The sequence below is a fragment of the Dryobates pubescens genome, chromosome 15 (assembly GCF_014839835.1).
Source record: "Dryobates pubescens isolate bDryPub1 chromosome 15, bDryPub1.pri, whole genome shotgun sequence".
Classification (NCBI taxonomy): Eukaryota; Metazoa; Chordata; class Aves; order Piciformes; family Picidae; genus Dryobates; species Dryobates pubescens.
Window position 1 is genome coordinate 8,222,414 of NC_071626.1, and position 69,791 is coordinate 8,292,204.

At 51.6% G+C, this 69,791-nt stretch overlaps 2 protein-coding genes and 1 non-coding gene across 4 annotated transcripts; 2 read left to right on the top strand and 1 right to left on the bottom strand.

The window, feature by feature from the left end:
- Positions 1–5,042: 5,042 nt before the first annotated feature.
- Positions 5,043–24,485, bottom strand: SYNGR1 (synaptogyrin 1). Of its 2 annotated transcripts, none has more exons than XM_054168138.1 (4): positions 24,296–24,485; positions 12,917–13,154; positions 11,323–11,468; positions 5,043–8,983 (listed from the first exon to the last, which is right to left on the bottom strand). In XM_054168138.1, exons 1-4 carry the CDS (start codon positions 24,392–24,394, stop codon positions 8,765–8,767), a joined length of 702 nt encoding a protein of 233 aa, XP_054024113.1. In that variant the 5' UTR covers positions 24,395–24,485; the 3' UTR covers positions 5,043–8,764. The 2 variants fall into 2 exon arrangements, with proteins under 2 accessions (XP_054024113.1, XP_054024114.1); XM_054168139.1 differs by lacking the exon at positions 5,043–8,983 and adding an exon at positions 8,990–10,242.
- Positions 24,486–28,945: 4,460 nt separating this feature from the next.
- RPL3 (ribosomal protein L3) lies at positions 28,946–36,175 on the top strand. The gene is made up of 10 exons (XM_054167918.1): positions 28,946–29,027; positions 30,287–30,479; positions 30,987–31,155; positions 32,005–32,140; positions 33,306–33,492; positions 33,870–34,030; positions 34,305–34,406; positions 34,871–34,966; positions 35,337–35,456; positions 36,068–36,175. The coding sequence occupies exons 1-10, from the start codon at positions 29,025–29,027 to the stop codon at positions 36,110–36,112; spliced, it is 1,212 nt and encodes a 403-aa protein (XP_054023893.1). The 5' UTR covers positions 28,946–29,024; the 3' UTR covers positions 36,113–36,175.
- LOC128897885 (small nucleolar RNA U83B) lies at positions 33,607–33,699 on the top strand. Its single transcript, XR_008462622.1, has one exon. It is a non-coding gene; the product is annotated as a small nucleolar RNA U83B (small nucleolar RNA).
- Positions 36,176–69,791: the final 33,616 nt, after the last annotated feature.

Here is a 69,791-nt window from a genome sequence, read left to right on the forward strand (position 1 = left end):
AGGCTTATGTACTCAGACAAAATTGCCTTTTTAAAAAGTTATACTAGCCAAAGATAGAAGAAAATGCTCTATTTAGAGCCTCAGTCTACAACTCCTAGAATGGTTTAGGTTGGAAGGGACCTTAGAGATCATCTAGTTCCAACCCTTCTCCTTTGTGCAGGGACACCTTTTGCTTGACCAGGTTGCTCAAAGCCTCATCCAACCTGGCCTTAAACACTTTCAGGGATGGAGCATCCAAAGCCTGTCAGGACAACCTCTTCCAGTGTGTCATCACCCTCATAGTAAGGAATTTTTTCCTTATATCTGGTCCCTCTTTTAACTTAAAGTCATTATCCCTTGTCCTATCACTACATGCCCTTGCAAAAAGTCCCTGTCAAGGCTTCTTGAAGGCCCTATTTAGGTATTGAATGGCTGGTATGAGGTCTTCCTTGGGCCTTCTCTGCTCTAGATGCCCCAGTGAGTGGGATGCTGGAGACTAACGTGGAGAGGTGTTTCTTTTCCTGCATGTTTAGCTCTGTGTATAAGCTTGGTCTCACTGATGTCATTTGGAGTATTCTTGTGGGTAAATCTGTGAGTGAGTACAAACAATTGTGAAAATAGCTCTTGAGTCTGCATTAAAATTAAGTGGACAGATTAAGTACTGACAAGGACTTGTTTTCTTACCAGCATGAAGAAGAATTCCTAGTGCTGCAGAAGTATGTGTAGAACAGCATTGTCCACGTCATTAAAAAGCAACAGGTGAGTTTCTCTGCTTTAAAACACCATGTCACTTTTTCAGCATTGCAGCAGAAGCTTATGCTTATTTAATGACATTCAAGGTTGCAGTCATGCACCTTGATGAGCACAGGCAGACCCTGTCCTTGCCCAGAGCGCCACTGAAATCAGCAAGGCTTTGGCTGTGCGCAGAGACTGCCGGCATGAACCACACTGCAGGACTGGGAATTTAGGAGTAATTTCTGCCTTTTCTGCACGTAAGTGAGTCCTGAGACAAGAGCAAAGACTGTGTGTGGGTATGATAGGGCTGAATGTGATCTTAATGAGAGAGCAAAACGACTTTCCTATAGATACAAGATAGAAAAGATGCCACGTTCCTTGTCTGTACAATGACTAGTCACCTCTTGCAGATAAAAATGTGCCCTGTTCCTAATTTAAATGCCTGGTGTCAGCTCACAGTCACTAATCTTTGTCATCCTGGTTTGGGTGTTTTCCTGCCTGTTTAGGCTGGAACACAGAGCTGGTGCAAAACATTTCTCGGTGAAAATAGACAAGAGATTCTGCCTGGATATTCCTGTCATTCCCTCACTGAGCTTCTGCCCTAACCCCGAGTAAGGCAACAAACTACTTGGCCTGCAAAAAGTGAAGAATGAAATTTACCAAATGAGACTGCTTGCAGTGCTAAATGTGTGTTTATTTGTCCAGCATTCCACAGTCCTCCAAAGGAAAGTGCTATTGAAGCTGGTGTGCTGCTTCATAAATATCTGCTCACAGAGACCAGTGGCTTTATGCAGCACCTGCAAGATGAAATACTGCACCAACATTTTTTGTTGGCTACATTGATCAAGCTTCTTTTATCCTTTGTTTTATTTATGCTTCTTACCTTCTGTAAATCCTCTCAGAAATTGCCATCCTGTATTGTCATGCAGCCAAAATCTCCCCAAGAATGCAGGATATCAGCCACTGAACCTCATCATCCATGCATCAGTAAATGGATTGTACGATTCAGTGGCTACCAGATCCACAGCTCCTTCTCTCATGTTAAGCTCCCACATTTCTCATTCCTCCTCCTCTGTCTCCCTCCCTCTCTTTTTATACATTTTTTTTTTCCTCATGGCTTCTCTGTCCCCAGTGCTGGGGATTATACACGTGGTATTTCTGGTGCCAAGCTGTATCACTGCCTTCCTGTTTTCACTAATGTTTTCTCTGTGGAAAAGGAAGAAGCATGGTCACTGCTGGGCTGCTGAAATGAATGTGCTGTGGGCAGCAGGGACCATAGAGCAGTGCTCTTGTAGTTGCTCAAAACCATACAAAATGGGAGGCAAATACAGGCTCACTGGCAGAAGCCATCACATCATTTTGTTTCTCTCTACCCATCACGTGAGATATGTGTGAGATATTTTTTTCTGCCTTGTTTTGATGATAATGGAGCCTGGGGCTAGAAAGGAAAGTCATGATTTTTGGCAAGGCTTGCAGGGGGGTGATATGGAAAACAAGGAGGGTCTCTGTGACAGAGCCAGCTTGCCATACTTCTCTGCTCCCACGGCAGACTGTGACAGAAAAGGATGGTGGGGGGGGGGGGCATTACAAGGCTTTGCACAGCTCCACCCCGAGGTCTTCCAAGCTACCTCTACGAACTTCAGCCTGATGCTTCCCACAGGCACAGATGCCATAATGCTCCTCACTCATCTGCAGGTGACTATTTCCAGGCAGGCTGGAACAGCACAGAAATAGAGGTGAAACAATACAGAGAACAAGCACTAAGGAAGGAGAGCTGGAAATAGCAACTTCCTTCCTCCAGCACCCTCCAGAGAGTTGGAGACCCAATGTGGAGAGCTACTGCCAGGGGAAGGGGGAACAGGGAGGGAGGGCTGATCCCTCTGAGACAGAGCCAAATATCACTGTGAAACAGAGCTTGTACAGAGCTTTAGGCCAGCTGGATTTTTGAGAGGGTTGTATCAGTTGTGCCAAAACATGATTTTATTGAATTCCTTGATACACTAAACATAGTCTCTTCTCCTAGAGTCCTGGGGTTATGTGAACTTCTTTGGGGAAAAAACAACAACTTTGTAATAGAATTATGTTATTGTAGATCATGGCTGCAGGAAGAAGCTTCAAAACATGACTCATAAGAGCTTGAAATACCAGAAAGCAAAATTAAAGGGATTTCAAATTATTACAGGACTCAACCTAGTAATGTTGGAGCCTTACTCATCTTACACGCTTGCTTTTGGCAACGTCTTGTCTCATCGTTTTGTAACTCCACCTGTCGTGAACACATTTGTCTCTCTGTGGGCATGGTATCTTCACAACACTTCCACCCCAAAAGCTGGTATTGTAGGAAGGGTCTTTGTACAAACAGATTAATCAAGGAGCAGATGAGTCTGTCAACACTTTTGTGTATCATCTGATGCGAAGCCACAGCGATAGCGTTCAGTTGTGTCTCTGAGACGGGAGACGGTTTGGCTGACTGAACAGAGCCTGTTTGCCATCATGTGCTTCTGCCTGTTGTCCTCAAACTGCACGAGTCAGGAAATGTGATACTCAGGTACTCGAGTGACAGGCTTATTAAAAAAAGGAAGCTGTTCAAAAGAAGGAAGCTTTACCCAAGTTTCAGCACTGGGTGGGGTTTTGGTTTTTGTTGCAGACCACCCCACTGAAATGAGATCCCTTGCAATGGTGGGATAGCAATGACTGACACCCACTGCTGGCAGCACCCCGAGAGCTCGTTTCCCAGGATCTGATTGTGTTTGTGTAGCACACTGGGCACCTGAGCAATGGTCACATGTAGATGAAGAGAGGTACAACACACATCAAAGGAATAAACAGATCTGACTTCTCAGGTGTGGAAATGCAGCTGTCTATCTTCCTATAGGTTTGTATCTTATTTTGGAGCCCCTACTATAAGAAAGATATGAACGTGTCCAAAGAAGGGCCATGAGGATGATCAGGGGGTTGGAGTACCTCTCCTATGGAGACAGACTGAGAGAGTTTGGGTTATTCAGTCTGGTGAGGAGAAAGCTCTGAGACCTTATGGTGGCCTTCCAGTATCTTAAAGGGGCCTACAAGAAAGCTGGGGAGGGACTTTTCAGGATGTCAGGCAGTGATAGGTCTAGGGGGAATGGAGCAAAACTAGAAGTGGGTAGATTCAGACTGGATATTAGGAAGTTCTTCACCATGAGGGTGGTGAGACACTGGAACAGGTTGCCCAGGGAGGTGGTGGAAGCCTCATCCCTGGATGTTTTTAAGGCCAGGCTGAATGGGGCTCTGGGCAACCTGATCTAGTGTGAGGTGTCCCTGGCCCTGGTAGGGGTTTTGGAACTAGATGATCGCTATGGTCCCTTCCAACCCTTGACAATTCTCTGATTCTATGACCTTAAATTCTTTTATATCCCATCTACACCTCCATAGCTATATCCCTTTCACAATCACAGTCCACTTCTAATACCTGTCAAGTTCCTTCTTTTGTTTCCCTGCTGACACTACATAAGAGACACTTGAATGTGATTTGAAACTTAGGGCCATGCAAAACAAGCCACTGTTTCACTTCCTGTGAAAGACCTCTCCATAAGGGCTGTGCTTTAGGTATCTCCTCCATGCCATCCACTGTCACTAAACTTACCACTCAGCCATTCAGGAGCACAGGAGCTGTGCTTTCACAGAATCAACCAGGTTGGAAGAGACCTCCAAGATCACCAAGTCCAGCTGATCACCCAACTCTAACTAATCAGCTAGACCATGGCACTAAGTGCCTCATCCAGTCTTTTCTTAAACACCTCCAGGGACGCTGACCCCACCACCTCCCTGGGAAGCCCATTCCAGTGAGCAATCTCTCTTCTGTGAAGAACTTCTAAGATCAAGGTAGTAGAAGCTCCATCCATGGAAGTTTTGAAGGCCAGGCCGTATGGGGCTCTGGGCGACGTGATCTAGTGTGAGGTGTCCCTGCCCATGGCAGGGGGGGTTGGAACTAGACGATCCTTGAGGTCCCTTCCAACCCTAACAATTCTATGATGCTAAGATCGAGCCTAAACTTCCCCCTGTGCGGCTCGAGACTGTTGTAACAACCCAAGCTAAAAAAACCCAAACCCGCCCCATCCCTCCCCAAAGAAGAAAATCCAGACCACTTTTGGTTTGTTTCCATATAGTTTGGTTAATTTGAACGTCATAACTTTATTGAGACACCAGTAGTTACCACCTTCACTTTGTTAACCACAAATATATAGGACATTGTAAACACAGGTGCCGAGGTGGCGGGGTTCGCTGTAGTTGGATTCCGGAACGGACAAGGGAGGGGAAGGAGTGGAAGGGAAGGAGCGGAGGGAAAGGAGTGGAAGGGGAAGAGGGGTGAAGGGACACTCGAGCTTAGACAAGACCACTCAGGGGATCCTGTATGCGGCAGGCCGTCCGTGAGTCATCGGATATAGGGATATATGTATAGCTTTATATTATACATCCTTTTAAATATATATATATAATATATATACTATACACAGGCAGTAATGCGGCACGGGGGAAGGGGCAGGGCAGCCCAGGTGGTGTTCCAGATGCCACACAGGCAGCAGGGAGTTGTCTGAATGGATGGTTTTGGACTCGCTGCGTGAGGCGGCCTCGCTGGGCTCCTCGCCTTGTACCTGCTCTGGGGCCCGAAGCTGAGACTCCTGTGAAAACCACCCCACAACGGTGCCTTCCCAGGTCCTCCCAAGTGCTTGCAAGGGTGCAGGGACAAAGATGCCTCCTCCCCTGAGGGAACTGCCAGGAATAATGTGGAGGGAAAGGGTGTGTGATGAAGTGATGAACAGTGGGATGGGGACAAGTCGGGAGACTGAAGCCACAGGTAGAACTGGGGCAAGGGTTCATCATCCCTTTGCCCTTTACAGCCCCTGCTTCACAAACAGTCCCTTACTTGGGGGCTTCATAAGATAAGAACACACCAAGGGGCCACTACTCCCAACAGGGGATGTGTAATCCTCTGTAATCCGGACAAATGGCAGAGGTGGAAGAAAGCTGCCTTATCGTTTTGCTTATACAGCCTTCCCTCTGATCTCCTAATCCCTAGAGAGGCTGATCTCACTCGTGTTTAGGATCTAAAAGGGACAGGTTCCAGCCAGCTGCTCAGGTCTGACCACCAGAAATAGGCAGCACCTTATCAGAATTGCCTAAGATAAGACAACCAACCCTTTGAATAGGTTCTTATCACTCATCAGCTGTGGCACCAGCAACATGACACCGGAAATTGCATTTTAAAGAGCTACATGCAAGCAAGTGGAGTCCCAGCCCCAGGTTTGTCACCAACAGCCCTCCACTTGAAAGCCTGAAAGCATGCCAGCCCAAGAACATATGTCTCTTGCCATGAACAAGAAGCTGCCCAAGTATCTACCCTTGTAGTATCCCCTGCCACACCTCAGTGCAGCTCTGAGAGAAAAGCTCATTCCTACATGAAGCCTGCTGGAGCCCATCCACTGGTTACATGAGAGAAGCAAGCCAAAGGGGATAAAGAAAAGCTTGCTCATTAGTCAGCCCCAAATGGTGTTTAGCTATCCATGTAAGTCAGGTGGGAGAAGAGGCACGTGAGATGCTCCTGTACTGCACTCCAAAACATAGTCCCAGGCAGACCACCCACATATGATGGTCTCTCATCCCTGCATCAAGGAGAGGGAACAGGTCATGTGCAGTTTCTCCCATAAAATACAACGTATTTTTGTGCTGAGGGCTGGTTATTTATAGCTTCCTCCTCCTCTTGGTCCCCCCCCATACACCCAAAATGAAAGCATGAAGGATGACACAGATGAGTCTGGGTGAGTACTAGTATTTCTCCTCCTCTGCCTTGTCATTCATTCTTGCCTCTTCCCCAGCAGGAGAGCTCCCCCCACAGCCACAGTCATAACCTACCTTTCTCAATAAAGTAATCCCCTCCCAAGCCTAAATATTAGGCTGAACCCACAGAAAAAGAAGCCTGAGGGGCTTCCCTCCAAAAAATACCTCTCCTATTTACAGTATTGCTTTCATTCACAGCCACAGAGCAAGGGATGTGTGCCAGAGGTTAGCCACCAGCAAGGTGGGGCAAGCCATGAGGAGGACAATCCATGGTACAGCCACTGACAGCACAAGTCTGCTGGTAGAAGCAGGCAGAAATGGTGCCTATATACAGCAGAGAACAACTGCCCCACTTCCCTTGTGGGCTGCAGCTCTATAGTTTCTACCCCTTCTCCATCACTGTGAGGCAGCTGGAGAGGGATCACGCTAGGAGGACTGTAACCTTGGTGTCCTCCCAGTCAGATGTCTAAACAACCACAGGCCAGACCCCCATCTTTCTGACTCCTAAGAGTCCTGGATGCTCAGGTGAAGCACCTATGGATTTAGGATCTGCTCCTGATTTCTGCTCCTGGGGCCAGTGTGGTGTGGAGCAGGGTGGCTGCCTGCTGGAGGGCTGAAGGTCCTCACTGCTACGAGGCATACCCCACTTCTTGTGCTCTCACAGATACCTGTGCTGGAGAGAATTGTCCAGGTGGCTATTGCTGAATTATTTCCCTTTAGGGACTGTCTTCACACATAGACATTGCTTCTATCCTGGAATCAAGAGTGTGTTTCCAGAGTTGTGGAAAGCAAACTCATGAGACATGTAAATGATGCCTGTATGAGCTCCATCTAAGAGTCACTACTGCCACCTAGGTGAAGCTTTAAAGACAGACAGGGTCTGAAGCGCTGCAGAAGATGCACTATAGTATTATCTATGGCAAGTACACTAAGACCAGTTCTCAGAGAGCTCAGTCTGGCCTCAGCCAGTTCTCTACACACAAAGGCCTCCTCCTCGTCTGAGCAGGAGGTGAAGCACAGCCACACAGGGCAGGATCCTTCCCTGCTTGGTTGCACCCCTGTGCAAGAGCCAGATGAATGCTGGCCATTCCAGCAGGATTTCTTTCCTGGAGGAGTCCTGCTCCATTCCTGTGTGCCACAAAGATGGTGTCAGCAAGAGACTGTACACTGTGGTAGCAGAGGAACAGAGGAGGGTTCGGCAGGACCTGAGGAGCAAAACTGGCTTTCTTCTCCTCCTGCCCAGGGTGAAATGGCAAAGCTCTCTTCTCCCCCTTGGCCCAGCCCAGCTGGGGATGAGGGCTGTCAGGGCCCTCCAGGAGTGCCTGGGGACAGGGACTGGCCATGGCTCTTTTCCTGCCTCACCAAACACTAGTCTGAGAAGAGTGGTGAGCAGGACGTACAAGTGAGAGGAACCACCTCCGTCTCAACCCGAGGGCACTGAGGAAGGAGTGACTCTCACCGCACTGTCCCTCTGCTCTCCTGAGTCTCCTGCTGTAATACACAGATGTGCCTGTGATTTTTGACTGTACCTGTAAATCTTCCTCCTTCCCTTCCCATTTTATCTCTTTGTGCACCTGCCCCCATACCACTTCTCCCCAGACCCTATAAAAATAAAGCACCCTTCCTTCTCTAGCATGTAGCAGGGAAAAGCCCCCATATTGTTCCATGGGGGACACCACTCTCACTCTCTTATAGCCCCTGCTCTATCCCCACACTCCTGCATGATGACTCCAACATCATCCCCCTCCCTGAGCCACCAGACTCTCCAGCTTAATTTGGATGCTCCCACATCTACTCCAGCCTTTAGCGACACCGTCTCTTCTAAGAAGGTCCCTGGTCCCTCTCACTCCTTCCCTTCTGCCTCCAACACCCTCTCTCCTGCCCTGCTGATGCCATAGTCCCTCTCCTGCCCACTGCCCAGATTCTGCCCTCCACAGCAAGGCAGAAGGGAGAAGTGGGGACCTTGCTGTCACAAAGCAGTGACAGATACTGGAAGAATTTGGTTCTGGCAGGCAGTTCTGGGGAGGAGAAGGAGGAGGTGATGGAGAAACCTTTTTTCTTTTTTTTTCTTTCCTGTTTTAAAAACAATAAATAAAAACAGATGACCCAGAAGGCTGGAGCATAGCTGAGAGCCACCTCTTGTCACTACGCACATCTCTGCTTTGTGCCTTGGCTTCCTGCCGGCAGTGGGAAAGGGGGCAGAAGGGAAGGGGGAAAGGAAAGGGCTATCAGTGGCTCAGTAGTTCTGTGTTTGGTACCCCTGTGTCTCGGTGTCAAAAGCATCTGCTGGAGGGGGCTGCTGGTATGTCCCCACCGCATCTGTAGCATCCTCCTCGTTCGTGTAGGGAGCATAAGGCATGCCGGAGTCCTGGCTTGGGTCCATGTAGTCCTGGGAGAAGAGGGCTGAATCGGCACCCAGCTTGAAACGCTGATACGCCAGGAATGCCTGGCCCACCTTGAAGGGAGGAGGTGGAGGGAAGAGATGGGAAGCAGAGAGGGTAGGGGAGAAAGAGAGGGGGAACATACCGAGAAAAGAGAAACAAACAAGAGTGGGGTTAGTAGTGGTTACGGATTAGTGCGCGAAGCCTGCCGGGCACGCCGCCCCGGGAGCACCCTGGAGGGCTCGGAGGTTCAGGCTGTCCCACGGAGAGCATGAGCCTGCCAGGAGAAAGAAGGGTTGGGAAGGGGTGGCTGTGAGACCAGCTGGCTGGCTGCAGCCTGCCTGGGCTCCCTGCTGTCTCTGGGATGTGGGCACCTCCTGCCCAGTGGAGGGGTCTCACTGATGTGGCACAAGTTGCAGAGGCTCAGTTGGCACATGGTTATTCCATTCAGCCCCTCTTGCTCCTGAGCAGGCAACATGCCTCAGCAACACTGCAGAAGGTTCGCCTGCCAGGCTGGCTGTATGCAGCCATTTTGCCTTCAGAAGCCAGGAAGGAGAGCAGGATTTGACCCAGAGTAGCGAGGTAGTGGTCACCCCCTGCAGCCCATTCACTGGTGAACATCTGCATGGTGTAGCACAGACCTTGGGAAGGAACAGCAAGAGGCAAAGCGGCTGCTTCCCAGACTAGGAGATGGTTAGCAAGCATACTGCTGCCCCCTGCCCCAAGCACTGCTGGCAGGACACCCTTTGGTAGACTGAAGGAGCCCAGGCACAGGTTTCAGCATCATGGACCCCCACAGGCGTGGTTGCTTGTCACAGAGCACCCCTGCAGTCTAGCAGGTGATGGAGAGAGTGTTTTTTGGGGAATGAGGGTGGGGAGGGAATGGAGGAGATAAAGTAGAGGGGGCAGAGGGCATCTCCTGGCTGAAGTATTAGATCTGAGCAGTCATCAAAAGACAGGCACAGTGGTGTTATGCAACATTAGTTAGGGTATGGGTGAGGGAGAGAAAGGAGCAGAGGAGGAGGAGAAGTAATTGCCAGTTCCAACTCTCTGGAGGGAGATCCCTCTTTCAGTGGACAACTCCATTCGAGTTCAGTGGCCCATGCCTTCCCACCCTGTGCCCTATAGTGACCACACATTCATGGTCAGGATGTTGGAACCATATCTGCTCAGTAACCTCCTCCAGCTGCATCCCTCCACCCCTTTCTCCAAATTCCTCCACCAGTGAGGGGCACTAAGGCAGCAAGGATGGGGAATTAGGGAAGAGGGTGTTGTATTCTTCCTGAAAAGTAATGTCTCTGAGTCTCCGGAATGCCAGAAATGTGAGGCAGCCCTGTGAGGAGAGAGAGGGGCGTGGGGAGGAGAATCAGTCAGGAGGAACAACCCAAAGCATTCAATTGAAATAAAACCCACAAGGAATCAGGGGAAGAGGATGTCTATTTAGCCACTTGCAAACCTGTGCACTGGGGAAGACCACTCCAGGTGGCAGTAGCTCAGAAAGGGTCCTGAGGCAGTCCCTGTCACGCTTTCTGCTGGAGCGTGCAAAGGGCTTTTGGCAGCACTCAAGTGCACGACACAGCTTGTGGCAGGGACACACATGCTCCCATCCCTTGTCCCTGCTTGGTATCACCTTGGTAAGGGTGCTGACTGCACAACCCTTTGCAGCTTCTCTTCCTCTCTGACAACTTTGTGGTCTTACAGCACCCTTCCCATCTGGCCTCTGCCCTGTGTGAAGGCCTGTAGCGAGAGGAGGCCACAAGGACTTAGACTGGGCTAAAATGCTTTTCTGCTTGGCACTACCCTGTCACTTCAGACAAACATCACTCAGGCTTGGTGTTTTCAAAGACAAGAGGAAATTGTGGAGGATATTTATGTTGCACACCACATGGTTTTTTCCAGGAAACTAGCAATAAGGAACTGCTGGGGAAAGGGCAGTCGTAAGAGACAGCACAATCACCTTCCTAAGAAGTGACCCAGTGAGGCAGTGCTACATTCATGGATGTAGACAGGGAGCTCAGAGGAACACCAGGCACAGCCTCTTGTGACATTTCACATGACAGAAGCAAAACAGGGAGGGAGTGGGTGCAACTCTCAGCCTGGAGCTCCCTTCTTGCTTAGCATCTGTGAGGTGAGAATGCTGTCAAAGTACTCTGATGCACATGAAAAATGATGCTTGGGGAGGTGGCTTGTCCAAGGTCATATCAGAGGATTGCCAAAGACACTCTTCACTGGGATACAGGACACACTTTCCTGCTGTGCTCTAGCGCCTTCGACCATGGAAGCACATGCTGCTTCTCCTCCTCAGAAGGCCTGTGAACTGACATCTCAATTCTTAGCCAGTCCCTTTCCATTCCCCACAACTTTATACAGTGCAGAGGACTCTTGACCCAACATCAATGGCTACTGTACTTACCCAAGTGAAGATGGAGAAGAACGAGAATGTGATGGCTGCTCGGGCTGCGTCCCCTCCCTCATTCATGGGGTAGTCCTCTTCTTTTGAAGCTTGCCACTGGTTGGTCAGAAAGCAGAAGCCAACAAACCACAGGAATGCCCAAAAGGCTGGGATGGACCACCACCAGGATGTCAGAGGAAGGGGAGAGACATGAAGAAGGTACATATGAACAGAACATAAACACATCACGTTTCTCTGCAAGCTTCAACCCTGTGAGACCCTCCAGTGTGTTGCAGACTGAGGCAAAGTCTGCGCAGCCTGTCTAAGCCCAAGCAAGCTGGCAGGCTTGCTGACAGCTAAGCTGTCAAGGTGACAATAGGTGCCTGCAGAAAGTGCCTCAGGAGAGTTCATTTGCTTGTGTTTGCATTGATCACAGGACTTGCATTTGGCCTTGGGAGGGAGCCTGAAGGGCTTCCAGTACAGGAGTGATTACCTGGGCTCACTGAAACAGCCACTGCTTCACAACCCTGTCCTGCAAGGACAAGCAAAGAGCAATTGCTTCCAAGGGAGCTGCAGAAGAGAGGGATGCAGCCAGCCTGCAGTGGGCAGGGACCAGCTTTTGCTCAGGACAGTGCAGGTAAGAGGAGAGGTGCTGAAGGATCATTAACATGCTGCACTCCTGAGAAAGGGGTAAACATAGAGGGGAGCCCCAAGTCCAGACTGGCAGATAGTGAGGAGGAGTGGGACTCACCCTCTTTGCCAGGTGCAGCCAGGTACCCAGCAGCAAGGGAAATAGGCATTCTTAAGTGGCAGCAAAACAGAGCTCAATCCTTGTCCTTCCCCTTCTCCTGTTGGCTGTACACAGGACTGCTAGGCAAGGGGCTAACCATGAACAAACTTGCAAGCCAGAAGTCCCAAAAGAAGTTCAGATTCTGCACCTGATCCTATCCTCACTGCATGCCTGGTCTCTTTGACAAACTCTGGAGGGACCCTGATGTGGAGAAGTTTGTCTGTATGGCTAGAGTGAGACAGGAGAATGACTCAGGATCAAAGCATGAAAGCAAAGCACCTCATGATGCTGCTGACTGGCATTAAACATGCAAGTCCATAAGCGCCTCCACTCTCTCTGTCACTTCAACACACTACTGGGCATGAAGAGATCTGACTACAAGTTGGAATAAACCTTGGGTCTGGATGAAGTCCTGCACAGCAATTCACATACAGAATGCCAGGTAACCTAGAAGGACTAGTTTAGGCACCCTACATGAAAGCCTCAACTTTCTTTTATGTTAAGACATCTAAGGTTCAATCACCTGCAGCTGAAAAAGGAGTACCATCTCCAGAGGCACCAACACTTTGCCTAAGCAAGCACAAGCATGCAGAGAGGCAAGAACTGCTGATCCTAAAGGGGTCCCTGAGCTAGGCCTGTGGAGAACAGTGGAGAGGCATCAGGTATGTTGAATGAGAAGAGAAAGGGAAAGAAAAGCAAAGACAGAGAAGGCCTGAGGGAGTAAGGAGCCCAAAGGCCTTCTGCCAGCAAGGCAGCAGAAGCTCCCTCCCTCCCCCTTGCTGGTGTAAGAGAGAGGCACCATGGCCAAGGGGCCGGGGAGCTCACCCGAGACTCCGATGTCCGAGAGCACTGCCTTCTTGCGGTCCTTGACGCTGCTGATCTGCGGGAAGTAGGCATCCAGAGCCAGGTACAGAAGGCAGCTGAGGAAGGCGAGCACCCCCACCGTGATGCCGTAGTTGCAGGCGTTGCGATTGCGGTTGAAGATGCAGTGCTCCTGGGGCTCTTCTGAGCGGTTCACGTACCCTTCATTCACAATGGAGCCAAACACCACAATGGAGAACACCTGGCGGGGAGGAAGGCAGGAGACACGTCAGGGAGAGCCCCGTCTCTCAGGACCGGCACAGGGGAGCAGAGCTCTGCCGGGCACAGACGCCTTCCCCGGTGGCCTCTCTGCTCTGCTGAGCTCAAGGCCCGTCTGCCTTGCCTGGGCTGCAGCTGAGGAGATGGTTCCATTTTATTTCTGAGGATTAACTTAAAATAGGACACTTTTAGACTGAGCCTTTTTATCCATCTCATCTAAAGCGATGTAAAGCAGCAGCAGTCTGGAGTAAGGGTGGCTTCCCACAGACATACAGGGAGGTGACATGGAGTGTAAATTGGGATATGGTTTTGGTGCTGGTGCCTGCACACAAGGGCTCCAAGTAGTGGAAATCCTCTTAGTCTGCACTTATTCTCTCACCCACTCTTTTCCCTTCTAAGCATTCATTTTTTTCTACCACGCATTTGTTCACTAATTTTATCTATCCACCCTCCCACGATCCACAGCCCTGCTTGTTCTGAAGCTACATTCCACAGAGCTCCTGCTCTCCCCACCTCCCCACACGTCACACACCTCTCTCTGAAAGTTTTCCACCAGCCCAGCCCGTGACACTTCCCATCCTGCCTACTCACCTGTACACTGACACCCTCCAATCTTCCCCACAGATTTCACAAACCCAACATCCCACTTGGCAGGGCCATCCCCGAGTCCTCCCTGTCCATCAATGCCACTGCCCCTGCATGTTACTTTAAATCAAGTAGAATTACTGATGAGGCCAGGTAGGAAGGCTGTAATCCGCCGACACCAGTCTAATCTTCACTCACAGGTTTAGCCTTCAGTGCCTGCCATAAAGCTGTCCCTCTTTGACACAGCAGGTTCACCAAAGCAGGAAGCTATTTACAGCGGCCCCAGTCCTGCAGCTCAAATAAATGGGTTTCCCTCATAGCCACAGGAGAAAGAGGAGGGAAGATTAAGGCAGCATGTGCAGACTTTTCTTTGCAGGGCATCCTGAGACCCTCAGTAGGAACAGGCTGCCTGCAAGGGCCCCAGGCAGACCAGAAATGGGACTGCAAGCATGGGGTGAACACACGTGACGTGCACTAGGATGTCATTGGGGCACTCTGCCAGGCTGGGAGTTGTCTGTGCAGAAGCAGCCTGACGCCTTTGGAAGCACCACCCAATGCCCAAGGAGAAGCAGCACACAAGAAGATGAGGTGGTGAAGTCTCCTGCAGGGAGTGAAGGTAGGTCTGAGGGTTTGCTAGGTCAGACAGGCTTCAGTACAACTTAAAACGACCAAGCACCAGAAGAGGAGATGGCAGGCAACCCAGAAAGCTGAGAAACAGCTCCGTGTGCAAGGAAGTTAACTGTTGGTTACTGCCAACCCAATACACCATCTGTCATTGGTCAGGTCAGATGCCTGAGATCCACAGCACAAAACTCTACTGCTTGACCTGTGGCATCAAGAACCAGAAGAAAAACCTCACTCACAGTCCCCAAGAGCCATTGAGCAGATAGTCAGCACTGACAACTCTTTAGATGCTGAACTCTAACAAGTATCCACTAACCTTGATGCTATTTTTTCACTCCCAGGCTCATAACTGGGTCACACTTGGGTTGCTGAGACTGGCCATGTTTTTGACACACTAGACCAAAATGAAAAAGCAAGAAGCCAGTACTTCTAAGTATAAGGACTGGATGGGTTCTCTGAAAGTTCACAAGAGCTTAGCAGTGTAATAACTGATTTCTCCTCCTCCCCCTCCTTCTTCTTGAAGACCAAAATTGATCGTACTTTGCAGAAATTGCCTGTGAAAATAAAAGAGAAAGCTCTTCTGCCTGAAGCAAAGGTTCTGATCTTCAACATTTCAGCCTGAACGGTTTGGAAAGCAGCAAAACTGCACACAGTTACAGCCAGGCTCTTTCAGGAGGAAGTCTTGCACACCTTCACCACAGGCTGGGCTGGCAGGTCTGCCCTAGCACCACTGGCAGCAACACCGTGCTCCTCTAACCTGAGGGGAAGCTGATAGACTCCTGAAGGGATGTCCCAGTGAAGGCTGTGACCAGCACCCATGCTGCCACCTGAAGTACCAACCTCTGGATATTGGGATTACAAAATGGGTGCCCCTTTTCCTACAGCATGAGACAGAAAGCATGCCTTCTCTCTGGGAGAAGCAGCCTCAAAAGTAACATAGTCTGATATTCTCTTTTGGTTTAGGGCTCAAAACTGCTAATAGATCAATTCCCTGAGTCAGGTCAAACCTTGCAACCAGCCCCATTGCAAGTCTCTGCTTACTCATTTGGGATGAATGAACTTCTGTAATGGCCTCTCCCCAGAGACTCCTCTGTTTACTCTGCTCATACCCTGATACACATCTTCCCTCTGCTCTTATCTTTGTGTTTGCTGCTGGCCCAGAAGAGGGTGAGTGAAACAAGCAGAATAATTCCTTTTTGCATTTGCTTTTCAATACCTTATTATGCTGGCACATTGTAAAGGCACAGCTCAGAGTCACCAGACTAGAGGGACATCTCCCTCTCCCTAATTTGCAAGTAAAGGCAGCACTGCTAACTTCCTTTATCCATCTTTGATCAGCCAAGATACCAGCAGCCTGGAGGTGCCCAAGGCATGATTTACTGGCAAGCATCTGATTTAAGATGGTCTTAGTTTTCTGGGGAGATTTCACTAAGGGTATTCTCACTCAAGAGGAGAATTAATCACTGCAGATGCTTATCTTCTGTATCCTGAAACTGCCATCCCAAAGTACTCTGTCCTTAGGAAAGCTTTGTATGGACTGAAGCACAGTAGCTTAAGGGGGATCTCCTTCTCCCCGTGTTTTTCTCACTGCTGGTATCAGCGCTGGTCCATGCTCTGCTCCCAAAAGGGGGCAAAGTCAGTGGTAGTGGGAAGGGCTTGCTCCCTTTGCCAGCCTACCACCACTCTCATGGCATGGCAAAAAGCCATGAGGATCTGCTGTGCACAAAAGCCTTGAGCTGGACTGGATAACACCAACCGGGCAACAATTGGCAGAGCTAAACTAGAGGTTTCAGACCAACAGGCATTGCTGGACAGCAGGAGAGGGATCTGAGAGGCAGCATTGCCTGTTTTAGCCCTGTGATGTCAGTACCTAGAAGCTGGCATACAGGCAAACAATTTTCTAGAAAAAAATTCATGAAACCCCTCCTGAGAAACTGACACACACTCAATCCATGGGAGCTGCTTCTTGTTGATAAAGGGGTGGGTGTGTAGAATCTACCTGACATAGCAGGTCATCCTGGAAAGAGCAAGCACCTCCTTGGATGCTCAAGGCAGCAGGTGCAGGATGAAGGTCTGCCTGGATTATAAACAAAGCATCAATTTTGCAAGGATGAAGCACTTAAGTGCTGCTTCACATCACATCTGCAGCACTTCTGGAGGAACACCAGCTACCTGCAGCACTGCACAAGCCTCTTGCCCTTCTGTGTTAGAGCTGCTTGTTCCTTCTACCCCCCTTTGGCGTAACAAATCCTGACTGCACAAGGCCTCACCTATAGGCACTAATAAAATGCTCCCAAATACGTGTCTTGGCAAGGAGAAGATGATGGGAGTCTTCCCCTCACTGAGCACCAAGGCACGGGGAAGTGACTTGTCCGAAGGCTGACAGGAGGCAGGCACAAAGCACTGCATCCTGTCGCTCCCAAACGCAGCTCATCCTTCGCTCCACAGAAGGAGACCACGAGCTGCTTTCCTACACCACACAACAAAAACCAGCCAGCCTCAGCTCTGTGCCCTGGAGCAGCTGCCTTTCTCCAGCAAGGCTGCTCAAGTCAGATAACAGGACTGGAAGTAACTACATTTTTTTAGGTGGAGAGCATTTTGTTAAGACTCCAAGAGCAACGTTAATTCAGCAGACACGTGGCCTGCCTGGAGGGGTGCATTTAATAAGCAGTAATATAGGCAGCTTTGCTTGGAAAAGGGGACAGAAAACAGCATATGGAGAAGATCTGACCAGCTCAGCATTGCTGCTGGGACCCAGCTTTTCTCCACTTCACTGCTCCTTAAACATCATATCCACACAGGTTGTTGCAATGATTTCTCCAGACTTCTGTTTTCATCAAAGAACTCTGAGACACCAAGCAAAGTCAGGCACTTTGCAAGGCTGAGAGAGACAGGGCAACTTGCTAAAGACATAGCAAAATGAATGGGGAGGAGATGGGGAGAGGCTGAGACTTTCCCTGTCCTGGTTTCTCAAGGGGCTTGTGCTGGCCCTTACAGGCCACTAAGGGCTCACTATAGTGAGAAAACTGCAGAACAAGCGAAAGGCTGCATCCCACCATGAAAGACTTCTTTTTTTTTCCCTCTCTCACTGAACTGGGTGACCCGATTTTTCCAGAGGGCAAGGTCCCTCCCTGCCTCCCCACTGCAGGCTCAGCCCTGTAGAAAGCCAGGCAAAACCTCCTGAGCATCATGTGAGGCTTTCCACCAGGCTGCCCATCCCTAGTCGTGCAGCAGACGCTCCTGAGCGTCATGTGATTGATGCACAGCACTGCCAGCCTCCGGCAGTGCACTGGGATTTTCCTGCATCTCATCCCAGGAGTCTGTTATGCTGCCTCCTCATTCCATCCCAGAGATCCCCACCATGGTCACAGCAGGGACGAGGCTGAAGAGCATTACTGTTGAGCTGCCTGCTTAGGCTTGCTGCTGTGCTTTCTGGTCACAGGCTCTGTCACACTGCATGTTTCCTCTCCCTCTCATAAACTCCCTTTTAATTCTGTTACAGAGGAAAAATAGTTTGGTGACATAATATTCCTCATGGGACTTCAGATCAAATCCACCTCAGGCAGAATGAAGCAATAATCTTCTGTGTGTCTGATCTGGTAATGACCAGGAATAAATCTGTTTAAAGAAAGCAAGAGCAGAGGGGAGTGCAGACAATAAACTGGCAGAGATGATCTGGCTTTCATTTTCATTCAGCCACTTGCAAATGGAGTCTCTGTAAAGCTCTGGAGAGCCCTGCACAGCCATGGAGTGTTATTACTGCTATCATCATTAAATCTACTTGTATTTAGTTAATTTTGAAGAAAACATATGCAGCTTTTGATATACATGGGACTGGCAGCTTGAAAATGGGCGGCCTCTATTTATTCCCTCCAGCTGGCACCAGGCAGGAAGCAAACGACTCCTGCCCACGGTCTCTGTGGCATGTCTGAGCCCTGTGCGGGTGCTGGAGTGGCACAGCCTCCCCATACCCATTCATATTTGATCCCCCTGAACATGGGATGGGGGAAGATCATGGGGATGCCAGCACCTCCCTCCCAGCTCCCGCCCCTTGGCCAGTAGCCACGTGGCACCAGCTGCCCGGCCAGGGCTGAGCTGGAGCAGGTGATGGAGGGGAGAGAGGTTCCACATCCCTAATTCCTGCCACGGGATCTGGGACAGGCTTTCCTGGCCAGCAGGCTTTTTTAGCTCACATGGATGGCAGCTGGCAGGCTAGACATTAACCCTTCCACCTCCCACCAGACCCATGCCTGGGTCAATCTTCCTTTTCACAGCATCCCAAGCCCCAGGTGCTGCAGGGGCACTCTGGGAGCCAGAAGCCAGGAAGCCCCCGATGACAGCCAGGCCTGGGCTGAGCAGGCGTGCATGCCACCCCAGGGAGAGACCAGTTGCTTTGCAGAGGGAAGATGCTCACTAGTGTAAGAGGGAACTGTGCTCCAGATAGCAACTTCAGGAAGCATTTTCCAGTTCCACATACAGGTCTCATGCATTAAACAGCATCTTCTGTCCCACTGCTACTGGAGACAATTTCCCACACCTGTATGGTGGTATCCAGGTCCTTATATGCTTTCCAGATGGTCCCTACATTGTCAGGTTGCTGCTCAGCAATATCACTGCCAAAACATTGCATCTTTTTCCATTAGGAAGAGTTTGATGCTCTTTCTAGCAACACATCTCTCCCTCTTGGGCTTGGTTGTGCCAGCCTAGGTGGAGGACCACATCCACTGCCACCTGCACCTACTCCCCTCATTGTCATACCACTCCTCTCCACTGCCTTCTCTTACCACAAATGTTTGCCTTAGCCACATCTCATCTCCATGCAGTCTCTCTGCTACTCACCTATGTGCCTCTCATGTTTTTAAATACTTTTGAGTTACACATGATTCTTATTTTGTTGCTCCTATTTCTGACTGCCTTTGGTCCCCATGTGGTATTTCTTAGATTTTTGTCTGCAAATGCCATTAACAAGAGACTTGTTCCTGTTCCAAGATATTTCCTGGAAATGCTATGCTGGAAAGAATGCAACCTGCTGTAACCAAGTTTGAATCACCTTGTGGACCTACACACCCATTGCTTGTCTTCTCACCCAATCCTAGTGACAGCAATCCCCAGAAAACCCTTTTGAAACTGATCCAAGGAAGAAGATCCCACAAAGAACTGTACCTAGGGCTTGACTCAAAGCATGTGCTTCAAACTGTCCCATTTCTTTTATCATGCACCAATGTATCTTGCAAGCATGCAGCCAGTGAGCATGGTGGCTGGGGCAAAAATCACATGGAGGAGCACAGGCAGAGAGTATGAGCCATAGGTGATGAACACAGGGAACACCTCAACTAAATTTAGCCAGGACAGAAAAAAGGTGGAGGTTGCAGCTGGTTTCAGAGTAACGTGGCCCCTGTGCTCTAAGGCTCAGTTTACCTGCCACTGCAAGCCCATGATGGGTGATGGTGAAGGGTGGAATGGAGTAAGAGGCAAAGGGTATAACAAGCAGGGCGTGAGAGTGATGAGCCAGGAACTGCCAGCAAGGCAGGAGACAGGGGCTTGCTGCAGTCCTCCAGCTTGCAGGAACCAGCCCGTTATGGCAAGGCTGGGAATGCAGTTCCTGTTCTTCACCTGCCTTGCCTGCTCAGCCAGAGATGCCTGGCCCATGCCATGCCTGCAGACAAGTGACAGCACTTCCTATCCCGGATCCAAACATCTGTGCGCTCCCACCAGCCAGGGGACAGGGTGGCAATGGCAACAGTGATGGAGGGCAGGCAGCACCTCTCTTCATCAAACCTCCCTCCAGAGGGGTAATGCCCTTGGCCTCAGAGAGAGATTTGGTGTCTCAATCTGTGTGGCAAGTTTTAATGGGCTGCTTTGCCTGTGCAACCAGGGCTGGAAAGTCAAGTCTCACTCAAGTCACCTTGCTGGGCGTTTTTCCAAAGAGTGAGTTACTTCGCTCTTGATAGGCTTTCACATTGAGCAGCAGTTCAGCTTCTCCAGCAAGCAGGTTTCCAAGCAGGCAGCAGCACCTGGAACAACCTGTTTCAATTAGCATTTTACTTATTTATGGAGGCAGTGCTACATCCAACGCCCGCGGGTCGCAAGGGAGCCGCCCAGCTTCCAGGCGCCGGCTGCGGCGAGCGCTGGGGATTACGCAGCGATGCGCCCACACTCACCTGCTTTACTTCAGGAACGAGCCTGTAGCCCTGTGCTGCAGCACAGCTCCAGCTCACTGTGGGTCACCTAGCACCACTAGCTCCCGCTGTTGGATCACCTAAGCAGGCTGAAAGCATGGTGCTAAACACAGGGTGGTAAAAAAGCCACCCATGCCCACCCACCTAATGTAGGGCAGAGCAGGCCTCTGCGTTACAGCTGTTGGCAAACAAAGTGGCATGATGTGGAACACTGCCTTGAAAGACCAGTCTGGGAATGAATGCCAGCCACCCAATGCAACAGCACAAGTTGCTTGTCTTCTTTTCACCACTGCTGGGAACAGGGACTTGGTTCGGCCTTTCCCCACAGAGAGGTGAGGCAACCTCTGAGATCTTCCAGCAGCACGTTGCTTTCACTGAGCAAACCTCAGTCCAGCCAGACTGGACAAGCTCCCTCACTGCAAGATCCTGGTGTCCTTGGAGGCACACACAACAGAGATGCTCAGGAAGGACTGCTCCATAGGACTGCCTCCCTGAGCTGCAAAGTGCTGTTTCATGAAGGCAAGTGTATCTGGGGCAGCAGCAGAGAAACGGCTCACACTGAGGCTGAGCATCCAAACCTGACATGGGTGCTCTGCAGGACCACCATGGCTTGCCAGCACCTGCTTGCTCCCTTTCTGTAGGGAGATGTTTGCTTACTCTGCTGTGCTTGACCTCCAAAGCACCCAAGAAACCTGAGCTGGCTCACAACACTTTTACAATGGACAGATGTTCCAGAATTGCTAACCTCTTTCCATAGTTTAGCATCCTCCTTGTCAAACCTATCCCATCTCCTCCTCAGCAAGGGGAAACATAAATGATCTTTGGTCACCCCATCTGCTTCTGATCCTGCAGCTCTCCCTGAAGATTTGCCACCATCTCAACTGGGCTGCAAACTCCCTGGTCAGGAGCCAGTTTTGCTGCCTGTTGGTAACAAGCCATATGCACCTCTGTGCCATCATAAAGTCTGCTTAAAAGGCAGCATGACCTGAGCACAAGGTCACTGCCTGGGGAAGCAATCACGAGAATTTCTGCTCTCAGTGAAAGCTCTTCACAGGAACTGTGCCTAAAGGAGTCTCCAGCTTGCCCTGGGGAGACAACGGACTACCCACACCACATGAAGGATAAAGGCAAATAAGATCTCAGGCAACAGCAGGCAAGGTGCTTCCAGTGTGTGGTGAAAGGATTGCAGAGGATGCAGGATTCCAAGTAAAAGGAGGGAATCTCACACAGACCATGGAGAGAGAGAGCTCTTCACCACCAGAAGAGCTTGGTTCATAGAGCCTGGCGATCGAATGGCTGAGTGTAGATGTGATCCCAGTCTATAAATACACCCAGGGGAAAACACCAGGAAGGGAAGAGCAACAATAACTGAAGGACACAAAAGCAAATGGAAAAACCCTCATCCATGAATAGATTTACAGTGGAAGGCCCTGACTGCTGGAGCAGCTGGACCCTCTCCCAGAGAGTTAAAAAGGCAAAACCCCCATGAACTAGTATTTTTTTTTCAGCAAAGCCCAACCAATTTATGGAAGAGGGTATAAAAGGTCTGGTGCTTGTGACAGCCTGATATAGGACTTCAATGCCCATGAGGACCAGGCTTCATCTGAAGTTTAAAAAAAGACCAAAACCACAACTGAGTATCTAGGGTGAGCTTGTAACTCCTCAGCTTTGCAGGAGAGATGCTTAGGAGGGCAGACAAGACCAAGCAGGTGAAAAAGCAGAAGAAGGAACCTATATTTTGGGAGACAAGAGGTGCATGAGTAGCTTTGCACCACTACAGCCAGGCCAACCTTCCTTGCCGGACTGCTGACGTGGAGCTCCTGCTAAAGGACTTTAATTTCCACAGCCATGTGAAATGCCTGGAGTAAATCCTGTCATGTCCTCTGTCAAGGTCAGATGGGCAGGGGGAAACAACACAGGGTCCCAGGCAGATGCCAGTCCCTGGGAAGTGCCTAGGGAAACCTTTTAGGGCACAGAGCTGAGCTCGGTGAGTGAGCTGATGGTGTCTGAGATACTCAGAGGCAGAGTAGGTGCCTAATTAAAAAATAAACATATTTCCTCTTCTCCCTCCTCCACCTGACATCCCTGAGAAGGCAAAATTCCACAGTGCTCAAATCAAGGGGGGGAAAAACCCTCACCAGACTGAGGGGGAGAGAGGAAATTCTGCCACAGAGATTAGCAAGGGGGAGAGCCTTTGTAGGTCACATCACGTCCATCATCCCTGGACATGCAGGCTGGCTCTGCTCCACCCACCCAGGAGCGAGGGACACAAGTATCCCCTCACCCAGCAGGGCCAGCCCGCTCCTGGCGTGATGTGCTGTACCATAAACAAGCTCCGGCGGAGGGATGGACAGACAGACAGCCTGCATTAATCACATCCTCATCTATCTTAGGGCTCTGTGGCCACCCTCTGAGTCATGTTGCCCAGAGGGGACATCACCCACCCACCTGACTGGGAGCACAAGGCTGCCTCCCCAGTATTAGCAGCAAGCCAAGCCACCTTCCCTTTCCCCTCTCGTTTCCCCCACCTGGCACTGCTTTTATTTTACGGTATTTTTATGCTATTTTCCCAAAGCCAGCCTGAAGCCTCTCCCCCCAGCTCCGGTGCGCATGTGTGTCCTCCTCTCTGTCCCTGCCCTCCCTTCTCCGCTTCTGGCCGAGACCTCAATCTCTTCGCCGCCGGCTGAGTGCTGCAGCCCTCGCTCCCTTAATCCGAATGACCTTCTTGTACATACACGCCGGCCCCAAGGCCGGCCATGGGATCAGTGGCCATGGGATCGGCGTCACGAGAAGAGGGAAAGACTTTCCCCCCGGCACCCCGCATCCTCCCCACCACCCCCCCTTAGACCTCCCATTCCCCCTGCCCCCTCCCCCACAAATTACAGAGAGGAAAACATTACAGGGAAAGGAGGCTGGGGGTTGAGAGACGATGAATTTAAAACACAGAGCAATGTGCAACCCCCTACAGTCCCCCCCAACAACTTGCCCCAAATCAGGCAGAGCCCAGTGCCCCCTGAAGCCCTAACGTGCTGAGGTGCCAGGCCAGGGTTGCAGTGTCACCCCCAGGCCCCCTCCGCTCACCCCACACCATACTGCCTCCCCATGCCCACCATAAACCCACCGACATGGAGAAGCATGAGGTGGAGGAGAAGATCCCACCACTATGCCCAAACCAACAGAGATGGAGACGAGGTCAAGGTCCAGTACGGCTCACCCCTTTCCTTCCCAGGGAAGAAACCCCAAGCCAGCCTGTTCTCGCCCCTTGTGGCCCTATCTATGTGCATACAGCTGCACACCTGTGCGTGCACACATACATGTAGGTACCGATGCAGTCAGACACACATGGAGATGCATAAATCCAGCGACAGATCCATACCTCCGAACACACACACAGACGCAGCCATAAATGCTTACGGAGGCACACAGACATCACTATCGGCACGGATCTCTAAGCGTGGGGACACAGCGATGGACACTGACATCTCTCTCTACGTGGGGACACAGGCGTACACAGACACACCGAAAACACACACTGCAGAACGGCGGGACAGGAATATACACCACAGAACAACATGTGATGGTATGAAGCACAGAGCATAACGATTACATGTATGCATATATGTGGAGCGGCGGAGGCTGAGGCCGGTGTCGGCCACCTGCTCCCCCACCCCGCAGCCCGGCGGGTCGCCCCCCTCGCCGGTGGCGGCGGCAGCCCGCGGTGCCGGCGGGGCCTTACCCAGGAGACGAGGCGCAGGATGGTCTGCGGCTGCCGGATGAAGGCCTGCGGGTCGAAGGCGCCGCCGGCTTTCCCCGCTCCGAAGGCTCCCCCGTCCATGGCGGCGCGGGGGTGGGCGGGAAGCGGGCGGGGGGCTCGGCGGGCGGTGCCGGGCTGCGCCGAGCCGTGCCGGGCTGCGCCGAGCCGTACCGAGCCGCGCCGCGCCTGGCAGCCCGGCGGCGGCGACGAGCCGCGCGCTCCCGCCCACGGGGCCGCGCACGTCACGGGGGGGAGCAGTGGGCATGGTTAAGGGGGAGCCGGGCGGCTGGAGTGTGAAGAGAGGGTTGAGGGCATGACAGGTGCAGCACGGGGGCAGTGGGAGGCGGTGAGCACCTCTCCGGTACAAAGGGCCCTGCCACCACGACACCCCCACGGAGAGGAGCAGGGGTGCTCTGGCGCTTCACTTCGGCAGGGCCCGGCAGAAGTGCGGGGCCAGCTGCCCGCCGCTCTGCCACGTAGGGGGCAGAATTCTACCGCCAGGTCACCGCAGGTCTACCTCCGTCTGCCACGTAACCCAACGCAAGAATTGCACCCACAGAAGGGTAAGGCTGACCCCTTGGGTGAGAACCAAGGGGAGGTGTCCAAGGGGAGCAGCTGGCGCTGCTCCCTGAGTGCAGGCAGCTCCTGCACCCTACCAGGTGCCTATTCCCAGGTAGAGGTGCCTGGTGAGCCTCAAAAGTGCACTGCATCAGTGCCTCTGGCTGCCCTTTCTAACAACCCTCACCCCACAGGCAGGAAAAACATCCCCTTGTGAACAAGGAGAGTCCAGGTTTTGGGGAGAGCCCCTGACTCTGGAAGGCAGACTGCTAGATACGCACCTTGCACCACTGAGGCTGCAGCCTTGAGAGTCACCTGGGCTTCTATGGAAGCCTACAGCACCACGGCCACCAGCACAGCCAGGAAGGGATGCCTTAAGTGTGGTTGAAGTTCCTTGGCCTGTGGCTTTGCCCAGAGGAGCTGCATACCAGCAGTCTGCTGGATTCTGCAGAGTCCCCAAAAATCTATATTAATGGGACTGAAATTAAAAGAATGCCCTTGGGTTGTAACGTGGCTAAGATCAGCAGCAAAAGCCAAAACCGTTCTGAGTCTGCTTCAGCCTGAACACAGCTAAAGCCCAACTGCTCAAATGCTTTAGCTGAGCAGAGATGCTCTGCACATTTCTGCTGGGCATATACCATGAGACATCTCTAGTTCATTACTGAGACAACTCAAACCAGGCAGCAGCTTTGCTGAAAGCAGTCAGCTGAAGGGCAAGGTGAGAATGCTGTGAGCACTCTCTAAGGTCTTACAGTGCCAGAACATTTCAGAAATGCCAAATTCCCCACACTGACAGCTAAATATTCATGAGTTAGGGAAGACGAATGAAAGAGGGAAGGTTAATGAAGAGGGGTGGGGGTTGGTTTTCCTAAAAGGGTGTCTGAAATGCTCCAGTATTCTGGATGAACAAGGTTTGGACCTGGCCAAAAAAACGAAGTACTCAGCAAAAACAGCTACTTCCACTCCAGACCCAGGTGCTGCAGACCACCAGCACAGAGGCTGATGAAGCAGAGTGACTGTCTGGATGGCTTATGTCCCACTCATCTCTGTGTCTCAGCTATGCAGAGGGTCAGGTCAGAAGCAAGGGAGCAAAGGACAGAGCACTGGGATGGGGACTTTGACCTTGCTCTAGCACCTTTTCATGCTGTCCAAACTGGATTCAATTTTCTTGTCATAGTCTATAAATCAACTCCACAGCTCAAGAGCTCAGCACAAGAGATAGAGGCAAATGTATGGGGGAGATAGAAGAGCATTTAAAGCCAACCGTTTGTTGCCCATTGGAAGTAGCACCCTAAAAACTGAGCAGCTATCCCTTGTCCTTCGCAGGACACCTTCTGAGGGGCAAGTTGGAGGCAAGGGATGGACACTCACCCATCACATCCAGCCACAGAATCACAGGATGGTTTGAGCTGGAAGGGACATTTAAAGGTCATGTAATCCAAACCCCCCTGCAGTGAGCAGGGACATGCTTAACCAGAATAGGTTGGTTAGAGCCTCATTCCCTGTTTTGAGAAGATGAGCTGCAGCACCAGCACAGCTGGACCTTCAGCCCTCTAGTTTGTAATAGTTTCCTTCCAACTGTCTGCTAGATTTAGGGCAGTCAATGAAATGTCCTCCAAATGAAGCACTTTTCAGTCTGTAGGACCTTTTTCATGCACATTTGTATGCAGAGTCCCTCCAGCAAAGCCTCTAGTCTTGTGTTTTACTTAATCTGCCAGGACTTGTGTGATAGCATCCATGGAAATGTCTATGGATCTGTCACGACTGGAGATGAGGAGGGGAGGTAGAAGGTCCCTGGGAGTCGATTAGGCATGTTTAACACTTGGCTATGCCCTCAATGATTTCACACTAGCTGGGTAACCAGCCTTCCCACACTGAATGGCTTTGCTGTGTTACACCTGCACAGCTGGTGGTGGGATTTGACTCTATAGGTAGACATTTGCTTGAACAGTTTAATTAGTTTTTGCAATAACTTGATACAACTGCAGTGTGCAGCACTTACATCACATGTAAGCATCCCCTTGGTGGGAATTCAGATGGCTTCCACACAGTGCCATGGTCCCTGGCAGAGAGGGAGGTGGCAGGCTAGGAGCCAGCCTGGAGGCACCAATCTCCTCAGGCAGTTGTGTTTGTCAAACACAGCCTTTTGTGTAAGCCCCAGGAGATCCTGAGGACAAACTCCAGGACTGCTGTGTGTGGGAAGCTCCAGCCCACCCACCTTTATCATGATGGGTATTATAATCTTCATAGCCTTGGGTTTGTATCCCTTTCATACCACAGGCAGTGGTGGATTAAGGCCCATGTTCCTTACAACAACACAGACCTATCTGCTTATTCCCAATATATTCACCCTCTGGATGTGGTAAGGGTGGAACTTATTATTCATAAATCTGGGTATTTTCCACACATAACCTCATGGATATATCTAATACCATCTAAACCACCCAGCTGCTTCATAAGCTTCCTTGCTTTGATGTGCCTTGCAAGGGTTCTTGCACAGTTCCCAATCCAGGAAAGTCTGAGGAAACTTCTTTAGCCTGGTCCTATCTGATTTCCCAGCGTCAACGGAGGGAGAGTGAATAATTAATTGCCTGTCCCCTAGCTCCCTCCCTGTTCAAGTTTCACCTCAGCTTTTGTCTTCTCCCCTGCCCTGAAGAGATACTTCAGTGCCAGCTCCTGTGTTGGTGAGTTTCCAATGGGGGCCAAGCTGGCCAGCATCTCCCAGAGACATGGCTGGTCCTGGCAGTGCTTATCTGTGTGCCAGAACTGCAGTAAATGGAGCAAGAGAAGTAACAGTATGAATAACAATATCTCCAGACAGGTTTCACAGGAAGGCTTATTTTCAGTCCCTCTTTCACAGCACAACTTTAGTGTCTACATTGGGTTTATTGTTTATTATTCATTCAGCAGTAGCACACAGAGGCCCTGATTGAGTTTGGAGCTGCACTGTACCAAGCGCTGTGGGAATACACAGCAGGACACAGCCCCTGGAGAACACACAACCAGCCCAAGAATGTGTCCCTGCATGAAACAAGAGAAATTATTTCATGTCTTTTTCTATTTTGAAATGCATGCAAAAGTAATGGGTGCCAGTGTTAGCAGTGAATCATATAACCATAGAACATTTGGAGCTGGAAGGGACCTTTAAACGTCATCCAATCCCTCTGTGGCAAGCAGGGACATCTTGGACACCACCAGGCTGCTCAGAGCCTCATCCAACCTGACCTGACAGGTTTCCAGGGATGGGTCTTCTGTCACCTCTCTGGGCAGCCTATACCAGTGTTTCACCACCCTCATTGTAAACAATTTCTTCCTCATAACAAGTCTAAATCTCCCCTCTTTTAGTTTAAAACCATTACCTCTTGTCCTCTTGTAACAGGCCCTGCTAAGAAGTTTGTCCCCATCTTTCTTATAGGTCCCCTTCAAGTACTGAAAGGCTGCAAAATGGTCTCCCCAGAGCCTTCTCTTCTCCAGGATGAACAACTGCAACTCTCAGCCTGTCCACACAGGAGAGCCCTCTGATAGTTTTTGTGGCCCTTCTCTGGAGCCACTCCAACAGGTCCATGTTTTTGCTATGCTGTGGATGCCAGAGCCGGATACAGTACTTCAGGTGAGGTTTATCAGAGCAGAATGGAAAGGGAGAATCATCTCCCTTGACCTGATGGCCACACTTCTTTTGATGCAGCCTAGGATATGGCTGACCTTCTGGGTTGTGAGTGCACACTGCTGGCTCATGCCCAGCTTGTCATCCACCGGTATCCTGAAGTCACCAAGGCCTCCCTCAGTCCCTTCATCTCTTAGCCTGTGTTGATAGCCAGGACTGTCGTGACCCAGGTTCAGGACTTTGAAGGTTTAATGCTAGTGGCCTAGCAGTGGTGGTGGGTTTTGAGCGCCAGGCAAGCACTTGGACACGAATGGCGGGAATGTGCAATGCGGCTGCTTCGCCCTGGCCCAGCAGCCCCCACTTGTGGCCACCCACGCACCCTTCTTGGCCCCACTCCCCACCCGTATCACTGCGCGCGCGTCGCCCCACCCACATCTCGCGATACCGGCGCGCAGCACGCACATCCGTCACGCGTCACCGGGGGCGGGGCGTGTATAAAAGCCACGCGCGAGGCTGCTGCCGGCCCTTCCGGCCCGGCGCGGGGACAGGATGGTAGGTGCTGCTGGAGATGGCGGCGCCAAGGGCCTGCCGCGCCATCCCTCGTGCATCGGTGCCATCCCGGCCGCGGCGGCTGCCTGCCTCTGTTCCCACCCCGCCGGCTCCCAACGGGAAGCGGCGGCGGGGCTGATTTCAGGGCTCGGCTGAGGCAGGCGCCGTGGGCGGGCGAGGCCTTGCCTTGGGGACGCCGGCTGGGCCTGCTTGGTGCCCAGGGGCGCGGGTGGCGGACGGCTGTGGGGCCCGCCAGAAGGGCGCTTGGCATGTGGCGGGGTTTGCTGCCCCTTTCTTTAGGAAGGGTAAGGTGCAATCTCTAGAGTGGTCGCGGCAGTAACGTCTGCTTGATCAGGCGTTCGGGTGACGGCGCGTTTAGGGGCCGGGAGTGCGGTCAGAGTGAAGCTGCTTTGTGCGCCCTTGCACAAAGAGCCACGACGCGGGGACGCGAGTAGGCAGGGAGTGGTCAGTCTGCTGCGGTTCCCCCCTTTTAATCTGCGGGAATACATTTCGCGTTTGATGGTGTCACTCGTAAGCGAAGGTATTGCACTGGCAGCTTTCAGCCTTACGTATGTGTCAAAATTTAGTTCTGCTTGGTGCTGCCACAAGATTCGTGATCCCAACAAAAAGCCCTCTTGCGGGCTGTTATTGTGGGTCGTTGGCTCCATGTAGTGTTTTTCTTGGTTTTGGGTGCGAGGCTGGATAGGTAGATCCGTGTTGAGCTGAGAGTTGTTTGGATGAGGGTGGTGAAACACTGGCTTAGGTTGCCCTGAGAGGTGGCAGAAACCCCATCTCTTGGAACGTGCCAGGTCAGGTTGGGTGGGGGTCTGACCGATCTGCTGTAGTTGAACCCCTGCTGACTGCAGAGGGGTTGGACTAGACGACACTTAAAGGTCCCTTCCAACCCAAACCATTTTAAGGTTTTTCTAGTCTTCTGGGAAACATTGAAGTTCTGGTGGCTTCTGTGGCCAAACTGCAGCTTGTGTGGTTCCCCAACTAGAGTGGGAACTTGGCAACATCCTAAGCTTGAAAGAGAGGGGGTGTTGAGGAAATACAGGATGTAGTTGGGCTATGAGGATTACATTCTTACTGTAACGGAATTCAGAAGCCACTTAGCTGATCAAAACGTTTCTAGAGTGCAAAATACTGTGTATGTTCATCTACAGGCATGCTTTAGGCAAGAAGAGGATTGGCCTTGGCCCTTGGGTCAGTTTAAGTGAATCTCTGCAGCAGAGGTGACATGTTTCTCTTTCTCTCTTTAGTCTCACCGCAAGTTCTCTGCTCCCAGGCATGGCTCTCTGGGCTTCCTGCCCCGCAAACGCAGCAGCAGGCACAGGGGCAAGGTGAAGAGCTTCCCCAAGGATGACCCCAGCAAGCCTGTCCACCTTACTGCCTTCTTGGGGTACAAGGCTGGCATGACCCACATTGTCCGTGAAGTCGACAGACCTGGATCCAGTATGTATCAATGTTCCTTGTAACAGAGGAGGTGGTTTTCTTTTCTTTACAAAGGGCCAAAGATAATGTGGGTTATAGTGGCTCTGGGTTTTAGTCCTAGCCTGATTTTTTCAACGTGTTCAAAGTTCTCAAGTGGGTGGAGTATAAGGAAACCAAACTCCTCCCAGTTCAATGTATGAGTGATGCCTCAGCAGCAAGCCCTTGCATCTGGCAGTGTCTGTCTTGTTACTGGGCCTGTTCCTGAGATGCTTGATGGTTTGGTTTAGCTGTAGTGTAACCTTTGTCACGTTTTTGCTGATTGCCCAGTCCTGAATGCAATTCCATTGCTTGCTACCATCCATTTTGCCTGTTGGGCTTTGTTTCCTGCTGAGCCATTTGCCGTTTGGTCACTTCACTGTGGACCTTTGTGAAAAGAACTTGAGTCGTTCAACCTTTTTTGTGTGAAATAGATTCTGTTTCGTAGGTGATGCTGGTGTTCATTGTTGTGCTGTTTCTCTCCTCATCCAGAGGTGAACAAGAAGGAGGTGGTTGAGGCAGTCACTATAGTAGAGACTCCTCCCATGGTCATTGTGGGCATCGTGGGATACGTTCAGACTCCTCGCGGTCTCCGTAGCTTCAAGACTGTCTTTGCTGAGCACATCAGCGATGAGTGTAAGCGTCGCTTCTACAAGAACTGGTAAGAGGGCCGGGCTGCCACTTGTTGTCTTATCTCATGCTCTGGTTTATTCTGCTGGGTTGCAGATGGTGCTACAACAGCTTTTGGAAGAGGCTTTTCAGCTCATAGTGTTTGGCGTTAACTGGTCTAGTAATGGGATGTGCTGGGAGGGTGACCATGTAATGTCTGTTGGCACCCTTCCTGGCACAGAGGTGACAGTAGAGGGCTTTGCTTGAGATGTCCTTAGTAGGCTACACGTGATGATAACCTCGACGGGCGGACATAAGGAAATCGCCTCTGGCGCTTCTTGTTGAGTGTCGAGTCCTGACTGTAGCCCAGGTTTCTCAGGAAGGAGGAGGACAAGTGTCACCTCTGGTGGCTGTTCCAGGCACTTCTTGTGATTAGAAGTGTGCATGTTGGCCCACTGCAGCTCCAACCTGTCTAGAGCTTACAGCCTATTAGTGAATTCTGCAGGCTGAAAAGACAGTAGAGTGATAACCTCAAGGGTATTGCAGTAAGGACCTTACTGTCAGGCATAGCTTGGGCTGAGGAGGGGGGGGAAATGGTGTTCTGAAGCAGCAGTCACCTGACAATGGCTTTAAAGATGTGTTTTTTCTGTTATTCAACATCTCTCTACAGTCTTTTGTCTTCTTATTAATGTGCTTTGGAATTCATGGCAGCTCCGCTCAGCTTTGGCAACTTGGCCACTGTCTGATGAGCTCCAGGCTCCGCTTGCCAGTGGAAAAGAGTCCTTAGAAGCTGGCAATGAGCCAAAACCAGCTGAGGTGGCAGCTCCTTCCGCTCATCCCCGCTTCCTTGGGGGATTGATGAAGGGCTTAGCCAAACCTTGTCTCTGCTCTGCTCCTGAAGGCACAAGTCCAAGAAGAAGGCCTTCACCAAGTACTGCAAGAAATGGCAAGATGAAGAGGGCAAAAAGCAGTTGGAGAAGGATTTCAATAGCATGAAGAAATACTGCCAGGTTATTAGAGTCATGGCTCACACTCAGGTAAGTGCCTGGGATGTGCACAGAAACAGCTAAGATAGTAAGCATAAAACTTGATCCGTCTCTGCAAGGGGTTTCTGCCCTTTCCTGCAGCCTGCTGCTACCTGGTAAGCATGGTACTTACTCTGTACAAAGCAGGTGTTTAAAGAATGCTTGAGGATCAGTGAAAGCAACTGCTGGCAATCTTGTGAAGCAGTGTCCAAAAGAGACTGAACCATAGCAAGATTTCTTGTTCTCAGTCCTTTTCTGCTACTGTGTAGACCTAGGCTCTCTTAATTCCAGCCACAAATTAAAATGGGCTGAACACTGAACTGAAAGGGTTTGTATAGTCAGTGTCATTCCAGGCCACTTTCTAAAGGGGCTGCAAACACTCACCAGAGGCTTTTGGTGGCTTTTGTTGCTCAGCTGAAGATGGTGGTACATACTTTGTTCCCCTGCCATGCTTTCTTGGGAGAGGCAGTTAAATCTCTGAGCTGGCTATAAGTGCAGTAAGATGTCTAGTTATGACATTTCTAATTTTAATGGAACTCATTTTCCATTCCACACAGCAAAGGTGATACTGCAGCTGCTGCTGATACTCCTGTCAGGCCCCCTGTGCTAAATATAGTAGAAGTAACTGTAAATGTGACCCAAAGTGTCCTTGAGTGTGGCAGGCTTTTGCCAAGACTCACAGAATGCCTCAGGCTGGAGGAGACCTTTAAAGATCATCTATTCCAACCCTCTTGCCACAGGCAGGGAATTCTTCCACTGGATGAGGTTGCTCAAAGCCCCATCCAACCTGACTGCCAATGATAGAACATCCACAGCTTCACTATAGCCTGTCTGTCTCACTGCCCTCAGAAAATAAACTCTGCCTTACACCCCGTGTACATTACCCTCTTCAGTTGAAAACCATTGCCCCTTGTTACCTTCTGCCCTTCCTGGATGGACTTTGGCTGGTGGCCGTGAGGTCAGAATTCTGTAGGTGGCGTAGAATACCAAATACTGTGATACATCATTTCAGCCACAAAACAGCTTTTCCTCTTGCTGTAGGGCCTTCAGTTCTAGTTACATATGTTGGAGAATGATGTTCAGTAAATGAGACAAGGACTAGAAGGGCACTGGACTGGTTGATGCAAGGTCTGTCTTGGAAGCCCAGGAACTAAATGGCATACTTCCTGTTTTCTAGATGCGATTGCTTCCCCTGAGACAGAAGAAGTCTCACCTGATGGAAATCCAGGTGAATGGTGGCACTGTTGCTGAAAAAGTGGATTGGGCCCGGGAGAAGCTGGAACAGCAGGTGCCAGTGTCATCTGTCTTTGGTCAGGATGAGATGATAGATGTCATTGGAGTCACCAAGGGCAAGGGATATAAGGGTAAGTGTATGGAAGTTCTCGTTGTGATTGGAGAGAGTTTTTAATGGAATGCTAGCCTGGAGTTTTCCCAAATACGTAGGCTAAGAGCTGGGGAGGTAAATCCACACTGCTGTCACAGTTCAATGATGAGACCATGGAATGAGCGCTGGGCACAGCGCCTGACACCTGTGAGGAGTCATTCCATGCTGCCTTCCTTCTGAGAACACAACCCAGGGACATGGGCAGGGTGCTTCACCAGCAAATGTTCATTCTGGGGTGGGCTTTTGCCTTCTGTTACCTGGGAACAGCAGCTTGAAATGTGGCTTGAACTCCAATTCAGCAGCTTGGCTACATCTCAGCTTGCCAGTAGTTAGCAACACTGCTTTGGTGTCTTTCAGGTGTCACCAGCCGCTGGCACACCAAGAAGCTGCCCCGCAAGACTCACAGGGGCCTGCGCAAGGTGGCCTGTATTGGTGCCTGGCACCCTGCTCGCGTGGCCTTCTCTGTGGCCCGCGCTGGCCAGAAGGGCTACCACCATCGCACCGAAATCAACAAGAAGGTTTGTGTCTGAACTGCTGGGAGGAAATGAGAGCTGGCTGAGGTCACTTGCTGCATGACAGTGAACAGAGCAGAGACTTCTGCTTTGGATATTTCTGTGTTTGTTTGAATGTTGTCTTGGGGACAGACATAGTCTGTTATGTTGGGTAACCATAAAGTTCTTGTGTATTTTTTGAGGGCCAACAGACGTTTTCCTCCAAGCCTGTGCATTTTGGCTGATGACAGGCCCGTTCTCCTGCCTTTGTGCTAAGCCTGAAACCCCTTCATGTTTTTAGATCTACAAGATTGGACAGGGTTACCAAATCAAGGATGGAAAGCTGATCAAAAACAATGCATCAACTGATTATGACTTGTCTGACAAGAGCATCAACCCTCTGGTGAGTTTTTGCAGCTCTGTGGGGAGAGTCCTCTTGTAAGCTGCAGTCTGAGGCAAATGGGCTTGGTATATATTGCAGAATGAATGAAGAGCTGTCAAGACAACAACTGGGCTGCTGTGGTGAGGTGCTGCTTGCTCCTCAGCAATGACTTTAACTTGCTAACTGCATTTGATATGTGCCAGTAGTATGGACATGTTACAAACCTCAAAATGGTATTTCTAAGTAAGGAATATGTCAGCAGGAAGAGCAGCTCCTGCTGCTGTTTCTCAGCAAAAGCCTTTCAGCAGTGGGCAAACTGCTGTATCAAGAAATTTAACCACTGAAAGGTCATGCTGGAAATGTGATTTCAGTGAACTAGAGCACAACAGACCCACAAGCAGTGTGAAAACATTGAGCTGTAGGCAGAATGTTATCACTGGTCCTGCTTTATACACAGCACTAACTGTCTGTTCTCCCTTGCTCAGGGAGGCTTTGTCCACTATGGTGAGGTGACCAATGACTTCATTATGCTGAAGGGCTGTGTTGTTGGGACCAAGAAGAGGGTCCTAACCCTGCGCAAGGTGAGTAGTGCAACTTGCTGTCAAACAGGTGGACCAGCTAAGTTAGCTGTGCTGTCTTGAGGTTCATGTTGCCAGCTAGAAAAAAGCTCCATGCATATGAACTCACCTTGTACTAAGACATTGGGTTTAGCCTAAGGTCCTCTCAGCAGTTAATTTGGTCCAGGATTGGGCATGCCCAGAAGGGCATGCGTTGGGGTTCAGTGTTCTTAGAGACCATAAGGACAGGAGCAGGTAGACTTGGGCTTGCTGGGCTCGTTAGGAAGTGCTGCTTCTGTGTAGTAGCAACTGAAGTGTCAGGTCACAGTGGCTTAGGTGGTAAGAATTGGACTGAAAGGTGCTGTGGCATACTCACTTGGCATTTCTCTTGCAGTCTCTGCTTGTGCAGACCAAACGTCGGGCCCTGGAGAAGATTGACTTGAAGTTCATTGACACTACTTCCAAATTTGGTCATGGCCGCTTCCAGACAGCTGAGGAGAAGAAGGCTTTCATGGTAAGGACACTCAAGGTGGCAGCTTTAAGGGGCTCATCCTGCCCCAGCCAGTAGTTACAACTGAGGGGCTTGGGATCTTGCTTCCCCTGTGATATTTAGTACCTGAGAGGTGTTGCCATGTTGGGGCACAGGTTGCTCAGATGAGGTCAGGGATGAAGTGTGGGACAAGCACTGAACAGTATCTTGGCACCTGTGGCAGGTGGCTCTGTAATTGTGTTCTTCCTGCGGCCTGCTCCTGGCTGTGGTGCTCAACATGGGCTCTGGGTGGTGGCATTCTCAATTTGTCCCTTGCTGGAGAAGGCCCTTGCCCCGGGTCAGAGTGGTTCAGCTGCTTGCAGCCTGCATGGGAGGTTCCCCACAAGGTGGCACCAGCGTTTCTCAGTTGCACATGACGGCACTGATTTGGTGCAGTGTGGAGCCGTATCAGCTCTCCCCCAGAACCTGCAGCTGTGGGGCTGGGGCTTGGAATTTCCAACAGGCTGCAACATTGAGGGCATTTGGGTTGGGGTTTTTTGCCTTAATTTAGTTGCAGCAAGAAGAGATTGAGAGCATTGTAATGGGGCTGTGATGAGGTCTTTGCTGCTTACAGAGTTTCTGTTGTTTTCTTTCAGGGACCACTCAAGAAAGACCGTATTGCAAAAGAGGAGACAGCTTAATGTGTGGAGCAGTCCTGTGGCCTCTGTGCTCTCAGACCAAAAAAAATAAACATTTTAATGACATTATTTTTGCCTCTTGGTTTGTATATTGCTGTGTCATGTCTGGTACTCTTACTACAGGCCCTGTGCATAAGGCAAACCAAACCAAAGACAGCCGTAAAGCTGGAAACCATGAGCACTCAACTCTGACAGTAGGGCTCCTGTAATGAGAAGCTGCTGTTGCTGGGTTTGGAGAGCAAAGATTTTGGGGCAGAGCAAGGTTTTGCTGGTTGGTTGTGCGACATACTAAAGCAGCAGGGGCCCTGAGTGTGTTTGCAATTCCATGTGTTCATCCTCTGCTGGGTGGTGAGAGAGCTCCTTGGAGTCAGATTTTGAAATCAATGGAACCTACTCTGGACAGTTGAACTGTTGTACTTGGCTAGGTGGCTGATGATCAGTGCTGACTTGGGAGCCCCTGCAGTTTGTGTAGGACAGAGGGGAAGTAACCTGCAGGCTGTCTGCAATTCCAAGTTGTTGCTGTTCTTGAGAGCAGAAGGCAACAGGTGATGTGACCAATTCCTCCTGAATTTGTGGGAGCTCAGTATTTCCAAAGCCATTTCCCATGCCTGCTGAAGGGCTCTGCTTGGTGACATGAAACAGGCCCACCTGGGAGGGGAGGAGGGTGACTTCTGCACCTGGGGAGTGCTGCTTGTGTTGTTACCACAGGCTCAAAACACTTGGCCAGCTCTTGGAGAGACTGGCTGGTGTCATGAAGAGCAGAGGTGATGTAGCACCAGTGTGTAGGGTCCAGCTCTGTACTGCACCAATCCTGATGGATCCTGATGCCAGGAGTTGGTGGGGCCTTATACCAAGAAAGGCAGCAGTGGCCCTGAGCACTTGTCTGCCTCCAGCCACGAGAGTGAGATCACTTGTGCTTCGGGCCATGGCCTGACCAAAGGTTGCTGTAAATTTAGATAACTGCTGGCAGGTCCCTCGCTGACCATAATTGGAGACGTGGGAGCAACCGAGGCTGTAGCTGTCTAGATTTACACACAGGAGTGCAGCATTGCTCTAAGATGGAGCCTGTTTGATGTTATTTGCTCTTGTGGGGAAAGGTGGATGTAGAGAATATTTCCTGTGGTGCTACATAAGGACCTTCTAAGAGTTAAAAGGTGGCAAGGAGGAAAAAAAAACATTTACCTTGTTTCCCTAGAAACCAGACTGTATGACTGCACAAGCTGGCTGGCTCCCCATCAGCCTCATTTAACACATGAACCTGCTGGCTCGTTTCAGCCAAATGTAGCAAGAGAGGTCTCACCCACCAAGTCTCTTTATTGTTTGGGGGTTCCCCCCCCCCAAGTCTTAAACCAGCAGGTAGCTAGAGAAGAGCCTTAAATCAGCACTCCCCTGATGCAGGAAGGTGGCATTCCCAACCTCTGTCTGTAGAGGCTGCACTTCTGGAGAGTGAGGTTTTCCTGCATGTTAGCAAGCTTTAGGTGGTCTTTTCACTTGGCAGTGGGTTGGCTGTTTTCAAAGCATGTGTGACTTAGCTGACTAGTCAGTGCATGGCTCTAAGCCAGCCCTGTTTGCTACTGCTGCTTTGATCCAACCAGTCAGATGCATCCAAGGGAGCTAGGATTACCAGGATAAACTGGGATGTGTCGGGGATGAGCATCCATGACAAGCCATGTGCTGCTTTGATGAAGAGCTGTAGCAGTGCTTCATTTTACCAAGTCATGCTTTGTGATGAGAGTTCTGCTGGTGAGTGTATTTTGAAGTGACAGTGGTAGTGGAGCCAGTTCTTAGTCAAATTAGCACCTAATTAGAAGGAAGTAGTCCTGAAGAGATGCCATCCTCATGGGAAATGCTCAGCTCACGTCTAGCAGGAGGAGCTGCTTCGGCTTCAGATCCCGTGCCAGCCTTGGCTTTGTTTATCCTTGAAGTGCTAGTTGCCGAGTGATAAAACGCCAGCGGGGGGGGGGGGCGCGGAGGAAAGACCCATAAAAAATGGTTTTCAGTCCTTCTCCATCCTGGCGACCAAAGGACACCCAACGTCAGGAGGTGGCGCTCCTCCCTCTGTAGATGGTGTGTGGGACTTTTGTCCCCAAGGGTTATTAGCGGGACTGACCTGAAGAAAGGCTTTGCTTAGCTGAGGCCAGGTCATTCGACCTGTAGGGTCCCTCTTGGCCTCTCGGAGGGCTGCACTGAAGCCTTGCAGTGCCACTCGGGCACTTCTCTGGGGAGCTCTGAGGATTCAGGCTTGGGATATCCCCACCAAGCTCTGTGGATGGGAGGAGAAGCCAGGGAATGCCAAGCTGGCTTTGGCAAAGCTTCCTGATTCCAAGGGCTGGGTCTGCCCGGCAGCCCTCATCCTCTCCAAGCCTTCCTGTCCTGCAGAGCATCTGTCCTCTCTTTTGGCAACAGTGGCCAGTGCAATAGACAGCAATCAGTGCAGGTCACCCTTCTGTTCAAGAGCTCCTAAGAGCCCAGAAACTGATTTTGAGAGGGGATTTTTAAATTGTTCTTTTTTTAAACCTCCTTCTCCCCATGTTGAGCTTTTTCTCTTTGGCATGATCGTCTCACCCCGCCTTCCCCTGCCACAGATCCCTGGTGGCACTGCTTGAGCGCATCTTCCCTGCTCCAAAACGACCAACGACATCCCTGTGTGCTCCAAAAAGATCCTGCACCTCGGTGATGCTCAGACTAACCCGAGGGCTGTGGGAGGACAGGCACAGCCCTGACCCCATCGGAACAGCACAAGGCACCGTGGGAATGTGCCCTGCCCCAGCTGGTGCTGAGAGGGCCGTGGCTGGGAAGAGGAGCTGGGTTTCACCCCCAGCACCCGGTGCTCCCCAGCTGCCAACAGCACAGGGGCTGGGACCCAGTGCTCCCAGTGGGAGGGCCACTTTTGCAGCGTTCCCGGGGCGCATCTGGCTCCGGCACTGCTTCTTTCCCTTGCCAGAGATGAAACGAGACGCAGCTGCGACGCTGGAGCAGAGACATTAGAAGCGTGTGAGGACGCCCGGGGGGGAAGGAAAAAAAGCAGGTTCAAGTCGGAGGTCTTGGCTCCCACAATCAGCTTCACAAGTGGCCCAGCTGACACTCCTGTCTCCCGCCCCAGCCCATGCCTTTGATCCCAGTGACAGGCAGGGAGCTTCAAGCATGCTTGACTGGGAAGAAGGGCTGATGAAATTGCCCGGGGGGGGCTGTGGCTGAGTTCATGCACCGCATGGTGGCTTTTCTGCAGGAGCTCTGCTGGGCTTCTCCAAGTGCAGCCTGTGTTTGATTTGCAGCCTCCCCAGCCCGAGGACTGTTCTCCAACCTGACAACTCTCTGGCTTTTCATCAACCCTTAGAAGTGCTTTCAGGACCTGGGGGGTGGATGCGGTGGAGAGATGGGTTCCCACAGAGGTCAGGCCCTCCCTGTGAGGTTCAAGGGAGTGACAAGCATCCCTGCTCCAGGACCAGAGCCCTGTGGGGACTCTGAGCTCCACATGCCAAGGCAAAGCTGAAGTCAAAGCTCCACCGTCTCCATAGCTGCTGTGGCTTCACTGTCAGCCAGGCACAACGCTTATGGGAGCCCACCAAGTTTTGGGAAGCCTCCTCATCCCCCTGCAGTGTGGCACTGGGGAATCACATGTTTCTGCAGCAGCCACCAGGCACAGCAGGGAAGACTAAATCTCCTACCACCTCCCAGCTTCTTCAAAACATGCCATGGGGCTGCTCTCCTTTCCCAGAGGGGACAGCTGCTGTACTGGGGGACCCCAGGAGCTGTTCAGGAGGTAGTGCCTGGGCTCAGCCCCAGTGCTCAGCAGCACTCTTGGTAGCAAGTATGGCACTGAATCCAAATTCAAGGATCGAAGCGGGAGAAGGTGTATGCTTGGATCCAGTCCAGTGCCTTAAGGGACATGGGGACACCTCTCTGAGGTTGCCACCTGGCTCAAACGTCACTTCAGGCTCAGCCACCACATCACAGGGCTTTTTAAATATGTGTTTTTACACTTCTTTACTGACAGCAGTGATGGCAGAGACTGAATTCAGCCAGGAAGGGCCATCCCTGCTGTGTGTGGCTGTGTGTGTGGCCGGCAGGAGAGGCTCCCCCACCCCCCGGGTGCAGCCTCCCACAGAGACATGTCCCCCTCCCACCAGCTTTATGGCTGGAGCTGTCTGCTGTGTGCTCTGCTCCTATCTACCTCCATGTTCAAGGGCTGGATAGAAACCAAAGTTCATTTTTCCCCTTGGGAATCAGCCAGCAGCCGGGGCCCTGGCTGGCCAGGCGGGTGAGGAGCTGTTGATGGCAGGAGGTATTTATAATCTTTGTTTGGTTCCAGCAAGGCTGGACGCCTACTCCCGCTTCCCTCCATACAATGAGATCAAACAGCTCTGGGACATTTCCTCACTCCTCGCAGATGAAATCCCTGCATCTGCTGCCCTGCTCCGCCCTGCCTGGGGCTTCAGCCTCTTCCTTCTCTGAGAGTCTTGGGGTGTTGCTGCTGCTGTCCTGAAATGGGGGATTTCCTCCTTTCCCCCTCCCCCCCTCCACTTTCAGAGCTCATGGGGGAGGGATGCAGGGGGACTGGAATTGTGGCACCTTTGGTTTCATCCCCTATCCCATTTCTGAGGGACCTCAGTGAGGATCCATGGCATGTCTGACAGCTCCTGTCCCCACGGATGTCACTGTGGCTGGAGGTAAGAAACCAGGACTATGCCTGCTGCTGGTGAGGGGAAGGTGCCTGCCAAAAGTTTATTTCTCTGTCCCACACCTCCATCCACTTCCTCTGTGCCTATCCCTGGTGATGAGTAGGGATAAAGGGAGGGTGAGGTTCAGGAGTGTGGTATGGCTATGTTGGGCAGGTTGTCTGCACCACCAGTGACATCCCTGCTGTGGAAACCTGCTGCTGCTGACCCCATCTCAGCCAAGGGTCCTTGCCATACTGCTAGGTGAGGGATTACTCTTTCCCCAAACCTCTTTTGCTCTTAGGATCTCTCCCAGTGAGGGGATTCATCAATGGGAGACCATAGCCACTGCTGCCAGAGGTATGGAGGAACAGTGTGCAGCATTCCTGGGGAGATGATCCCAAGTGCTGGCAAATGCTGACTGTCCCCCATGCTTGCTTGGGGCAGAGCAGGAGCATCCTCACAACACCCAGCCACTGACCAGTGAGAGGCTTCCCTGCGGGACAGAATCAGACCCCTGGCATGCCAAGTGGTCAGCAGGACCTGCAGCTGGCCACGTCTGAAGCTGTGCTGTGCTGTCTCCCTAGCATGTTCCAGCTCCTGCCTCTCAGCAAGCACCTTCCCCAGGTGTCCCTGGTGCCGGGGGGCTGCTGGTGCAGGGGGAGGCCCGGCTGCGGGCAAGGTCTGCGGCTGCTTTTCATGTCCTCCCTCCCCAGCCCGGCTCATGCTTGCTCTTTCAGCAGATCCCTCTGATCTCGAAGATAATTATGGATGTCAGGTTTGGGGCAGCCAAGAGGGAATTTTGGAGGGGGGGAGATGGCAGAAAGCAGCAGGGGGACAGTGAGGGCTGTGGAAGGGCAAAGTGGAGTAGATGCTAGTGAGATTTTAGCACCATTTCACCTGGGTCGTGCCCTGCTCCATGTCTAGGTGCTGCAGCAGCCCTTTGCCCCGTGCAGTCCAGTGCTGGCTCCCTGTTTTGGGGTCTGCATCTGCCCCCTGAAGTGCCTGCAGAGACTGGGACTGTCCAGCTCTGTTGATCTCCTTTTCTGCATGCATACAGCCACTGCCCTGCACTGACCAGGACTGGGGAGGGAGCATGAGGGTACAAAATGCTTTCCACCCTCCATCACACACTGCTTTGCTTCTTACACCCCAGAGTGAGATGGACCTTTACAGCATCTCCTTCTGGAGCAAGTCAGAATGTACTTGGAGGTCCAAAATGCACACATTCCCCCCACTTCAAGCCTTCAGTGCCACTTCTTCGGTGTAAGCCTTCCTCCCAAAAGGAAACCCTAGGTAAGACTTCTCATGCCTCCCTCCTCTTTCTTGCCCTGGGGAGCTGAGCCAGGTCTCTCAGAGGCGGGGGCATGGGATGGATGCCAGAGGCTCAGCTGCCAGAGGAAGCAGGAGAGACAGTGGTGAGGCAGGGACCCAGGTGCAAACCTGTGCAGGTAGCAGGGCCATGACTCAGCCATACCACAGTGCCCCAGCCACAGTATGACCATGGCCAGGAGGGCTCTGGCAGAGAAACCAGGCAAGCCACTGTCCTTGCTGCCCACCAGCATTTTGCTGTAGCAGCCACACTTGTCTACCCCAAGGCTTATGGGGTGCAGGAGTGCTGAGTTTCCAATTTTAGCTCCCCAAAGTTTTTCTTTCCCTCCACACAGTCTGATGTCAGAGTCTGATGGGGGTCCACCCATGGAGACCCTTTCTCCTTGTGTACAACCTTCTCTCTTCCTCCCCTTTCTCTGCAAAGAGTTAAATCTTTCTTTTCAGTTCAGCACTTCTCACCTCCCTCCTGCCCCCGGGATAATGTTTAACCCAGCCTATTGCAACTTAAATATCGATGACCTCAGGCAGGTTTTGTTATCGTCTGGAAACACCTGATGCATGTGTCACCAGCAAGAGTTTTTCTCGTCTCAAGTACACCGGCAACCCTTGAACTCACACTGGCTTTTCCTTTCCCACCCCGCCGCCAGCTGCCCCTGCCCGCGGGCACTGGAACCGATGGCTGAGGCTTTGCTGGCTGCTGAGAAGCTCCTGTGGGCTTCTTGATCCCTCCTAACTGCAGGAGACAAAGGCAATGGGATGGAAGGGTGCATTCCTTCTCTCCTTCCTCAAAGAGTAGCTACTGCTGCCCACCATCCTCCACTGGCTGAGCAGGCTCAGCTGGAACTTGGTAGATCTTCTTCCTGTGCACTGGCCCTGTGCTCTCCCACCTCATGTGAAGATTGAGAAAGCCCAGCTGGGCTGTTTAAAATGCCTTCTGGGCTTTCCCAGGGTAGCAGCAAAGCCCCACATAGAGAAGGATGCCTCATCCCCTCTTTCCCTGTCCTCCAGGTCTGAACTGGGGCAACACCACGGGGCTGAGCAGGCTGGAATTGAAACTCATGAAGACTGTGATGGAGAACAGGATAGAGAAAAATGGGCAAAGGAGAAAGCAAGAAAGGGGAGGCTGGGAAGGGGTTGGAGACGTGCTGGGAGGGCATTGTTTGTCCACCCTAGGCAAGAGGAGCTTTTACAGGGACAAAACCATATCCTAGATGAGTCTGGGACAACTGGTCCCCTGAGCTGGGTGCATGAAAGCAGAGGTGACACCTCAGGAATTGTACAGCAGCTGGGGTTTGCTGCCAGCCTCTCCAGCCATGTGAACAGCCTCTGAGTCCCTCTGCTTAACGAGGCCTTTCGGCCCTGCACAAGTTCTCGGGGCTGCTTTTTCTTCGCAGCGAAGAGCAGAGGCTTTGCTGACATCATTTTCACACTCCATGGTATAAATAGCCAACCTGAAAAACAAAGGAAAACTCCCCACGAAGACCATGTAAGGCAGAGTTGCAGTTGCACCATTTATTTATTCGCTCACCGTAGCTATTTCCTGCTTCTGTTGGTCAGAGACCTCCTGTGCTGGCCAAAAGTCAGCTTTTCCTCCCTTGCTGGGAATTTATGGATCAGCAGCACCACTGGTAACCAGGGGATTACGACCTCATGGCCTTGGCAGGACATGCTCGTGCCTACACTTGGCCTCCGTCCCACCAGTTGCTCCGAGGTCCTGCGCATCTGCTGGGCACCCACAGGGTAGGGCAGTGGTCATCTGTCCTTAGAGCAGCAAGGCCAGGGCTAAGGCTGCAGACATCAGTAAGGCTGGAGAGAGCATCCTGCTCCAGCATTTTTCTGCAAGGCTGGCGCTTGCTGAGTGTTGCAGCAGGCAGGACTTTGAGTTCCTCCATCTCCAGGTCATCTCTTGCATGGTACCACCTCCAAGACACCCACAGTAAAAGTGGGAAGCAGGTGCCCTGTTAAAGTGGAGCAGGGTGGTGTGGTTTCCAGGCCACCAAGCCAGGGGGATGGCAGTTGGCTGTTTTTTGTCACCTGGAGTAAATTTTTTTCTGGCCCTCACGCTGCATGTCCCTGCTGTGTGAGGTGAAGGGAGCACTTGGTTAGGGGTGACAAAGCACCTGTGAGGGGGAGGGTGATGCAGACATCGCCTGAGCATGGGCCTGGCTTGTTGAACAAGCTGGAGCAAGGCTATAGACACGTCTTCATTGGGCTCCAGCTGTGCTCCTGCTCTGCAGCTTCTTCCCAGCGCTTGTCGCTGCCTCCAGACCTTCCAGCAGATCAGTCTGTGCATGTGCTCCCTAGCTTGCTTCAGGCACCATCAGCTGGGCTCGCCCAGGCCCCTTCTTCCCTTGCCTCAGCCACACCAGCCTGGCTTGCATGAAGAGAAGTTGATGATGCTTCCCCCCATGGCTTCACCAGCACTGTGGGAGGGGAGCAGCTCCTCAGCAGGGAGAGAAGTGGCTTAAGCAATCCCAGCTCTCCTTCTGGCACGCCCAGGGTAAGAGGGGTAGATACAGAGACCTAATGCTGCAGGGGAGTGAGTCTGCAGGCATTGTATACCTTGGTTCTGCCTGCAAGTCAGAGCTGCATTCAGCTCTGCTCAGAGGTGAAGCTGGATTGCAGTTGCCCATGGCTGCTCTCCGAAAACACTCTGTCCCCTGGGACATGGAGCTGGGTTGGCAAGGGAGAGCACAGCATGGTCCCTGCTGCTCTGCTGGTGGGGATGGGAGCTGTCATGGGGGTAGCATCACAGCTGCTTTGCTCAGCCACCATGGCCAAGGTATGGGGATGGAAGGACCTGCTGGTGAGCAGTAGGTTATCCAGGATTTCTGCTTTCTGTCTACCCACTCCCCTGCCTAAAATCCCTCCTGTGCACCAGCAGCCAGAGGGGACAGGGAAGAGGGGCTGCCAAAAGTTGGCATGAGCTGAACCAGGGCCCCACTCGGTCTGGCTCCAGGGAGGGTCCCATCCAGGGAACTGTCTCCTTGGTCATTGTTATCAGGGTAATTCTCCAGCAGCTCGAATCCTGTTTTTGTGCTGGTGTTGCCTGGCTCTACAGGAGCGAGGGGGGAGAGAGAAACACAGGAAACGGCAGCAACGGAAGCAGAATCATCTCCTGGAGGGAGCGAAGAGCTGCTGACGCCACTGAGAGGAACAAAGACGGAGATTCAGCAGGGCTGACACACAGCCTTGCACTGCACACAGCCCGGACAAGTTGTCTCAGTCCCAGCTTGCGGCACACCTCCCGCCCCTCTGGCATGCTGCACCTTTGCCTCCCCCAGCCTGAGCCTCTCGTGCCAAGTTCTAGGGCGCAAGGAGATCTCAGGGGGGACCAGGGTGGGGAGAGGAGGCAGCTGTAAGCCAACACAGATGGTGAAGCCCTGGGGAGGGTGAGCCAGGGAGATGCCACAGAATGCCAGTTTGGAAGGGACCCCAAGGATCATCTGGTCCAACCTTTCTAGGTGATAGTGTAGCTGAAATGAGATGGCCCAGCACCCTGTCAAGCTGAGTCTTTAAACTGCCCAGTGTAGAGGAATCCAACACTTCCCTTGGGAGACCATCCCAATGGCTAACTGCTCTCATGGTGAAAAATTTCCTTCTGCAGTCCAGTCAGAATCTCCCCAGGAATAACTTGTACCCATTACTCCTCGTCTTCTCCACGGGAGTGCTTGTAAAAAGGGAGTCTCCATCCTCCTATCAGCCACCCTTTATGTATTGGCATGTCCTGTGTCATGGCCCCAGCTGCTGTGAGAGCTTCGGCTGGCGTGGTGGAGCGAAGGCAGACGTGGGAACAGTGGCAGTGTGGGTGCCAGCTTCAGCACTGTCTCAAAGCTCTCCCCTCTGCCACACTGAAAAGCTGTGGAGGATATCCCCACACCCCACACACACACAACGAGCCCTCTGTCCTGTGGGCACAGATGGAAGCTTTGAGTAAAAAGGGCAGAGGTCTTGTCTCATCCAGGGCTGGGAGGAGTGTGCAAGGCTCTGCCTTTGCAGAGTCATGAGCCATGCCTGTCCACATCTTCATCCATGGCACCTTTCAGGTCCCAAGGAAGCCCTTGTGCACTTCCTCTCCTGAAGGTGAAGCTCAACTATGCTGCATCCAAGTGCCAGGGGCTCCTCTGCTTGGCTCTAGGGCATGAAACCCACTCTCCTGACACAGGGCAAAACTCTGTGTCTCCCAGCTCCTGGCTCAGCAGGATGCAGGTCATAGAATCAATAAGGTTGGAAAAGACCTCAGAGATCATCAAGTCCAACCTATCACCCAACACCTCATGCCTAACTAAACCATGGCTTCAAGTGCCACATCCAATCTCTTCTTGAAGACCTCCAGGGATGGTGACTCCACCACCTCCCTGAGCAGGACATTCCAATGGCCAATAACTCTTTCTGTGAAGAACTTTCTCCTCACCTCAAGCCTATACTTCCCCTGTCGCAGCTTGAGACTGTGTCCTCTTGTTCTGGTGCTGGTTGCATCCAGGCTAGGCTAGGGAGTTCACAAAGACCTGGCTTTGTGCATAGCAGTGGAGAGCAACGACAGTGGACATTGCCTCCTCCTATGGAGGGCTGTGAGGATGATTAAGGGACTGGAGCATCTCTCTTAGGAAAGGCTGAGAGACCTGGGGCTGTTTAGCCTGGAAAAGAGAAGGCTGAGAGGAGGTCTTATTCATGTTTATATATAATCTGAAGGGTGGGTGTCAAGAAGATGCTGCCAGTCTGTTTTCAGTGGTGTCCTGTGATAGCACAAGGGACAACAGAAACAAATTGGAACACAGCAAGTTCCACCTCAACATGAGGAAAATGTTCTTTACTGTAAAGATGATGGAACGCTGGAGCAGGCTGCCCAGAGAGGCTGTGGAGTCTCCTTACCTGGAGACTTTCAAGACTCATCTGGATGTATTCTTGTGTGACCTGCCCTGGGTGATCCTGCTTTGGCAGGGGGGTTGGACTCAATGATCTCCGAAAGTCCCTTCCAACCCCTAACGTTTTATGATTCTGATTCCTCCTTGACACATTTGTGCCAAGGGAACTCCTCCCATTCAGTCCACACACTGCTAGCTCTAAGTAAAGGACATGCACTGCAGTTGCTTGTGACAAAGACTTCTCTTTTTCTGTATTACAAGTGGAAGCACTCACATGTCATTCCCTTCTGTGGCTGAAGAGCAAGATCTTGTTCCAGCTCTATCCAATGCAGACTTCCTTGGTCTGTATTTCCCTAATGGCTGCTCCAGACCTAAGGTGCAGGCTCTCCCATCAGCAATGCTACGAGGCTCGGTGATGCTGTGGGGCACCTCTGACATCTGGGAGAGCACCAGGGACTGTGGAGCTGGGTGGGGTGGCACTTTTGGTGGGGGGAAGCTCCCAGCACCCATAGCTTGATGCCTGTGGCAAGGGCAGCACAGCCAGGCTGCTGCTGCCGCCAGCAGAGCAGCTATTCCCTGGGCCTGCCTTCACAAGCAGTGTTTATGGCTGAAACACGAGTGCCAAAATGTCATCAGTCCCTTATCTGCAACATATCCGGGTCCTTTGGGTGCCCACTCAGCCTCCAAAAATAACCCCAGCAGAGGGAAAGAATACAGCCCCAAAATAGCAGCGCCACCCAGGCTCGCCAGCGCTGGAGCTGACACCTGGTCAAGTGCCCACCGTGGCTTTGCAGGGAGATTTCAGGTCTATTCTCCTGCCCTTTCCCACCCTAAAATAGCAGCCATGACCTCACCGTGCTGGAGGTGCACAGATGCTTTGCAACCTTTGCACAAAGCACTGCTGGCTGCCACCCAGCCGCTCTGAGACACCCTGGGGCACCACTGCGTAGGTCCCAGGCAAGACCGCTGTGCCCACGCTGCCCGTGCAGCCTGCAGTGGGACAGGGAGGTGTGAAGCTGTGGAGCACAGCGGGGGCCAGGTGAGTCACCCTGAGGGATGCAGGCAGTGGTGTGGGAGGAACAGTCCAGCTGGCCACCTCTCCCGAAAAGGAGAGCTGCTAAGGAGGAGGAAGCTGGGGAGGAAGGAAGGCCTTGTTTGTCTGCTCCCAGAGTGGCACCGGAACTGCTATATGAAGAATTACCTGACCTCACTTACATCTCCAGAGGCTCTTCACCCCCTTTTCCCTGCTCAAGCCTCCCCCCAGCTCCTGTAACACTACTCTGCACTGCTGCTGCTCCCTCTCCTCTGAGCTACCCTGTCACCGGCAGCTGGTTTCCGCCAGGCTGTGACTCCTCTTCCACCTCCTTGTGCTCCAAATTTATCAGCACCTGCTCTTCCTCCTGGATGGATCACGTTCACTCCCCACACATGGATCCAGGAGCTCTGCCCTGCCCAGCGGGGAAAGCCATGGTGCATGGGATGGCTCTTGGGCTGGCAGTTACAGAGAGGGTGCTGCAGGTGCAAGGTGGCTTGTGGGATGCTCTATGGGACTCAGCATGAGATGGGAGACTCAGGAAGAAGGAAGTCAGTGCTCAGTGTCTGTCACGGACACACACTGGCCTTTCACAGCACATTCACGTCCTACATACCTCAACTGGCTCCCTTGTGCAGCCCCTGCCTCACGCTGTGCTGTGTAGGGTCTCATCAGCATCTGTGAAGGACAAGTGAAGGAGACCAAATACAAAAGTTTCATGCTCTTTGTAGGTTATTGCTTCCTCTCTTGCCTGGCCCTTTGGAAGGTCTAAGCAAAGGTGTTCATGTGGAATACAAAAGGTTTTAAGCATTTGTGTTGGGTACTGCAGGATGAAGCCTGGCATGAGACAAATGCCAAATGGGAAGCAGGATCTGGCACTGAGTGGGGAGAGCCTGCTGAGGACAGGAGGGCTGGGAATCACAAAATTAAGATGCTCCTGAGAAGCAGGATACAGACAGGGGCTGATGTATCTTGCAGTCAGGGATGGAGGCATATTCTGCTGCAGAGCAGACCTGAAGGCTGCCACACATGTCCAGAAGCAGGGCTAAAAGGAAAGGAAACATGTTAGGGCATACAGAGGAAGAGGAGACTGGCAATGATGTGTGTTGAATGGAGGTTAGAGCACATCAAGGAAGGCTGTTCTTTCAGGGACTGTGCTGAGAAAGGAGTGGATGCTTAGAGTACCTCCAGGGACAGAAGTGCCCTCAAAAGCAAGCTAGAGGGAAAGAGAGCAGTGGAAATGGATTGCTGAGGTGCACCAGAGAGAGTTGAGAATGCTGGGAGTGGCAAAACATCCTCATCCTGTGTAAAGCTTTGTTCTCCTCTAGGGAGGACCTTTTCAACTGGAGATTCTTCAATTCTTTTCAGCCTCACAGCATCCCATCAACTCATGGTTAAATTAGCAGCTGAAGTACCTTTCAGGCTGTGGCAGGAGAAGGAAGGGGGTGTATGAGTCAATGCAGCAAACAGCACCTTCAAGGAGGGTAATTTCAAGACTGGGAAGGATCTTCTGAAATAACAGGTTATTTCTAGACCTAGGAAATGAACCAAGTAGCCTGCTGGCCCAGAAGGGACCATGGTGAGGTCTCAGTCTCTGAGTTCAACAACCCACTGAATGAGCTGAGATCACCGCTCGCTGCAGAGGGCAGGAACTCAGGGAGAGGAAGAGGGGACCGGATGCTCATCCAAAACACCTTTAAGAAGTTATGTTAAGGATATCCCCTCTCCTCCAGATCCAAGATGTGATACTACCTTCCTGGGGCTCCATAGAGAGCAGTGGTGAGGGGGGGTCACTTGCAGCAGGTACTCCCAGGAGGGGTTGCCCTGCACCTCTTCCTCCCTCTGCCATTTCTCCTAGCCTGCTTCTGTCTATAATGCTTGCTTCCCCCTGCCCTCCATTTTCCCTTTTAGCATGAGAAACAACAGTAGCTTTCCAAGCCAAGGCAGACAAGATACACATGGGTCAGGAGTGACTTGAGGAGCAGCACAGTGACAAAGGGGTGAGACTGCTGACCCAGGAGAGGCTGCAATGGACTTTGGGAGCTTTGGAAGAGCAAACAGGTGGGTGTTATGGAAGCAGGAGAGGCCAGCCTGAGCATCTTGCCTGGCCCTTCTGATCTTTGAGTGACCTTACAAGCACATTAGCCTGTCCAGTTCCACCGCCCATCTGAGCAGGAGTTTGCCTTTGCTCAAGTCAGCTATGAATCCCAGCACTGTTTTCCCAGCAGGGTGCAGGGAAGCCCTGCCAGCATAGGCATCAGAAGTCCCGAGGGGCTATGCCCACTCGTCTTGACCTGCTTCTGTCTTGTAGGCAAATCACTGCTGAAGAACTCAGGTCACCTCATGAGGGGAAGGTGGTACAGCCCCTCAGGGCCCATCCACTCATCTGTCAGACAAATATGAGTGAACTTTAAAATCCTCAGCAGGGCCCTGTGAAGTGCCGACGGTTATCCACGGAGAGCGGGGGATGCGGTGACGAGCAGGGATGTGGCAGAACACGAGGAGAGATGCACAGCTTTCCTGGTTCCTGGGAAAGGAAGCCACCATCTGTTATCAAAAAGAAGAATACCCATGGAAGAGGATTTAATTAGATAATCTATCTAATTAAGACAGGTGACAGGCTGCAGATTTCCCTCCTGGAGAGACCTTTGGATTGATCTCAAGCAAGGATGCTCCTGACCTTGTCCTTTCAAGCCAAGTGGTAGAGCAGGAGGAGGGGCTGCAGGTCCCCAGCACCCTCCTTGCTGCTCCCCAGTGCCTCACCCCACCAGCCACTGACTGGACTGTGGGGCACCAGATGAGGCACGGTGCCTCAGTGTGGCCAGCTGGCTGTGGCCCTGCAGAAGGGGAGTATTTCTCAGCTCTTGCAGCCCTTGCTTCCTCTAAGTACCCTCTCTTCTGTAGCACTTGGATTTCTAGTGTCCCTTCCCCTGGGATGGAGTCGTGTTTGGAGACTAACTTGCGGACTGCAGCCGTCAGTGGCCAAGTGGGACACCTCTGCAGCACCTGGGGATTGTGTGAACCAGCAGCCATTCCACATTCTCAAAACCGTGCACCCCTTACCTAGGACCCACAGCAACAGGCCAGGCTGTGGCAGACCAGTTTTGCTTTGCAAATCACCTTCTGCTGAAGGCTCAGCTCATTCCGGCTGGGCCCGATCCCTGCGGCTGCGTCACTCTTCCCCTCTCCCCACCCCCATCTTCCCCTGAAGGAATTTCGAAAAGATTTTATTCTTTAATTGGCATTGTCGGTTTGAGCCCTAGTTCCTAGCCAGGCAAAACAAGGCATGCATCTTACTGGAGACAGGATAGAGGACTCTTGGAGTTAATCGTTTTCTCCATTGTCTTTCAAATGTGCGCTGAGATGTCCGTAGCTGGGAGACCCATTGTGCTGCCTTCCTGCCTGTTTTTCCAACAGTCTCCAGTGAATAAAAGCAATGCAGGGCTTGTAATACACTTTCCGTGACCTCTAATCTTGCTGTACGATCTATCTCGATTGCCAGGTCACATACAGTATTCATTACCAGCAATTCCACCTCCATCTCACCTACTTCTCCAGAGCTCCAGCCCCGAGTTTTCCCCGGCTGGCTCCAGCTTCCCTCCTCCACACCACCATCTCCACTGATCTCATCCCTACCTTCTTCTCCCTCTACCCTTCTCACTGCTCTTCTCCTTTTCCCCACACTATTTGGTCTCAGGAGGTATTGGCACAGGGGTGTGGTGTGCCAGGGAGATGGCTCTGATGCCTGTACCTTCAAGGACATGCTTGCTGAGGACCATCTACCTCCTTATCCCACCACGAGTGGGTCAAGGTGATGCCACGTGGTAACTCAGTCCCCAGCATCCATCAGCACAACAGGGAGCCAGAGCAAAGGCTGGAGGGGACCTGAGGGTAGACAAAGCTTGTGAGTTAGCCTTCCCACCCTGCCCATGAGCTCACTCTGCCGCGTGGGCTTGATGAGATTCTCAGATGCAGAGGCACACAATGCAGCAGGGAAACCCTTGTTCTCCTGCGGTTATTCCTCACGGCCCCTCTGGGAACGTTTGCCCTTCCTACCGCTTTCCTGCCACTCTGGGAGCCCTCAGGTGTCTCTCAGCTAGGGCAGCCACCTGGGCTTTGAGGATGAATCATCCCCTCTTTCAGAGCTCTCCTCAACCTTTCCTTTGGCAAGGACTGGCAACAAACAGCAAGAATGAATCAGAGGCCAAGATGGCTGAGGGACCAGCAGCCCACCCCCAGGCATCCCAGCACGCATGTCCCAGCCACAGCATCCGAGAGGACTGTGCTGGCTGTCGCTGAGTGGCACGGGCTGGTGACTCCAGGGAACAGAGAAATCTCTGAGTAATCTCTCTGGAACCTGGGCTCCCTGAAAGAGCTTAATTTCCAGCATCAAGAGAATGTTCCCAGATCCTGCTCTGGCCAGAGCAAGGATCCCTTTCCCACTCTAACAGTTTAAGCCTAGGCCAAGGGTAAAACACCAGCTCCACATTTTGGCATCCTTGCTCCATCATCGTTTTCTACTTGTTTGTTCATCTCATTTCCTTCTTCACACCCGTGGGTAGATCCTGGCTTGAATGCCTCTGTTCTCCTTGAAGAGCTGGCAGGTTATTCCTCTTGAAATGCCAGAGCAAATGACCAATCTCCCCACTGTTGGCAAGGGGGTGCAGGCAGGAAGGTATGGATCTGGGGCACCACCACAACCCAGTCTCCAACTGAAATGTTTGTCAGTCACTTCTGCTGAGGAGGCAACCTGCAGGCTCAGTCACGCTCAGGGATTCCCAAACGCTGTGCAGCTGAGCCTCTCTTCAGAAAATTGGCAACAGGCTCAGCCTTGCTGGGTCCAAGTACTTGCAACTCAGTTCTGTCTTCTTCCTGTTTCCCAGAGAGCTCCCACTGAGCCCATAATGTGCTCGTACCTCACTGTACCGCGTCGCTAGGACTGATCACAGCCACATTAGCATGGGCTGGGGAAGAGGCTTGGCAAGCAAGATTTTCTAGACTGTGTCATGCAGGGCAGGGGAAAAGGGGGATCAGACTAACTAGTTAGTGCTCACCTTTGATTATAAAAGGCAACTGGAAACCAGCCTCTTCTTCTGGAGATGATTCAGGTAGTTACAGAAGGAGCTCATGGTTTGGTAGGACTGCCCTTCTGGGCCTTTCTTCCCAGAATTCTGCTCATTTCAAACCCACCACCTCTGTGGAGGCAGGAGATGGGCTCAGAGCCTCTGGGAACTAAGAATGTGACCTCACTAGGCAAAGTCTGCAGAAGCCTGTGCTGAAGTCCTCTAGCTGGCCACGATCAGAGGTACTGGTCTTTGCCTGCTCTCCTTGACCTGTGTGCACTGCCAGGTTTAGGTTATCAGGAGTGCTCTGAGCTTTTCATGATATTCTGCAGCCTGGCTCTGTTGCAGGTCCATGGTTGGTACCAGGAATGTGAAAGTGGCCCATCACCAATATGGGAAGGTATCAGATGGCCTCACAGTGCCCCAGAAGTAGTCTGGGAGGTCTGGAGGGGCCAGCAGACAAAGGGTGCCACAGGGTAGCTGGAAAGATGACCACCATGCAATGCAACTGGAGTGTTCAAAGATTTTCAGAGACAAAAGGGACCAACTCCTGGTGGTGTGCACAGCCCAGGCTCAAGACAGCATGGGCAGGGATTCAGATTCTTCCTGCTCCCTCCCAGGTAGGTAATGCCACAGTGAAACCCTACCCAAATAATCTGCCACCTTTATCAGCCTTGGCTTCACTGCCCCTAATCTCACTCCCCTTTTCCGAATCGTTCCTCGGGTTACAGCTCCTGACACTACTCAGTGGGACTGGGACATTGACTGGGACCTGTGAACAGGGGTCAGATGCTGGGGAAGGAGAGGGGGCTGTGGCCAGGATGCTGCTGTGGGAACCCCCCAGAGCAGGTGGCAGGCATGGGTGTGTGTCCAGAGGGACAGATGTAGGGGTGACTGTTGCTGCCCCTTCTTGTGCTGGCAGCTCAGTTTCCCAGCATGCTGCCTGAGGCTAGTGTTATCTCTGATGAAAGGCAAACAGAAAGGGGAAAGTGAGAAGGAATTCCTCATCCATGAGGGCTCTTATCACCTTTCCGCTTCCCTCACCCCGGAGAGATATGGCAGCTCAATGCTCTGTTGTTCCTCGGGGGGCCTCTCCTCCCCTAACTCTGGCTGCATGGGGATGTGATGGTTGGCTCCCACCACAGTGCTGCCTGCACCACAGCATGCCAGGCTCCCCACCATGCTGACCTACAGGCACTGACTGCATCTCTGTACCTCACCTGAGCATCCACCACAGTGCCTTTGGGTTTTGCATGCCTCATCAAACACACCAGAGATCCCCCAAGGAATAGGGAGCCCTTTGCTTTTGGGGGTACTACAGTTTCACACACTCAGCTGGGTAGCCAACACAGGCAGTGTATGATGGCCCCAGCCAAGCAATGGTGACAGAATTCACCACAACCTTGATCAGCATCATGTAACTGAGGCTGTGAAATAAAACTCAGGCTCTTATGAGCCCTGCAGTGAGTTGCAGCACGCTTCACAGTGTCCAAAGTTAATTAAATCTCTGGTAAGGTCCTCAAGGGCAGGCAGAAGAGCTGAAATAGTCTGTGCCACCATATGTGGGAGAGGCAGAGATGGTGGAGACCCACTCTCCATTCAGGCAACAGCAGGAAGAAACTCCTGGTCAATATCCCTGTGGAACCTCAAGGCTCCTTCCACTCATCCCTGTAAGAAGAGCACTTGGGAAAGATTTTATGGAGCATGTCAGCTGCCAGAAATGGTGAAGCTATTGATCATCAGGTTACAGAGCTGCAGCATAAAATCATGTGAATCCAAAGAGTGAACAGATGGCCAGCCTGAGTGGGGATGAAATTATTTTGTTGCAGAACTGACAAGCAGCTCAGTTCAGTGTTAGTGCAGGAACCGGATTTGATTTGGCAGGCAAGACAGGGTGCTTGCAAGGCTTGGTGGTGCTGCATTTATTCAGCTCTTGGGTTTTTATTCATCCTCAGGTGGTCTCACTCAAGTTGAGGGTGCACTCACAACTTGGGTTTATTCACTTCCTCAAGTATTGGCATCCAGTTTCATTTTAGACGCAGAAGTGTATCCTGCCCGGCTTCCAGCTGCTATTCCAGATGGGTGTTGGTCTCCAGTAAGTCCTGTGAAAGATCTGCCAGCCCCCCTCATGTGTCTCACATACCCTAAAACATCTCAAATAACTCCAAACAACCCCATTTTGGCCACAGGATCCCAGGAATATGGATATAATGAAGAAAACAATTTTGCTGCTTGGCCCTTTTCTGTGAGTGCTTTGGGGATTCCAGACAGCATTGACAAACCTCTGAAGAAGTGGTCATAAGGTGATCACAGCACAGGCATGGGGGACAAAAATCTTTGCAGAGCTAAAGTTAAAGAAAGTGCAAACATTTCCATTCTCTTTGCTAATGCTGGAGGTGCAAGGACTCTTTTCTTGGTAACTGTGGTCTCTCACAGCAGCACATCTCTGTAGGTCTTGAGAGTTTCCAAGTGCCTGTGGCTGACTTGAAAGAATGCTGACCAGAAAGCATAACTGCAGTCTGAAGAAGAACCTGGCCAAAGAGAGGAACTCTGGCCCAAACAACACCAGCCACCAAATCTTGCAGAGTCAAGTCTGGCAAAACCAGAGGGATATTAGTAGCTAAGAACAGTGCATTCTCAGATCTGTCTCATTTTGGTACTGCTAAAGGAGGATGCCTGGGAAAGTCCCCTTGTTTTTTCGTTGAAGAGGAGCCGGTGCCAATGTGAAGAAGCCTGGCAGAATGCACGGGCAGGTTCAAGCAGGTTCACCCAGGGGAAGTCAAGCTCTGTAGGTTTTACCAGCTCAGTACAAGCAGCACTGCAGAGTTTGCTCTCCTGGGGTCTCTTGCTGGCAGCATGCATTGGTGGACCTTCATTCGCAGGCAGAGTTTGGCAAAGCAGCTTTGCCTGCCTTCCCTTAGTCCCCTGGCTTGCAGAGAAAAGACATGGAGAAGGTTTAGAGTCAATAGTTTGGCAAGAAGGATCCCAAAATGGAGGAGGGAGGTTTGCAGACATATCCAGGGGCACAGTGAGGTTCCACAGGGTCTGAGGCAAAACCCAGGTCTGTGATCTTTCCTAAATGAGGATGGTTCATAATGTAATGAGCCAGGCCTCTCTCAACAGGTACCCAGGGGCAAACTGCTCTCACTTTTCTTTCTCCCCTGCCGCCCTGCCCACCCTGCAGCTCATTCTGGGCACGTTAAGCGAAATAAAATTAAGTGCATCTCTAATTTATCTCCATTCTATTCTCCCTGGAGAATGATTGTCCCAGGGTGATCCCTCTGATAATGAGAACTGCTTTTGAAAATTGAAAAAACACTTGTTATACAAACCTCAAACCCGAGTGCCCTGAGATTAACAAGGAGGCTAAGGGCCCTGGTGAATGTGAATGTGCAGAGATTAGCAGCTGTTCAAATGCAAGACGATCACCGTGCTCCGGGAGCATTGACTAAAGCCCTACAGAACTATGAATAGGTTAGGAAAAAATGCTGGCAATTTCTTTAACCTTGTGAGCGGTTTCACGGATCTCCTCACAGGCAGGAATTGATGGAGGCAGACACCTACCCTGGCCTGGTAGAAGCTGTGCTGCAGAAACCAGGGTGAGACTCACAACCCAGACATCTGATTGTGAAATTGGAGGAATATTTGATACCGAAATTCCAGTGTATTTTCCAGAGAGAGGGGATGAGGGGAAAGGAAATGACTGCCAGAAGGGCTCCAGCCCTGCTTCTTTGTGAAGCACAAAATGACCTAACACTAACAGGCTGGGGAGCGAAAGTCTCACTGAACAGGCATAAAAATCTCCAGCTCTGTGAAGGCAGCACCTTGTTTGGACAACAAAGGCAAGGAGATCCCATGCAGAAGACATTCCTTCATTATGTCACATAGCACAAGGTCAGACATACTAAATCACAGCGCTTGTCTGGGGACTGAGACGTGTAAGGGGAGACTAGGTGATGCCGGTTGTAGGTGTGGTGCTAAAGCCATTAAAACCCTGCAAGCACTGCATTCAAGAAGGAAGAAAGGGAAAGCACAGCCAGTTATGGGAAAAGCAGATTGCCCACAAAAGCCTTGAGCTTTCTGCTATGAGATGTTTCCCAACCAGGGCCCAAATGCTGTCCACACAAACACAAACTTAACCTTATGGAAATAGGCCAATTCCTTGCTACATGTGGACCCAAAACCTTCCTGAAGCAGGAGGCAACCCAGAACTCCTCCGGTGTCTTTGCCCCTTCCATCCCACAAGGATGATTTGGGTACTTGAGTATCTCCCCTGTGAAGAGAGACTGAGATCCCTGTTTAGTCTTGTGAAGACTGAGAGGGGATCTCATCAGTGTGTACAAATATCTGAGGGGTGAGTGTCAAGTGGATGGGGCTAAGCTCTTTTTGGTGGTGCACAGTAATAAGACAAGAAACAATGGGTTCAAGCTTGAACATAGAAGATTTCACTTCAACATGAGGAGAAACTTCTTTACAGTGAGGGTGACAGAGCACTGGAACAGGCTGCCCAGGGAGGTTGTGGAGTCTCCTTCTCTGGACACATTCAAACCCCACCTGGATGCATTCCTGTGTGGACTGCCCTAAGTGATCCTGCTTTGGCAGCGGGGTTGGACTTGATGATCTCTTGAGGTCCCTTCCAACCTCTAATGTATTGTGACACTGTGATACTGTGATCCCCTCGGTCCCCTCTGCCCTTTGCCCCTGTTTCCCTTCCCTGTGCTCAGTCTTTCCAGCAGCAGCCTCCGTGCTCGGTGCCGTCTGCGTGCCTGGCTTGGGTGACCTTTCCCCAGGACAATGGCTGCTATTGAATCTGGGCAGGCACAACCAGCAATGACATGGAGCTGCAGACGCAGCAGTCCCGTGGCTGCAAGGAGGGTCCTGCCCAGCACAGCTGGGAGCGGGGGAGGCTGGCCTGGGAAAAGGGCTTCAGCAATGAGCCTGTCTTTCATGGCGGCCGGTGGCTCATGCGTCACAGGGATGGCTCCACGGTTAGAAACGCTTCTTAGCCCCTTTAGTCCCACTGCGAGGTGCCAGAGCCCCAGCACTGAAAATTAAAGGCCATAACACGACTTCAGAAGCTTGCAGTGGTGGTAAATACCTTCCCATGTGCCCACACACTGTAACGGCTTTGCTAGGGAAAAATCATCTCAAAGAGCTTTGGAGAGATGGTTGCTTTGATTCTTTGAGTCCTTTGTGGGTGGGGTGCCACGGCAAGGTAGTCATCTTTTAGTAGGCACTGGTTGCCCAGAGTGTTGTGGATGTGGTTCCAGAAGGAAGAAACCAGTTTATTGACTGGACTCTGCTACTGGCCCTCTCTGCAGGGCCTGGGGTGTCTGCTTCCCCACATCTGCTATGGGATAACAATTCCTCCCTGTCTCACCAGAGGAAATAAATGAGTCAGTGCACACACAGAAATTGCAAGATGGAAATTGATATCTGAACGCTGTGATGATGATGAATATTACTATTGTTGCTGTCACTGCTAGTGCCAGACAGGACTAAAGGATCTGTTCTGTATAACTCATGCTCTCTCCACCCAACCCCCTCCAGCTTGCCTGCAGTTTCACAGAAATGCTGAGTCTGGCATTTCTAGCCAGCATCACCTCTCAGCAAAAACCACAGGTCTAGGTGCTTCTGAGTCCACTGCTGCATCCCTGCCCAGAGCTAGAGCAGGACCAGAGAATAACCTGCTGCCTCTGGCCTTGATTGAGCCCAGTCCTTCAGCAGGAGGTCAGCATCACTCCGGATCTGGGATGAAGGAAAGGTGCAAATGAAGTTGAAGACTGCTTCTTTAGCATGCCAGCTTGAACATAGAAGGCAGAGAGAAAGACTCTTCTAGCCCCACTGTGACCTAAGGTGCAAGCCCTCAACCTGGAAGAGGCTGGAAAAGAAATACGCAGTACTGCTGAAGTCTTTAGATTGATAATTGCCACCAGAGCTAAAGGCAAAAAAAAAGTCTCTAAAAACATGTAGAGTCAGGCAGGAGCCTCAGGGCAAACTTTGGATGAGAAAAGGCATTAGAAAAATACACTGATTAGTCCAGCATCAGCAGGCTCTACAGGGTGCTCACCACCCCTGGCCAAGACAGCAGTTAGAGTGGCCCTGCACTAGCTCTGTTCCTAGGTAGGAAAGTTCCCAGAAGGAGCAGCTTCTACCCAAGTACAAGGATTTCTTCTGAGCCACAAATCCAGGTCAGCCTCCAGACCACCAGCAAACCAGCCTGCCTGGGCCAGCAAAGACCTTGCCAGGCAATGCCTGAAAGTTCTCACGCCTGTACCATCCACTGCTCCCTTATCTGTTGGTGCCCTGGGGTGCTCTCTGTTGGGTAAGAGAAATCCCAATTGCACAATCCTACTTTTCCCTCCCCCTCTTCCTACCATTCTCAGTGAGCATGGTGACTGTCCTTGCACACATGAGTGCAGGGGCATTTAAAGGTCCATCTCAACCAACCCTCTCCATGCAGGCCACTTCAGCCCAAGTTCCCACACATGTCCTTGGGAATGTGCCTCCCTCAGAGTTCAGAACAGATACCCAGGACTTGCTTTGCCTGCTGGGATGGTTTTCCTGGAGAAGGGGGAGAAAAGGGGGGTTAATTCAGGGTTTCATTAACCTAACAGTTGATCACAACAGAAACTTGTCCTATATATGAATTGTGTCAGGAAATAGGCTGAGGAGGAGGGGGAGAAGACAGTGGCTACAGCAACCTTGATGCTTCTTCCAGCCTCACTTCCCTCAGCTGAGATCCAGAACAGAGTGGGTCATGTGTGTTTGGCCCCCAGCTCCAGGCTTGTCAAACTCCATGTGGGCAAGGAAAAGGCAAAGCTGTGCCTTGGCACATGGCCACCTCACATAAGAAATTATCCCACAGGCACAGATACCATGGCACTCATGAGTCCACAGAGAACCTCCAGGCAATTTGCATTGCATCCATTCCCATGCAAGAAATTCTGCAGCACAAATCTCCTGGCATTCCCTTATCATAGAATCACAGAATCATCAAATGGTTTGGGTTGGAAGGGACCTCTAAAGGTCATTTAGTCCAACCCCCTCTGCAGTAAGCAGGGACATCCTCAACTAGATCAGGTTGCCCAGAGCCCTGTCAAGCCTCACCTTGACTATCTCCAGGGATGGGGGCCCAACCACCTCCCTGGGAAACCTGTTCCAGTGTTCCACCACCCTCATGGTACGTAGCCTTCTGGAGATGTGTGGAGCATCCCTTGCATGGAGGCAGAGCCATAGACACATCAGTCCCACACAGCCTTTGGGATACTTCACATGAAGAGAGAGGGATAGGGAATGGATGGTTTCAGGGGTGGTTTCTGCTGGTTTAAGCTTCTGCTGCCAGGAAAAGGGCTGATGCCTCCATCCTGGCTGTGCCTACTCCAGCTTCCTCTGTCAGCACAAGCGAGCAGGTGGCAAGCTGGAGATGATTGGGATGAGAATGATCCCAGCAAAACTAACAAACCAGGGGGGGGAAAAAAGAGAAAAAAGAGAGAATGCACAGCTGGAGAGAGAGGGGAGAAGGCAGGACAGCTGCTTTCTCCAGAAGCTTTTTTCCAAGTGACTCGTGCCAGTTTTGAACCACACCCTGAGTCACAGACAGAGAGGTCAATATGTCTGCTCCCAAGCAGACCAGCATTGCAGGGACACCCCTCCTCTCCTAAAGTACCAGCTTGGCTGTCCTGCAGGGACACCCACTCCTCTCCTAAAGTACCAGCTTGGCTGTCCTGCAGGGACACCCCTCCTCTCCTAAAGTACCAGCTTGGCTGCCCTGCAGGGACCCAGCCAGCCTGGCTGGAGGAGCACAGTGGGAGAGGGGTTTTGCTCAGGACCTAGAGAGAGTCCAACAGAGAGCCATGAGGATGACTGGGGACTTGAGCATCTCCCCTGTGAAGAGGGACTGAGATCCCCGGGGCTGTTTAATCATGAGAAGACTGAGAGGGGATCTGATCACCCACCCCTCGGTGGGTGTCAAGTGGATGGGGCTAAGCTCTTTTTGGTGGTGCACAGTAATAAGACAAGAACCAATGGGTTCAAGCTCAAACATAGAAGATTTCACCTCAATATGAGGAGAAACTTCTTTACAGTGAGGATGATGGAACACTGGAACAGGCTGCCCAGGGAGGTTGTGGAGTCTCCTTCCCTGGACACATTCAAGCCCCAGCTGGATTCATTCTTGTGTGGACTACCCTAAGTGATCCTGCTTTGGCAGGGGGGTTGGACTCGATGATCTCTTGAGGTCCCTTCAAAGCTCTAGTGTACTGTGGTACTGTGACCTGAAAGGCATTGGGAGCTGGGAAACTGTGAGAGATGCAGAGATGGAAGGAGGAATGGGAGAAGGAAGGAAGGAGCTGTTGTCACTGGACAGGGCTTTGTGCAACCAGCATTGCTGAGATTCCAGTGGCACCAGCAGCCCTGCTGGGAGCAAGTCAGGAACAAAGAGAAAGAGAATCAGACAGGTTGACAAGAGTGGCTGCACCATTTCTGGAGCTGTGTTTTCTTGAGATAAGTCTGACCTATTTGCAGTCACTCTGGAGCAGTGGCAGGAGCTGGCCTTTACGTATGACTTGACCTTCTATTGTGGCTTAGACACTGGAGGAGATTAAGGCAGTAATCACACAGCTCCCAAATTTAGGGGCATATGTGGCATGGGACTGGGGTGATGTTGAGAAACTCAGTCTTGCCAACAACTGCCAGGTCCAAAACAGCCAGGCTGGCATGTCCTGCCTTGGACCTGTGCCAGGCAGATTGACCTGGGAGTCTGGGTTGTTCAGAGGGGTCTGATTCACAGCCCATGCATTCAGTGACTGATAATCTGAACCATCCTGCAGGAGACCTCTCAAAGCAAGAGCCAACCACCTAGATCAATGTCAGTGTCAAGTTCAAGTTGCCATGGCAGACAGCATGCCAGAAGCATCTACCCTGCTATTATTTTCTGCTTAGTTAAGACAAGTCCCAGATTCAGGACATAAATAAAACTGGAGAGGGTAGGAGAAGGAGAAGGCTTGAAGAAAGATTGAGATGTGGCAAAGGTACCAAAGCCCATGTCTCAACTCTTGCTGGTTTGCTGTTTCTGTGGAAAGAATGAGGTGGTGTTGCACCTTGGAGGACCTGGTCCTTCTCAGCCTGGGTAGTGGTGGTCATACAGGACATGTGTGTGATGAGTTCTGTCTCCTGCTGCCCACACAAACCTCTCGGCAGATTGGAGGGGGGGGGGAGTGGAGAGGAAGGGGAATGTGTCCTCCTTCATCACTTCTGGAGCTTAGGGACAAGAACAGGCAGAAAAGCAATGCCTTCAGGGAATCCCTTCTGGGGAAACACAGAGAAAACACAATGTTTTGCATGTTTTAATCAACTTTTACTCAGAGGTGTGAACGGGAGACTGTATCCCCTCGTCACACCTCAGCAGAACGGATGTACCCCCAGTGTCATGCCCCAGGACAACGAACACACAGCGTGTGTGAGTGCTGCAGGCAAAGCCAGCCAGGCAGTGCAAGGCTGTGGGGAGCTCCTGGGCCCCACTGGCCCTGCATGAGGTCAGGAGAGTTGCCCTGGAGTGGCACATGGCCAATGCTGGGGAAGGGCTAGTCTTTGGGTGCAGGCTGGGCTTGACTTCAAGTCCAGCAAGAATTTGAGACTGCTGATATTTTATAAAACAGTCTTTGGGGGTGGGTTTTTTTTTCCCCTTTCTTTCTTTTTTTTCCCCCCAACAATAAAGCATCCTTGGATCCCAGCTGGATCCCAGTGCCTGCAAGAGGTAAGGGTATATCTATACCACACTCCCCTCCTTTATCAGAGTTTTTCCATTCTCTGAGGTATCTCAACCCTCCCTCTGCCCAAGATAATGGAGAGGCAGCCAAAATGGCATTTTAAACTCTTGGCTCCCTTTACCAACAATTGGACAAAGCAAAGAGGCAGGGTGGGAGAAACTGGCTTTCTGGAAACTTCTGTGAGATGGAGAGGGGTCACACCCCCTTCAATAGAGATTGGAGTCGGGGGTCATTTTACATCTGCCTTTAATGAAGAATAGTGGGAAGGGAAATTTAGCTCCGATGAGCTAATTAAATATATATATAATTTCCACTCTGTTAGCAAGGGAAAGAAAAGAAAAGAGGAAAAAAAAAAAAAGGCATTGGAGCAGCTGCTAGGTCATTGTTTGTGGATTTAAAAATAAAAGTTTCTTGGCATAGATTTCAGAGATGGAGGCAATATCTACTGTTGTCATTCCAGCAGCGGGAAAGGGAGAGCGAGGGAAAGGAGGATGAGGCCATGCAAGGATAGCTCAGCTTGGCTACGTGTTGCTCAGGTGTGTCTTGGCTTTCAAGAATCTTTTCCCTCTGGCTAGTTGAGTTAATCAACATCCTGCCCCAACGGTGAGCCTCACCAAGGACAGTTTTTTTTGGGATCTACACCCTGAAGAGCTGGAAACATCCTGCCATGGGGATGGCTAATGCTTGGCAGTGCCCTGAGCACACTGATGGGGATTAATAGCCACAGCCAGGCTCACCTGGGACCACCTCCCCTTTGCCTGTTGTCTCTATTTACTCCCAGGTCCAGGTACCTTCTTCTGGTCTGAGCTATGCCGTAGGCATAACTGTGCCTGGCTTTGTCCTTGACCATCCTGGTTTCCTGACTAGTTGTTCCAGATGGACTCCAGACCTTAACTGGTGGTAGCTCTGTCTCCAGGACGCACCTTGGACCTGTGATTTAGCCTTGTCTCCAGTCCTGTCTCCTGCTGCTCCTGACCAGACCTTGTCTAGGGCTGTGGTTGGAATCTGTCCCTGTCACCACCCTGGCAACGCTGATTGCCTGTGGGACTGCACTGGGTGAGTTGCCTGTGTGAGACAGCCCCACTTCTGCTGCCTCTTGGCCATGAGTTGAGGTCTCTCCAGTCTTGACCTATGCATGACAGAGGGTAGTCTTCAGACTGTGCAGGACCCAGTCCCAAACCTCCCCACACTGTGACCTTGCCCTGACTGCCGTCATCCTGAGCTGGTTCCATGTCCCTGCTCTGGCTACATGTCACCCAACAAACAGCAGCAAAGGCATCTCACAAGGAGCCATCCATCCAGCCCAGACTTTTGTGGTTGTCAGAAGCCAGAGCACACTGTTTGGCCTTATGTGTCCTGGCCAGCCTCACCTGGAACTTGCACCCAGACATCCTCATGACCCAGGAGCTCCATTTAGCTGGAGCTATGCTGTAGGCATACCCATGCCTGTTCCTGTCTCCAGCTGTTTTGGCTTTCTGACTGGTTTTCCTAGATGGACTTTGTAAGTTGCTTCAGCTCTGGTTCCATCTGTCTCTGCTCATGTACTGAGGGACTGTACTTGGATTAGCATGGCTGGGATCACTCCTGACTAATGCCTTCTCCTCTCTTATAAAGCAGCCCTGTTCTTGCTTCTCACTCATGCTGGTGACAAGCCATACCATGGTAGGAAGCCTCATCTCCAGTGGCCTTCATGCTGTTTTTTCCCTTCCCACCCTGCTGCATCCATTAGCCTGATGCTTTCTGGCAGCAGCTGCACGTGGAACAGGAGGCCTGAACTTTTCCATTCCCCAGCCTCTGGCACTGCAAATCCCTTTGAGCTGGGAATGGGCATTAAACTTGCTCTCCACTAACAAATAGCTCCTGGCTCTCTCTTTTACTTCTTGAGTCCCACATGCCATTCACCCTGGCTGAGAAGGAAGGAAGGGGAGCATTCCACTCTGCCCTGGTGAATCCAGCCTCACTTGCTTTCTCTACCTGCTCACACAATCACAGCTGCAGCTGGGGTGCTTCTCTGCTTCCCCTTCAGCGCTTAAAGCTGCTCCTTCCTTACTGCTGTCCCACTGGAGTCTCTGTCCTGCTTGGCATGTCCTTTGCACGCTCAAACGTCATTCCAAAAAGCCTGTCCCCAAACTCTGGCAAAAGGGAAACTAAAAATAATGATTTCTAAAAGACTGATAATTCCACCACCCCCAATTACTTAGCCAGGGAAATAGAGCAAAGCGTGGGAGAGCCTGGCTGGCCTCAAAGCCCTGCTCCGCCTGCTCACCGACTCAGCCACTAAGCTGGGAAAGGTCAGAGAAGGCTCCTGGGAGACACTGCTCAAAGCCAAAGGAGAGTGGGAGGAGTTTTCCTTGCTTTTGAGGCAAACCCCAAGACCATCTGCCTGGATCCCACTTATGGAAAGGACCTCTGCACCTCCAGACACCCCTGAGACATGCCGGCAAGGTTGAATTAGTTCCTGGGGTCCATCCTGACGCAGAAAATACTGCTGGCCCAAGCTCCCCTTTTCAGTGAGGCTGAGCAGTGTGGTCAATACTCATTGCAGGCTTTTATTCCTTTCTAGGAGCAAGACAGAAAGGCTCCCCACGTGTGCACTCAAGACAAGTCTGTTCGTCAAGAGGTGTTGGCTCCCTCCTCGCTGTGGTTATGGGAAGGCCTTTTTGTTTAAAGAGGAAAGCAAATGAATAGACTCCCCTGACACCCAGCTTTATCAGGCACGGACCCAAGGGAGTCCCTTGTTTAAACATCAGGAGTACATTGCTGGATAACACCCCTCCTCTCCCTCCCCTCTTGGCTTTGTCTTGGTTGGCTCAGGCTGTTTTCTGCCTCTATTTGCTCTTTCTGGGATGCTTGCTTCTTGTCAGTCTTTCTTGGGGAAAATGGGAGGACAGTGAGAGTCCTACAAGACAGAGCTTCTGAGTTGGAACAGTACGGGGCCAGCTCTGCTCCAAGGAGTTGCCATGGCAGGGCTGGAGGAAAGGATGCTGCGAGCAGGTGGCAGCATAGTGCAAAGTGTTTGGGGCACATCAGGGCCAGGACACAAGGAGATTGAAGTGGGTGAGAAAGTTCCATCTGTGCTGACCTTAAGCTCTCCTCCCTGCACATCTAAACCAGTAAAGCAAAAAATGGTGTGCTCTCCTCCCTGCCCTACAAAAATAGAGACCAGAGTCAAACTTGGAATTCCCCTCTGTCTCATCACTGGGGAGACAGGGTCTTGGTGGTGATCTCACTCCATCAGAAACCATTCTGTGCACAAGGTTAGCAAGCAGTGAAGAGGGAGGCTAGGGAGGAGGAGGGGCGTCATGGCAGGAAACCAAGAATACATCAGACACTCTAAATTTAGATCTTTTTTATTCGGCTCGGACAATATTCCTTGATTTCTCATTGTTCAGGAGAGGGCAGAGGGCAGGGGATCTATTGAGAAGCTTTGTCCTAAGAGATGCCACTTTGTCTGGGTATACAGGGGTGGAGGAGTCACAGATCAGGTCTGTTCTGGCAGAGGGAAGAGGCATGTGTCCCAGTGCTTCAAATAGCCTTGGGATGGAGAGTGAGCATCTCTGAGTGGCCCTGAGCCTGGGGCTCCCCTCAGCCCTGCACACTCACCGCTATTCAAGGGCACGGCAGCAGTAAGAGCTGGCACAAGGGCCCCTCGGCAAGCACCTGCGAGCAGCAAGCGGTGCTTTTGCCTCGGGGCAGGTCCCCTGCCGGTGGGGTATCAGACGCAGGGCGTGTAGGATAAACACACACCCGCTCCATACGTCTCGCTGCCTTTCCGGCGCTGCAGCTCAAAGTCTATTTTTAAACTCCCTCCTTTATTACACAGAGCAGCAGATAGCAATGGCCTGCCTCCTGCCGTGCCACAGGTGCTGCTCCCCCCTGCACCCTGGCAGCAGGGTCTCTTCCACACTATGCAAGAGACACTCTGCCCAGAGACAGGGATGGGCTACAGGATGGCTTTGGGCAACAGGATGGGTTTGGGCACGAAGCCACTCAGCTGCCCTGTCACAGGCTGAGGCTGGGGTGGGTTCAGGCAAATAGGGGTGCCCACCTGCACATCTGCTGTTGGAAAACAGCTGTTGACTAAGCTGGCACAAGGGTGCCACAGTGTGTTTCATCCCACTGTATCAATGGGATGCCAATTTTACTCGGGGCCCGTGGCTTATGGGAAGTAAATGAGCTGAGGGTTGCGCAGAGCATCGCCAAATCTGCCCGCTGCTGCTGTCAGTGCAACTGAGCCAGCATGGGTGGGAGGACCAGCTGTCATGGGTAGTGCACATCGGGCATTTTGCTTCAGCTGGTGCCCTGACCTTCGGTGAGTGGTATTTTGAGTGGTTTTTGCTCTGTGACATGAGCGTTGATAGAAAGTGGGGGGTGGGGAGAGGGAGAGCTGCTTGCTTTTGGTTTTCGACCCTCATCTTCATTTCACATCATGAGTCATGTTACGTTCTGAGCTGAGTAACTGCTAGGGCTATTTTTACTCCAGCTCAGCAAGCTTCCTTCTCACTGCTGCCACCACCACCGCCGCTCACTGTGGACCCAGGGGCAAAGGATGGGGAGATGGTGAGTGGCAAAGGATGGGGAGATGGTGAGTGGCAGAGGCTGAGGGCAGGGGAAGCGGTGTTTGGGGTGGTGTCAGTGGAAAGGGGGACCACTGCCCACCTAATCAATTTGGAAACAAAAATAGCACAGGGCTCTTGAAAAACAACAGATGACCTGCGATGTGTGGTGCATTCACACACACACATACATATATATTTATTATAGTGGGAGAGGGGAAGGGGGGAGGGAGAGAAATTCCTTTCGAGTGCTATTCACCAGTCTGGAAAAATAAAGAAGGAAAGCAGAACATTTTTTCCTTTCATCAAAACAGGAAAGAGAGGGGGAATGGGGTGGGGAGCAGATCCATAGACATAATGGATGGTTGCCAGAGTAAGGAAATTGTTCCCTTCTACCCTAAACTTGGGGGTTGGGTAGGGGGGAAGGAATATATGGTAGCGTGAGCAGGGAAGGCTGCAAACCCTCCTCCCCACCTGGCGTAGGAACATGTATGCACACGGGAAAGTGCTGGGAAATCAGTCCCTCCAGCTTTGCCTGAGCTGCACATCCTCAGAGATGTGAAATGCCTTTGCCTTCTCCTTCACCCCAAAGCACAGGGCAGTGAGCTGTGGCCGGCACAAGCCCTCTCCGTCTCTGCCGTTGTCAGGAGCCATGATCTGCCCTCTGCACGCAGCTGTGTGCTCAGCTCCCTTCCCCATCCTCTCCTCTCTGCCAAGTTTCTGCCAGGAACGGGTGAGATGAAGGAGGTGGTGAGGGGCTGAGGGAATCCCTCCACTGGGGAGAGACAGGCAGAGAGGGGGTTCCCGGAGGAAGCCTGGCAGGTCCCATCCAACGCCTGCTTGTCAGGTGACACCTTCCCTTTCCCTGGAGCTAGCTGTTCTGCGAGGGCTTTACTCATCCTTGGAAAGCGTTTTTCCTGCCGGTGCCAGGGGCAAGAAGGCGAATTATGCAAGCCCTGGGCACCCCGAGGCTCTGCCTTTCTCCAGCACCAGCTGTAAACACCAGGCTCCCTGCCTGTCTCTGTCTCCTTCCTTTTGTCTCTCTTCTCCTTTCCTCTTTTCTTCCTCTGTTTAGACTGAGCTCAGTCGTTAGGAAGTGGAGGCAGCTCCCACCGCAGTAACCTCTGGGGCAAAGGGTGTCAACTGCGGCATAAGCTACGTGCGGTGACTCTGTTCTTATCGCTTGGGTTAGGGCAAACCTCACACAAGCAGGCAACGTAGTGTAAAACCAGATGTACCCACGGAACGAGCCTCCACGTGTAAAAGCTAGGTGTAAAAACTTACTCTAGGTGCTTCATTGCAGTGTCACAGCTGCTCCCCTCCATTGACGGCTGTGGCAGCCCGGCAAGGCGGGGAGGAGGGGCGTAGGGATTGTTCATCCTTCTCCTGAACTTAGAGACCAGAGCGGGAGCAGCACCTAAGTTAGATACCTTGAGTGGGCGGGCTGACTACACGTTGGCTGTCAACACCTCCTAATTTCTTTCCATTGATTGTTTTTCAAAATAGGACTCATCATGGAGAGGCTGAGACATCTCAGCTGTTCCGATTGAGTCTTGCTTTCCATTGTAAGCCCTGTTTTTCTTCCTGCTCTTTCACAATTCTATTCCCCTTCTAAAAAAAAAAAAAAAAAAAAGGTTAAAAAAAAAGCAGCAAAGGTAAAAAAAAGAAGAAGATATCACCCCCCCCTCACATCGTGCCTCTCTGGATGGTGGCTACTAGATCATTTTTTCCAGCAGTATGAAATGAGGGGAGAGCAGCCTTGCAGCAAGGAACTGCCTATTGTCCTCAGACACGTGTTGCCCTCCTCCCTAGTGATAAGGAACTGAGGAGATGAGTTCAGCTGTTGGCAGGTTGGAGAGCTGTAGTGGTGGTGCAAGGGTTTGAGTAAGGAACCCTGCTATAGGCTCTTATGAAACCTCTGTTTTTGTTGTGGTTTCTTTGCAGGGCTATTGCCTGTTAGCACAGCTGTGACCAGACCTTGTCAAGGCACCAAGCTCTAACAGGACATTTTTATGATCCAGCAGCTTTGTGTAGTCTCAGAATATCTTCCCACCATATGCAATGGCAGTTTCAAACTCTTCTCCTGTGACATCTGGGACGTGGATAGCACCACAGGCCTCCACAGCCACAGGCCAGGTGAGGGGAAAATAGAGTCATCCTCATTAGATTTAGGGGTTTGTGGGATAAATTACAAGCAATTTCACAAAAGCAGGAGAATCAAATGAGTTTCCACCTGGCTCACAGGTGGTTTTAAGTGCACACACTCCTGTTTTACCCCACACCAAAGAAACTTGTCCAGAAGCTTGTCCAGTCTTTAGTGAGTCTGAAGACCTCAACAGAGATAAATCTATCCCTGTCTTAAAAGCAGAAAGAGTAAGGAAAAGCGACTGAAGCCCGAGAGGCTT

Bases quoted from the DNA above. Each gene is read 5' to 3' on its own strand.
- RPL3 (XM_054167918.1), top strand. The intron at 32,141-33,305 runs GTAAGTGCCTGG...CCTGTTTTCTAG, and splicing joins GAGTCATGGCTCACACTCAG to ATGCGATTGCTTCCCCTGAG. The intron at 34,407-34,870 runs GTGAGTTTTTGC...TCCCTTGCTCAG, and splicing joins ACAAGAGCATCAACCCTCTG to GGAGGCTTTGTCCACTATGG.
- SYNGR1 (XM_054168138.1), bottom strand. From the start codon at position 24,394: ATGGACGGGGGAGCCTTCGGAGCGGGGAAAGCCGGCGGCGCCTTCGAC. The intron at 13,155-24,295 runs GTAAGGCCCCGC...CCTCCCCGCCAG, and splicing joins TCCTGCGCCTCGTCTCCTGG to GTGTTCTCCATTGTGGTGTT. The intron at 8,984-11,322 runs GTAAGTACAGTA...CCTCCCTTCAAG, and splicing joins TCTTCTCCATCTTCACTTGG to GTGGGCCAGGCATTCCTGGC.